General features: G+C 33.6%; 6 protein-coding genes, 1 long non-coding RNA gene and 1 pseudogene across 11 annotated transcripts; 4 read left to right on the top strand and 4 right to left on the bottom strand.

The window, feature by feature from the left end:
* The first annotated feature begins 16,142 nt into the window (after positions 1-16,142).
* LOC108826664 (asparagine--tRNA ligase, cytoplasmic 1-like) lies at positions 16,143-18,921 on the top strand. Its single transcript, XM_056993700.1, has 5 exons — positions 16,143-17,045; positions 17,376-17,969; positions 18,043-18,299; positions 18,384-18,513; positions 18,614-18,921. Exons 1-5 carry the CDS (start codon positions 16,215-16,217, stop codon positions 18,854-18,856), a joined length of 2,055 nt encoding a protein of 684 aa, XP_056849680.1. The 5' UTR covers positions 16,143-16,214; the 3' UTR covers positions 18,857-18,921.
* A 246-nt stretch (positions 18,922-19,167) lies between these two features.
* Positions 19,168-20,089, bottom strand: LOC108825487 (uncharacterized). Its single transcript, XM_018598785.2, has 3 exons — positions 19,889-20,089; positions 19,438-19,638; positions 19,168-19,339 (listed from the first exon to the last, which is right to left on the bottom strand). The coding sequence occupies exons 1-3, from the start codon at positions 19,997-19,999 to the stop codon at positions 19,304-19,306; spliced, it is 348 nt and encodes a 115-aa protein (XP_018454287.1). The 5' UTR covers positions 20,000-20,089; the 3' UTR covers positions 19,168-19,303.
* An 8,180-nt stretch (positions 20,090-28,269) lies between these two features.
* On the top strand, positions 28,270-31,500 carry LOC108828377 (protein CHLOROPLAST IMPORT APPARATUS 2). Of its 4 annotated transcripts, none has more exons than XR_001945796.2 (3): positions 28,270-29,905; positions 30,645-30,821; positions 31,213-31,500. XR_001945796.2 is itself a non-coding variant. In XM_018602046.2 (3 exons), the coding sequence occupies exons 1-2, from the start codon at positions 28,895-28,897 to the stop codon at positions 30,765-30,767; spliced, it is 1,134 nt and encodes a 377-aa protein (XP_018457548.1). In that variant the 5' UTR covers positions 28,270-28,894; the 3' UTR covers positions 30,768-30,792; positions 31,213-31,500. The 4 variants fall into 4 exon arrangements, 3 of the variants coding, with proteins under 3 accessions (XP_018457548.1, XP_018457546.1, XP_018457547.1); XM_018602046.2 differs by having other exon boundaries at positions 30,645-30,792; XM_018602044.2 differs by having other exon boundaries at positions 30,640-30,792.
* LOC108828376 (phosphatidylserine decarboxylase proenzyme 2) lies at positions 31,483-35,630 on the bottom strand. Its single transcript, XM_018602043.2, has 20 exons — positions 35,307-35,630; positions 35,136-35,215; positions 35,033-35,057; positions 34,903-34,962; positions 34,740-34,808; positions 34,563-34,652; positions 34,360-34,494; positions 34,159-34,250; positions 33,920-34,075; positions 33,731-33,815; positions 33,544-33,655; positions 33,277-33,377; positions 33,154-33,201; positions 32,879-33,025; positions 32,636-32,731; positions 32,468-32,542; positions 32,279-32,371; positions 31,994-32,080; positions 31,860-31,910; positions 31,483-31,766 (listed from the first exon to the last, which is right to left on the bottom strand). The coding sequence occupies exons 1-20, from the start codon at positions 35,496-35,498 to the stop codon at positions 31,650-31,652; spliced, it is 1,911 nt and encodes a 636-aa protein (XP_018457545.1). The 5' UTR covers positions 35,499-35,630; the 3' UTR covers positions 31,483-31,649.
* Positions 35,631-36,511: 881 nt separating this feature from the next.
* Positions 36,512-38,376, bottom strand: LOC108826318 (uncharacterized). Its single transcript, XR_001945425.2, has 3 exons — positions 38,031-38,376; positions 37,896-37,962; positions 36,512-37,210 (listed from the first exon to the last, which is right to left on the bottom strand). It is a non-coding gene; the product is annotated as an uncharacterized LOC108826318 (long non-coding RNA).
* A 4,178-nt stretch (positions 38,377-42,554) lies between these two features.
* LOC108827465 (putative clathrin assembly protein At5g57200) lies at positions 42,555-46,260 on the top strand. Its single transcript, XM_018600869.2, has 15 exons — positions 42,555-42,902; positions 43,001-43,070; positions 43,152-43,249; positions 43,339-43,477; positions 43,568-43,695; positions 43,775-43,864; positions 43,944-44,060; positions 44,163-44,228; positions 44,338-44,418; positions 44,496-44,573; positions 44,663-44,851; positions 44,936-45,011; positions 45,085-45,218; positions 45,449-45,873; positions 46,125-46,260. The coding sequence occupies exons 1-14, from the start codon at positions 42,813-42,815 to the stop codon at positions 45,866-45,868; spliced, it is 1,776 nt and encodes a 591-aa protein (XP_018456371.1). The 5' UTR covers positions 42,555-42,812; the 3' UTR covers positions 45,869-45,873; positions 46,125-46,260.
* An 837-nt stretch (positions 46,261-47,097) lies between these two features.
* LOC108828490 (uncharacterized) lies at positions 47,098-50,290 on the bottom strand. Of its 2 annotated transcripts, XM_056994584.1 has the most exons (6): positions 50,123-50,288; positions 49,944-50,092; positions 49,770-49,873; positions 49,506-49,682; positions 47,466-49,174; positions 47,098-47,387 (listed from the first exon to the last, which is right to left on the bottom strand). In XM_056994584.1, exons 1-6 carry the CDS (start codon positions 50,132-50,134, stop codon positions 47,265-47,267), a joined length of 2,274 nt encoding a protein of 757 aa, XP_056850564.1. In that variant the 5' UTR covers positions 50,135-50,288; the 3' UTR covers positions 47,098-47,264. The 2 variants fall into 2 exon arrangements, with proteins under 2 accessions (XP_056850564.1, XP_018457705.1); XM_018602203.2 differs by having other exon boundaries at positions 49,944-50,290.
* Positions 50,291-59,248: 8,958 nt separating this feature from the next.
* On the top strand, positions 59,249-66,375 carry LOC130500005 (uncharacterized; annotated as a pseudogene).
* Positions 66,376-70,831: the final 4,456 nt, after the last annotated feature.

Below are 70,831 nucleotides of genomic sequence, written 5' to 3'. Positions count from 1 at the left end.
AACGGTCAGGCGGAGGCTGCTAATAAGTCAATATTAGTAAATCTCAAGAAACGCCTTGGAACCAACAAGAAAACCTGGTCTGAAAAGATACCTGAAGTACTTTGGGCATGTCGAACCACCCCAAGAAAAGCTACAGAGGAAACCCCTTTCTCTTTAGCTTACGGGATGAAAACTGTCGTTCCGGCGGAAACCTCCACTGGGAGACTCTGACGGGAGCTCTGTACGTCTGATCCCGAAGCTAATGACTAGCTCTTATCAGATAGCCTCGACTTAATCGAGGCACGACGAGAACGAGTCTTGCTTCGCATTTAAAACTATCAGCAGGAACCAGATGCTGGGAAGTTAGGAACCAACTGGGAAGGTCCCTATCAGATCATCCATGTAGTACGACCTGTTGTTTACAAGCTCCGAAAGGTGCGAACCGGGGTACCTGAAATCAGATCGTGGAACGCCACGAATCTTAAGAGATATTACCATTAGGTACCTAAAATTCCCGAACTACGTTAGGCTTGATCCCTTGACTGGGTACGTAGGCAACTCCGTCATGAGTGCAGCCCCAACCTCATTTCAACACTTCGTTCACTACAATCAAAGGGGGCATATGTCTGATTAAAATCACATAGCCCACGCAGCAAGTGTATGATCGTTATAATACAGCAATTGTATGATCACTATGATACCATGTATCCAATTATCAATAAAGAAATTATTCTCGATATCTCAATTCTTTAACAAAACAGGTCCCTGCAAACATGGACCTAGGGTCCTAAAAACCCTTCGGATTAGCTCAGGTCCCTACAAACCTGGATCTAAGGTCTTAAAATCCTTAACAATCTAAAAGGTCTTAAAATCCTTCCAGCAATATCAGGTCTCGACGAACCTGGACCTAAGGTCTTAAAATCCTTACCAAATCTCTAAGGTCTTAAAATCCTTACCAAATCTCCAAGGTCTTAAAATCCTTATCAAATCTCCAAGGTCTTAAAATCCTTATCAAACCTCAAAGGTCTTAAAATCCTTATTAAAAATCTAAGGTCTTAAAATCCTTAGTAACCTCAAAGGTCTTAAAATCCTTATCAAAAACCTAAGGTCTTAAAATCCTTAGTAACCTCAAAAGTCTTAAAATCCTTATCAAAAACCTAAGGTCTTAAAATCCTTAGTAACCTAAAGGTCTTAAAATCCTTATCAAGTTTCGAAAGGTCTTAAAATCCTAAGCGAAACTTCAATGGGTCTTAAAATCCCACAAACGAAGTCAGGTTCCCGTGGAACCACTCCTAAGGTCTACAGAGCAGTTCAGGTTCCTAAGGATCCAAAGCCAAGCTCAACGTATCAGGAACTCTTTCTAAGAATCCTCGTAATCAAATACACTCGAAATCTTCGAGACCTGATAAGTCATTGGACATTGTATCTGATAATCACGATACATGTCCTAACCGAAACTACCACTTGACAAAAATCAATCTCATCCAAGAAACGATCAAACCAAGTCAAATGACTTAATACGAAAAACAAAACCGAAATTTGAATAAAAGGGTTTAAAAGCCTCCCCGGGCTAACGAGGGTTCAGAAGACCCTAAAACAAGTCAAGGTTTAAAAGCCTCCTCAGGCTATAAGTCTGAAACATAAACAAAGCCCATTGGGCAAAAGTCATGAAAAGAAACATTACAATTCAAAAAGAGCCACAGCTCTTAGACATCATTATCACGGGAGCTCATCCCGACATCCTTGTCTCCCTCGACTGGATCACTTTCTTTGGCTGGATCTCCCTCATCTGCCTCCTTGTCATCGCCCATCTTGGACGTCTCGACTGGAGCTGAATCAGGGCACACCAAACTTAAGTTAGAAACATACTCTCTGGAAAAGGATAGATTAAACATGTTAGTTTCGAAAGTACCTGAACTCTCTGAGAATTGAGGAATGGAAAGCTTGCTGGCCGAAAAGTCGGATACTTGCGCCTTTTCATACGCAATCGTAGCCATCAGATTAAGCAAAGGAAATCTTCAATAAAGATAACTGTTGCTCAAGATCTCAACAAAAAGATTGATGCTCGCCGGCTAGGTCTAGCTTCCGAGATAAGAAATCTTATCTCGAAAGCTGGGGGCAACTGTTGGGCCCAAATATGACCCCCTAGCTAGTGATAGACAATAAGAAATGATAACAGGCCGTGAAAGGCCCATCATGAATTCAATCTTCAAAAACAGCTAAGTCAGATCCGGAGGCTGTGAGCTGGAGATGTTCATCAGAGAGGTCAAGGAAAAGAGGCAGCTCGTTGACAAGTAAACAGGCGCAGGACCCGGTCAAAGAGGTAGCTCGTGGACAAGTAAATAGGCGCAGGACCCGGTCAAAGAGAAGATGTTACAAATCCCTCAAATCACGGAGAGGATCTCGGGAACCTGTTGGTAGCAACCGACGGGACCTGAGGCTATTTAAAGAGAAAGCAAGTCAAGAAAGAAGATATATTCGATCCATATTTCACTCGATACTCTGAAAACATTCTCATTCACATCACATTCTTATTATCTTTGTAATCATAAAGGATCACTCTTTGTAATCACTCTTTATCAAAATCATCAATACAAATCAAAGTTCATTCAACAAGTTATTACGGGATTCAGCCCGCGTTATCTTTCCCTAACCTATCCTAAACCTTAAACCTGATCTAAAGTCCAGGTGGTGAGTTTAATCCCTCACAGTTACTACCGCCAAGAGCGAGATGCATCAAGAGTAGTATGCTTTCGTTGTGATAAAACGGGACACTTTGCCCAAAATTGTCCAGATAGGTTACTTAAACTTCAAGAAACTCAAGAAAGTGAAGCAGATACTACACGCGAGGCAGAAGAATTGATGGTGAACGAAATAGTGTACTTAAACGAGGGGAAGGTGATACCAAGACAACTCGACAGTACTAAGACAAAAGACAATCTGTGGTATCTTGATAATGGGGCTAGTAACCACATGACGGGCAATCTTGAGTTCTTCTCAGACATTGATAGGAGGATAACCGGCAAAGTAAGGTTTGGTGATGATTCTAGTATTGACATTACCGGGAAAGGTTCAATTATTTTTGTAACCAAGGAAGGAGGAAAGAAAACACTCACCAATGTGTACTACATTCCTGATTTGCGTAGTAATATTATCAGTCTTGGTCAGGCAACTGAGTCCGGATGTGAGGTGAGAATGAAGGAAGATTGCTTACTATTGTATGATCGTGATAACAGGCTATTGATGAGAGCAAAGAGATCCCCAAACCGGCTATACAAGGTAGTTATGGAGGTAGAGAATACGAAGTGTCTACAGATAGTCCGACATAACGAGTCTTCTAAGTGGCATTCGCGCCTTGGTCACTTAGGCCTCACAAATCTGAAGCTGATGGTTGATAAGAAGATGGTGACAGGTATGCCGAGTTTTGGAGTTGAAAAGGAAACGTGTGCTGCATGTCTGAGAGGGAAACAAATTCGAAAGTCGTTTCCTCAAGAGAGTTCATATCGAGCATCACAAGTTCTAGAACTAGTCCACGGAGACTTATGTGGTCCGATCACACCATCTACGGCTGGAGGAAATAAATATGTATTTGTGATCATAGATGACTATTCTAGATACATGTGGACTATCCTAATGAAGGAGAAGAGCGAAGCATTTGAGAAGTTTAAAAGGTTTCGAACACTAGTTGAACAGGAGACAAGAGGAAGAATCAGGACCTTTAGAACCGATAGAGGAGGAGAGTTCACTTCTACAGAATTCAAGAACTATTGTGATAGTGCAGGAATTGCTCGCCACTTAACCGCACCTTACTCACCACAACAAAATGGTATCGTAGAGAGGAGAAACCGGACGCTGTTGGAGATGACTCGGAGCATCTTAAAACACATGGAGGTTCCAAACTTCTTGTGGGGAGAAGCAGTGAGGCACGCAACCTACCTTATAAACAGGATATCCACGCGAACTTTGAATCAAATGACACCATACGAAAGCTACAAGGGAAGAAAACCAAACGTGGAGCACATAAGAGTATTTGGGTGTGTTGGTTATGCAAAGGTTACTACTCCCCACTTGAGGAAGCTTGATGATAGATCAAGGGCGTTGGTTCATCTCGGAACAGAGCCCGGGACAAAGGCCTATCGACTATTAGAACCTTCAAGTAGAAAAATTATAGTGAGCAGAGACGTGATCTTCAATGAAGATCAACGATGGAAGTGGGTGGAGTTTGAAAAGAATATTAACAATAGGTCCGGTGTGATAGACTTCGGTGAGGTTGTGATACATCCAGGACCTAAAGTTCTTGGAGATACAGAAGTTAAAAGTGAAGGAGAACAACCACGAGAACCAAAAAGTGAGGACGAAGATGAAGAAACAGAGCTAGAAACAGAGCATATAGCATTGAGACGTTCCTCTCGAGTTACCCATAAGCCAAGTTACCTTGACGACTATGAACTTTTATGTGAAGAAGATGAGATGTATGAGAAGCTTTGTGAGATAGAAAGTGAGCATCTTATGATGCTCATGAACGAAGAGCCGTGGAACTATGCTGAAGCAAAGGAGTTTAAAGTGTGGAGAGATGCATGTGAGGAAGAAATCAAATCGATAGTAAAGAACAAAACCTGGACTCTGGTGGATCTTCCAAGTAACAGCAAAGCCATAGGTCTAAAATGGATTTTCAAGGTTAAGAGAAACTCTGATGGGAGTATAAACAAGTACAAAGCCCGCCTCGTTGCTAAAGGATACATTCAGAAACATGGAATAGATTTCGATGAAGTATTTGCTCCGGTTGCTAGAATAGAAACCGTGAGACTTATTATAGGAATGGCGGCTTCATACACTTGGGAGTTACATCATCTTGACGTCAAGACCGCGTTCCTCTATGGAGATCTAAAGGAAGATGTCTACGTCACACAACCAGAGGGCTTTGTTATAAAAGGAAAAGAATCAAAAGTTTATAAACTAAACAAAGCATTGTACGGTCTTCGTCAAGCTCCGAGAGCATGGAACGAGAAGCTAAATACAGTACTCCACGAGCTAAAGTTTGAGCGTTGCCTCAAGGAGCCGTCTCTATATCACAGGAAGGAAAGAGGTCATATCTTGGTAGTGGCTGTATACGTTGACGATTTACTTGTCACAGGTTCAAGCTTGGAGATGATCATGGAATTCAAGAGAAACATGGGAACCAAGTTCGACATGACTGATCTTGGAAGGCTTAGCTACTATCTTGGAATTGAAGTAAGACAACAAGGTGGAAGTATAATATTGAGTCAAGAGAAATACGCGAAGAAAATCATTGAGGATGCGGGCATGAAGGGATGTAATTCAACTCATATTCCGATGGATGCAGGAATAAAATTAGAGAAGGCAGAAGAAGAACGTGGTGTTGATGAAAGGGAGTATAGGAGAAACATTGGATGTCTACGCTACTTGATACACACACGACCGGATCTTGCGTGTAGTGTGGGGATCTTGAGCCGTTATATGCATAACCCAAAAGAATCTCACAAGGCAGCGTTGAAACAGGTGTTGCGGTATGTGCAGGGAACGACATCTTACGGTCTAAAGTTCGGTTCAAGGCCACACGAAGGACTTATTGGATACAGCGACAGCAGCTATAACGTTGACCCGGATGATGGTAAGAGCACAACAGGGCACATCTTTTATCTTGGAGGTAATCCTATCACGTGGTGTTCACAGAAGCAAGAGATAGTTGCTTTGTCGTCATGTGAAGCTGAGTTTATGGCGGCAACTGAGACTGCGAAACAAGCAATCTGGCTTCGTGACCTGCTCAGTGAGATACTCAACGGAGTTGATGAGAAAGTGGTGATAAGAATCGACAACAAGTCTGCAATAGCTTTGTCTAAGAATCCGGTGTTTCATGGGCGTAGCAAACACATTCACACTAGGTTTCATTTTATCAGAGAATGCGTCGAGAAAGGCTTGGTGTGCGTGGAACATGTTGCAGGTACGAGACAGAAAGCGGATATATTAACAAAGGCTCTAGGAAGGATTAAATTCAAGGAGATGAGAGAATTGATTGGAGTTCAAGATGTGTCAAAAGAGAGTTTCAAGTTTGAGGGGGAGAATGTTGATTCAAACTTGAGATAGCTCTGAGTTCAAGCTATCATATTCCTAATGAGCTTAGGAATAGGAGAATATATATTGTTTGGAGTTATCTACAAAGATGTGTTTCCTAATGAGTTTAGGATAATTGTGAGATCTATATAAAGGATGCTAATGTGTAGCAAATCCTTAGAGAGTTTGAGAGCTTTAGTTTTTGAGTTATTTTTCTAAAGCATTGTGTTAAGAGTTTGTGAGAGATTAATAAAGGTTTTATTAAGAGTTTGATTCAATAACAATTTGATCATCTAATACTTTCTCAATCAACAAAACAACAATGTGACCCATGGTGGCTCAACTCAAGGGTGTTCCATACATCTATTGGGATTGAAAAAGCCACCTCATAGATTGTTCAACGATTACTTTTCAGAGACTCTAAATTACAATGAAATTATGTTCTGCAGAAGGTATTTTATGTCTCGTTCCCTTTTCCTTCGTATTATCATAGCAGTTGAGAATCATAAAAGTTATTTCATACAAAGAAGAGATACAACTGGAAGACTTGGATTGTCGTCTATTTAAAAAGAAAAAGCCGTGTTTTGAATGTTAGCATATAGACTACCACCAGATGCCACATAAGAGTACGATAAAGTAGGTGAATCAACAGCAATCTAAAGCATGAAAAGATTTTGTCGGGCCATAGTGAATATATTTTCACAGCCGTACTTATACTCACCAACAACTAATGACATTGCACGAGTTATTTACATTGGTGAAAAGCGAGGTTTCTCGGAAATGTTAGGCAGCTTAGATTGCATACATTTGAAGTGCAAAATTGTCCTACTGCATGGGTTGGACAATAAATGGGGCATAGTGGATCACAATTATAATTTTGAAGCATGGCGGATTATGATCTTTGGATATAGCATGCCTATTTTGGAATACCAGACACCAATAGTGACATCAATGTGTTGGAATTTTTCCATCTTTTCTCCAATCTTGTCAAAGGTACTGCTCCTCATGTTCATCATATAATCCAAGGAAAATAATATAACATGGATAATTATTTAGCCGATGGTATATATCCAAAATGGTCTACTATAGTGCAAACTATTTATGAACCAAGAAGTCCTAAAAGAATATTTTGCTACACAATAAAAAACATGTAGAAAAGATGTAGAACGTACTTTTGGAGTTCTCCAATCGTGTTTTGTAATTGTAAAGGGTCTTACTCGTTTTGGGGGAAAAATGCTATACATGACATAATAAATACATGTATAATTTTACATAATTTGATAATCGAGGATGAACGTGATATCGGTGCACCAATTGGAGTTAAAAGTGAGGCTCCTCTTCCAAAACTTGAAATAGCGGAATATGAAATTTCTCGATCCCAAAAATTTCTAGTTCAGTATAGGAAAAGTATAGGAAAATCAAAGACAAATAAACTAATTTCTCACTTTAAAATGTGTTAATTGATCATTTGTGAGAGAAGTACACTAATAATAATTATAACTAAAAATGAATGTATATCATTTGTTTTTATTTAGGTGTTGTAATAAGATTACTTTTAAAACAATTGTTCAAATTCAATAATATTGTAATTATATTGCGTTATTATTGCAAGATCAAAGATAAGGATAATATTTCAATATTTTAAAAGTTATGGGTTAAATAATAAACTAATAAATAAGTAGAGAAAAAATATACTAAAAATATTTCTAAAATAGAAGTAACCATTGGAACAAAATTTTCCTCTATTTTTAGGATACTCTATATTTGAAGTAGAAAATAGAGGTAACCATTGGAGATGGTCTTAGGTGCTCCCTAATTTCAAATTGTGAATAACATATTGTAATCATTTCTTAAAAAGATAATTTAACATTAGATACATCATTAAGGCTCTAACTGGTGACCATTAAAAAATAATATGAATGAGTAGGAAATAAATGAGTAGAAAATGAACGAATAGGAACAAAACTAAAGAAATGAAAAAGAATATTTATTACTTTTGTTCCATATCAATTTTGATAAAGAATATTTTTATTCTATAGTTCTTTAAAATTTAAGATATGACAAGGAATCAAACGCATCAAAAATTTCCCGTAAATGGTGTATTTTTTTAAAAATAACTAGGAATTGATCATTTCTCTTAGTTCCTTATGTCACCATTTAGACCCTAAGTAATTTCTACTTCTATTATAAATAATGATAAATTATTTCATTAATTTAAAATATTTATCATATGAGATTAAATTTTTATTTTATTATTTTAAAGAGATGAAGTGATATAACATTGTAATAACTCAAATTGTATTGTTTTGTTCCAAAAAAAATAATTTATTTTTGTTATTATTGTTGTGAAAACTCTGATCTTATTATTGAATCAAAGTGTTCCTTATATAGGAAATACATGGCGACATGGGCCTAAATACAATGGGCCATAAACGGGCCAAGATTACAAGTAAATATCTAATGGGCTGGACATCCATAAACATAATATTCATAACACTCCCCTTGGATGCCAGAACCATATAGAGCTTGTAGTGTGCTTAATGTTGCCTCATTAAAACCTTACTCGGAAAACCCAGTGGGACAAAACCGAAGTGAAGGAAAAAGAGTACAACACACACTATTCCCCCTGTTCTGGACCTCCGTTCTTCAAGTCTGGCGCATGGACACTTTGATGGTTTAGCTTCATGGGCGCCAAGTCTTGAACTGGTCCTTCTGTTGCCATGTCCCAAACGGATAGGTAGACTTCATAGATGTGTAGTTGGTGTAGACATGATGAAGAAGTCGGCTAACATTTCTCATGACTGAACTTGTAGTACTTTGTGCTTCTTCATCATTCTCCAAATGTGTATAACCTGTTTGAGACCTTGTATAAACCTGTAACATTTATTAAAACCAAACAATCCCTTTTCTTTTGGGTTTGGTTAGTATAAATCAATCTCAAACTTTTAATTCATTAGAAGGTAACTTAGGATATATTGATCATGTCCCATATTGTCTCATGTTCCGACATGCCAAACTTGTCTAAGTAAAGGTGTCAATGACACTTATAGCAGGGGGACGTGTATGGCTTTAGTATCAATGTCTTATGGTCTGAACATATCCATAAAACTTATCCGACCTAGTATGGCTTTTCCACATCAAGGCGCCAATCATACCAATACATTGCACTTTGGTCGGATGTGCATAAGCCTTAAAAGTACTTACATAAAGTCTTTCCTGGACCAAGGACACATGCCTTGTCCATAGCCATACCACGATCTGAATATAGTGGTTACTGGAACCAGTTTAGTCGGAACAAGATCGAACTAGGTCGGACGTGATCCTAGTTGATATGGATCTTTGGTCGTTAATCTGATGGATTCATCCTCTTATTCTCTTTTGACCATATCACATTCTATTCTCGGTACTTTGGATCATAGATCTCAATACATATTCATGGCTATCATCTCCACTATAGATCATTGTATTCTTATCACAGCCTGTCCAAGAATCAGTCGATCTAATCATCATTTCTTTAAGTATGAACACAAGGAATTTCCTTCATAATATATGCATGGACTGTTCAGGGACGTTCTTGTAGAACTCCTTTCACTAAGTATTACTTAGTCTTATCATTTACATGCATTATATGCTTCATATGCATCTGCCTTTCGTTTCAGTCCATGAATAGCTTAGGAACAAAACTATTATATGAGAATTTCTTTTCTCATCTTTCTGATACTTTTATCATTTCTTTATCCAGTGATCAATCATGCTGCTTACTACATTTCTCTTTTCTTATATCCAGACCTTTATCACTTTCGGATTTGTAGTAGCATCCACCACATAGGAGTATATCTCCTTATAATCTGTTCCTTGGTCTTTGTGAGTATCCTTGTGTAATCAAGCCATTCCTTGAATGCTTTAAATAGGAATATGAACACCTTAGTCCATGTCTCACGATTTCTTTTCCTTTCCCACACAGGACCCATTTTTCACTGGTTTTATCTTATCAGATGGTGTTTCTATATATGGCCAATACACCCATCTCTTTTATAGATTCTTTGAATCTTTCTTAAACCCCCACAATTTCTTTTATTCTATGAATGCATTCTTGTATTCTCGTGGGTTCTGATCCTCGCTTATATCTTTTAAACTCAAGTGCTATTTTCTTATGCATCTTTATCTTTTGTGTATGTATGTGTCGACACTTCTTTTATAGTGTTCCATTGTGTTCCAGACATGAACTAATCGATTAGAGATTTCATTCTTACTAAGAACCTTTATTACCTTGCAGTTTGGCGTCCCAAACTACATGGTCTGGTATCTTAGATGTTCAGCTGCGCAGCCTTATCTAAATGTCTGGTATGGTTTCCCTTATGACCTCGGATATGTCATTTATTTGCACCTTTCTTTTTATTTCCGAGGTTCCTTATCTTATGGAACATATTGGTCTATCTTTAGACTCTATAGCAACTTGATTATGTCTCTTCTAGGACATTAATTTCGTGGTGCTTAAGCTGGTATGACTTAGTCATTCTTTTCTTTTTTTTTCGGGTCTAATCTGTCTGGCATTCTTTTAGCTAGCTTTGTATGATCTTTCTTTGGACGTCTTAAATCATATTATCTGGTCCGAGGATCTTGCCAAGACAAGGATGGTTAATACCATTCCATTTCTCTTTATACTTGTACCAGCTTATTTCTTTCTCCCCCTGATGTTGGATAGTCGGATTCATCATGTAATCCGTAAACCTGGCCTTAATCTGATCACCCATATTTTGGCTCAAGGTCTCTTATAAAATCGTGGGAGGAAGACATTCTCATATCCAACATATATTCCCAATCTTATTTCATCTTCTTATGAGGTTCCATCCTAGACGGCACATATTATTGTGGTGGTCTATACATAATATCTTAGGATGGTCTATGTCTGGATCATGACCCTTTATAATTATTAGATGGGAATATCTATGCTCACTTTATATGGCCTGATGCATCTTATCTTTCATACATGTAAATCCATAATGTCTCCAAGCTTATAGACTTTGAAAGTCTGAACCTTATAGGTTATGGTCTGTTCGACCAAGCTCTTATATCTTATGGCCTGTTTGGCCAGGCTATCATATTCTGTTTGGCTATCATGTTCATGTTTTTATAGTATGGTCATGGACCACACGGGGTGTGTATTCTCCCCCTCATGAACATGCTATAAATTTGTTTGTGTAAGGACACTAAACCATTATGCCATTTCGTGATGCTTGGGACAATTGAGCCTCATGATTTTCCCTTGTGTACATGTTTCACAACGTGAGATTTCTATGGGATAACTCTTTGTGCCTTTGTAATATTAAATTTTGCATCAAGTTTGGACTAGGATGGCTAATCCGGTCATGCCATAAAGTGTTTAATTTCGTAGGTCAACCAATCTGGTTACCTAGGCCCTGTGCCTTTATCATACTGATCCTTGGCATAGTCTAGATCAGTAGAGAATGCAGGTATAGTCTCGACCATTTTCTATGGTCTTGGGCAATTTTTCTGATCTCATATATCTGAAGGAACTTTTGTTTCATTTGCCCATTGGTTCAATGCGGAAACCATTCATTTTTAAATCTTTATAACTCAATGGGTCTTTTATTGGGTGTATATAATGCCTTGGCCGAGTGACTATACTCTTATTTATAAACTCATATATACTCTTATCTATATCATAGAGTTTTGATGTCGAGATTTTTTTTTTTCAAGGCATCTGAAGTCTCATAATCCATCTGATCATTTTCTTTTTCATGAGTTTCATACTCTATTTGATCAGTATGGTCATGATCCATGTCATCTTCACCATCTCGGTAAGCCATGTTGGCTTCCGGATTTTTCTTCAAACTCTCTATGTAAAGCTCATACAAGTGCTTTGGAGTTTGGCAATTATTTGCCCAGTGATTACCCATACCACATTTGTGACACAGATAAGATTTTATTTAAGGTTTAAAAGACACACTTCGACCTCGACCTCGACCACAGCTAAAACCGGGTGTGGTACTACGGCCTCGTCCTCGCCCATGTGTCTTAAATGTGTCACGACCTCGTCCATAACCTTTCCCACGGCTAGGGCCGGAATGGTTGTTGTGCTGGACGAGATTACTTTCTTTCTTAGGCTCCAAAGTCAGCCTAGAAATGTCGGGTAATGATTTTGTACCGGGAGGTCTCATCTCACTGTTTCTCATTAATAACTCATTATTGGTCTCAGCCAATAGTAAACATGATATCAAATCAGTATAGGTGGTGAAACCTCTTTCTCTATACTGCTGTTGCAGTAACACATTAGAGAAAGTCTTGTTCAGTTACTTCTTCACCACATTGTTTCAACATTGAAACTATCTTAAACAGAACCGAGTTGTATTCATCCACAGACTTATAGTATTGAAATCTCAGGTTCTTCCACTCAAATTTTATCCTTTGGTAATAGCACCGTTTTATGGTGATCATATCTCCGCTGTAAGGCGGTCCAAAGTTCTAGTGGATTTTCTTTACTGGGATACTGATTTCTTTAGACTCTCATTTAGATGGTGGCTAATAACTAATATTGCCATGTATCAATCTTTCTCGTTTGGCAATATCGCCTTATGTGATTCATTCACCAAGTCCTTTTGACTTTAGGATAACCTCGGTATCCAGTGCACATTTTAAATGATTATCTCTTTAGAGATTTAGGACAGCATAATCCAAGTTGATTTTCGACATCTCATATTATATATCACTCAATCTTTATAAGAAAATCAATCATATAAATCGTGTGATCAAGCAAACAATCGAGTTAATGATTTCCTAATAAACAAGTCACACGGCTTAGATATATGTCTAAAATATAAAGTTTTTCCTTTCATAGAACGTTTCTGAAAATATAAATTTTCTGAAAATAGAAAGTTTCCTTTTATAGTAAGTTTCTAAAAATAGAAAGTTTCCTTTTATAGTAAGTTTCTAAAAATAGAAAGTTTCCTTTTCTAGAAATATTCTGAAAATATAAAGTTTTTTTTTTTATAGTAAGTTTTTAGGGTTTATAATAAATCGATCATAATTATGTTTTAGGAGATGATCAACTTCAAAGTTTAAAATCGATTTGATCATTCAGATCAATGATGTTTTCGAGATTCAAGAACACTTAGTGTTTTGGTTTTAATTGATTTAATCAATCTCTTATTGAATAAGGAATATTTGTGCTTCTAACAACCTAATGACCGTTTGATCTAGCAACTTAATGGGAGAACTAAACCAAATCCTAATTCCTCAAATTTATTTAGGGATTCAATTGTCCTAGGTTTTTAGGTTCATCAAATTTTAATGTTCAATCCTTTAACAAACAACCAAATTCGTTTTGATATGGTTCAAAAGGGTGTTTCAGATTTTATTTACCTTTAGATTGGAGAGAATCTGAAACTGGACCACCTAGAGAGAGGAGAGGAAAACCGCGAACGGCTTGAACATCTATCGCGAGCAAGGAACGGGCTGATCGGATCGTCCGGAACCTCTACCGGCTGTTGGATGAACTGTCGGATCGTCTGGTGGCTTATCGGGTGCTGATCAATTCGTCGGATGGTCAGTATGTGTGCTGGTCGGATGAGAATGGAAAGACAGCTAGGGTTTCCTTTAGTAAAAAGGAAATTGTCAACGCGGATTGAAACGGAGGTGGAGAACGCGTCTGAAGTCGGATTGAGACGAGGTTTGCGGAGCTGGATTCTTCTCGTCGAGAGCTTCAATTTGATATATGGAACGTCGGCTAACTCCTTATGGTTTGAAAGATACGTCGATTTGAAGTTGCGTCCGAATTAGGGTTTTGAATCAAGTTGACGGCGGTTCTTGTAATAGCTCGTGAGAACGCGTCCGGTGTCGGATTGCGATGAGGTCGACGGCGTTGGATTCGTCTCGTCGAGATCTTGAATTTGATAGGTGGCTCGTCATCTGGATCCGTCGGGTTGAGGAGATACTGTGTTTTGAAGTTTCGTCTGATTTCTAGGATTTATGGTGGTTGCTGGGAAAAAGGGGTTTCGAAATTCATTCAGGGTTTTGTCAGAGCTCTCGTGCTGATAACGTGTTGTGAAAACTCTGATCTTATTATTGAATCAAAGTGTTCCTTATATAGGAAATACATGGCGACATGGGCCTAAATACAATGGGCCATAAACGGGCCAAGATTACAAGTAAATATCTAATGGGCTGGACATCCATAAACATAATATTCATAACAATTATCAATTTTTTTGTCAACTGATTTTAATTAACGGATAAAGAATCAGAGAACAAAAACTCCACACCCCACCCAACTTGTAAAAGATTCAAAGATACAAACCAACAATACCAACACAACTTACAACCCCCAACATAAACACACAAGAAACATCAAAAATATAACAACACATAGCCAACCAAAAGAAAGACCAATATCATCAAAAAAAAAATACTAAGCCATAACAGTGGTTGAAACACTCTCACCATCAAACACATCTTTGAGCCATTAGGAGGACCAAGAGCCACGTAAGATTGACGAAGGTTGTACACTGACAGATGAGATTTGCTTCCATGTGTTCCAAGCTCATTTTCCTTTCACTAATTAGAGAGCAAACGGTCAAGCAACAGTGTTAGCCAAAAAAGAAGCACTCGGTCTATTGACTGCACCAATGAAAAAGGATCGTCAAATGCAAAACCCACATTAGAGTACTTATGTTATTATCAGCTTTCTAAATCTTGTCAAACAGTAATCCATTTATTATTTTATAAATTAAGGAGCTTTTGAAATAATAAAAGTAAAGTATCATATAAAATATAAAAGAGAATTTTTTATATATTTTAATAATTTGTTATTTAAATACTTTATTGCAAAAAGAAAAAAGAGAAAGGAAAATGTCTATTTTAAGAATTTGTTATTTAAATACTTTATTGCAAAAAAAAAGAAAGGAAAATGTCTATATATATGTTATGTTTTTATAATTTCCTTTTGTTATTTTACTAATTTATTTTGAAATCTATAATGTTTTTTTTAACTAGCTGGGTTTATGTAAGCGCGGGTTCGGAGAGCCAACGATTGTTTAAATTCTCTATCTCAATCTATCTTATTAAAACAGAAACATTCTATTGGACCTAACATTTATTTTGTAAGTTTTTAAATTAAATACACCTTTATACTTTATAGTTAAACTTACATTAAATCATTAATGTTTCTTTCTTTATACTACTATCTATGTTTCCAAACAATATATTTATTTCTTTATACTACTATCAATATTTCCAAACAATATATTTTTTATATTACTATCAATGTTTCCAAACAATACAATAATTAATCTTAGTTATGTTATATCTATCATTTTCTTTTTAAAAATTTGTAGAAACGTCATAATTTCATATATTGTAAAATAATAAACTTTAAAATTTGGAGTATAAGGTTACAAATTATGAAATTATTACAATTTAAATCAAATTAGATTACATATCGGCCATCCAACAGTTCAATCGGTTAATCTCGGGATTTAGTAATTTTTTTAATATGAATATTTTAAAAACCTAAATTGAATTGTCAGATCTCCGAATTAACCGGTATAATCACAATCGGGTTGAATTTAAAAAAGCTGATTTAAATGCAAAAATATTTTAAATACACACTTTTAAAAATTACCAAAATATTCGTTAAGTTATTAATGAAATTTTTCATCGTAAAATATTACGCGCTTCCAAATCGCGGATCAAGATCTAGTTGGACTTATAACAAATGCAAAACACACATGAGAGGACTTATGTTATTATCAGCTTTCTAAATCTTGTCAAACAGTAATCCATTTATTATTTTACAAATTAAGGAGCTTTTGAAATAATAAAAGTAAAGTATCATATAAAATATAAAAGAGAAATTTTTATATATTTTAAAAATTTATTATTTAAATACTTTATTGCAAAAAAAAAGGAAAATGTCTATAGATATATGTTATGTTTTTATAATTTCCTTTTGTTATTTTACTAATTTTTGTTATTTTACTAATTTATTTTGAAATAAATTAGTAAGCGCGGGTTCGGAGCCTATATAAAGCAAAGAGCCAACGATTGTTATTCTCCAATTTGAAAACCGCCAATATCAAACCTCTTTTAGGGTTTTATCTCCAGCGTCCCTGAATTCACCACTTGCCATATCGAACTCACAGACCATGATGACTCATGAGATTCCGCCACCGACAGATCAACTAACCGCCTTCTCCTTGAGCAACGATGAAGAAGCCTCCTCTTCGACGACCTTGTCTCGACCCGACAGCGGAGCAGAACTTACCGACCAGAAGATCCAAAGCCACAGATGGGTCAGAACCGGAACAACAGAGCAAGGAAAAGAAACTTTCTCTATCACTGTGGTGAACGGTGGATCCTCCTCCTCTGCGAATCTTCAAGTTATGTTTGATGACTCTTCTGTTCCAAATCTCTCAGAGCTGGCTGCTGTTACCATCGACGACGTCGATGGATGTCTGAAGATTCCCCTACACGGTAAAGGCACCAAGTACAAGATTCAGCTTAGCGTTGAGAAGGTGACTGATGACGAAGAGACTCCGCCGCCATCAGATCAACTCGCTGCCGTATCTTCACGTCACGTGCCTGTTAAATCCATCTTGTGTCGACCCGACGGGGGAGCAGGGCTAGCCGGGCAGAAAGTCCGGATCTTCGGGTGGGTTAGAACCGGAAGGTTACAAGGAAAAGGTACTTTCGCTTTCCTCGAGGTGAACGACGGATCATGCCCAGCGTTTCTCCAGGTTATAGTGGACGCTTCTTTAAGTACAGATCTCTCCAAGTTGATTGCTAAAGGAACTTGTGTAGTCGTTGATGGATGTTTGAAGCTTCCTCCGCAAGGCACAAAGCAGAAGATTGAGCTTAAGGTCGAGGAGGTGGTTGCTGTGGGAACGGTGGATCAGGCTACGTACCCGTTTCCTAAGAACAAGCCCTCCCTAGAGCATTTGAGAAAGTATCTTCACCTTCGCGCCAGAACCAACTCGGTAAAATCTTTTTTTTTTAATCTTACAAAGACCGGTCCTGAGATTTTAGACCATGATTAGACCATGATTAACCGGGTTCTTAGGACAGTTTTCTTAGCGGAAGTTAAGAAATTGGACCATGATTAGACCATGATTAACCGGGTTCTTATGGTGGATTTCTTAGCGGAAGTTAAGAAACAATTTCTTAACTTCCGCTAAGAAAACTGTCCTAAGAACCCCGGGTTAATCATACTCTTAGAGGCTATAAACAATTTAATAAAGACCAGTTCTATTCATGTACCTTTTGTTAGGGTTTAGCTCATTGTTATATTTGTTTCTCTGTGGTTTCAGATAGCTTCAGTTGCAAGAATCAGAAGCGCGCTTGCTTTTGCGACACACTCTTTCTTTCAGTCACAGAGTTTCCTTTACGTTAACACACCAATCATCACCACAAGTGACTGCGAAGGAGCTGGTGAGATGTTCCAAGTGACGACACTGATCAGTTCAACCGAGAAGCTTGAGAGGGATCTTCTCCAGAACCCTCCACCTACCGAGGCTGACGTTGAAGCTGCTAGGCTCGTTGTTAAAGAGAGAGGTGAAGCTGTAGCGACCCTGAAAGCTGCTAAAGCTGCAAGCGAGCAAGAGATCACTGCGTCTCTTGCTGAACTCGCTAATGCAAAGCTGAGTTTAGCTAGGACTGTAGAGAGGTCAAGGCTCAAGCCTGGCTTACCTAAAAAAGATGGGGGAGTCGATTATTCTCAAGACTTTTTCGGTCGTCAAGCTTTCTTGTCTGTTTCTGGTCAGTTACAGCTTGAGAGCTACGCTTGTGCTCTTGGCAGCGTGTACACCTTTGGCCCTACTTTTAGAGCGGAGAACTCTCATACCTCGAGGCATCTTGCTGAGTTCTGGATGGTTGAGCCTGAGTTAGCTTTAGCAGACCTAGAGGTAAGTAATAAGTAACTTCTGATCATTTTTTTTCTTCTTTCGCAAGTATCCTTAGAAAACTGGCTTTGTGTAGGAGGATATGGACTGTGCAGAAGAATATGTGAGATACATGTGCAAGTGGCTGCTTGATAACTGCTACGATGACTTGGAAGTTATGGCCAAGAACGTTGACGAGGGATGCATTGAGAGGCTAAAGCTGGTTGCATCAACTCCGTTTGTGCGTGTAACGTACACTGATGCAATAGAGTTGCTTAAGAAAGCTGTGGCTCAAAGACAGAAATTTGAGAACTATGTGGAGTGGGGAATAGACTTGGCGTCTGAGCATGAAAGGTTTTTTGTTTTTTTATAATATATATAAATGCTTGCAAGAAAAAGGGTTACTAATGTTGTGTCTCCTTTCTTGTAATTTGACAGATACTTGACAGAGGTTGTGTTTCAAAAGCCTGTTATTGTCTATAACTACCCGAAAGGAATCAAAGCTTTCTATATGAGAGTTAATGATGATGGAAAGACAGTCGCTGCTATGGATGTCCTCGTTCCAAAGGTAACTAAGCTCATCATCATCATCTTAGCATAAAAGTCTTGAAGTCACTGTCTCCTTTATGGAAGAAAACACATCCTTATTAGCTTCTTATGTTAATTAGGTTGGAGAGCTCATTGGTGGGAGCCAAAGAGAAGAACGGTATGGCGTCCTTATGAGCAGGCTCGAGGAGATGGGTCTACCAGTGGAGCCATACGAGTGGTACCTGGACTTGAGACGTCATGGAACAGTGAAGCATTCAGGATTCGGACTTGGGTTCGAGCGTATGGTTCTGTTTGCTACAGGAATGGACAACATCAGAGACGTTATTCCTTTCCCTCGCTATCCCGGAAGAGCTGATCTTTGATTCCACTGAACATATATTTCAAACTCAATTCTGTATCATAAAATGATCGTCCCTTTGTTTTAGTTTTGTTTTTCATCATACAAGAATGCTCGACTTACAAGTTATCAATGGTACATAATATATATACTATTAACAGAGACGTTTCCTTACTGGCAATGACCAGGGTCAAGGATATTCATCTCAGATCATGAACTTGCCAAACATATCTTTATCTAAAGACAAGACCTGAGATTCTAAAATTTGCTAGTAATAAGATCACATCATAAATAGTAACTTTTCACAGAAAACAATATAAACATGAAGAGATTAAATTAGCTTTTAAGGGAAGTATCATATTATAAATCAAACTCAAGAATCTACAGCTTCTGAACTCAAAAGATGCAAACAATAATTTCATTAGGAAGTTGAATTCTCCGCCTCTTGGCCACAACGATTGAACCCGTGTGTTCAGAAAGTTGATCCATTGAATCCAAAGAAGGGTCGCTGGAACAAGAAAAATAACAAAGATCCCCAAGCATATTATAAATTCAAGTTAAATAAGATAACTTTAGAACAGTTGTGATTTCATTTCATCAACTTACTGGGGAATCGTAGAACTTGATGTAAAAGCGGGAGCTATCAATAGAGAGCTTAATTTGGAGAATCTCAGCTATAGTCTCGCTAAGCTTCCCGTTTACGCCCGCACCTAACCCTCCAATAGATATAAGTTCTCCATAAGCAGCAGGTTCCTCGGTACCAGCAAATGCAATGGGCACTCCGCTGTTTAACAGTATCATCACATACTGCAAAACCCAACCACGAAAAAGAAGAAGAGCCATTCATTGTTGTAAATAACGTAGCTCGCAAGTTAAGACCAGATTCACACAGGAATTTCATCAAACAGTTGGCGTGCATATACTGCTTACAAAACAGCTAGTGATGATCACTGCGATATGTTTTCATATAATCAAAAACCTGGGAAGAAACAGACACAACACACGAGACATCGAAGTTATAAATGTCGGAAACAGAGGGTTTTAGAGTTTTAAATACGGATTCAGGTTTGCCGATGATCTTAGCGACGGCCTTAGTAGCGTCCTTGAGGATGTCGGAGCATGTGACAGCGTCGACTGGTATGTTCGTGAATAGATTCAAAGTGGGCATCTTCTTCTTCTTGTTTCTTTAGACAAAAAAAACAGAGTTGCAAAACCAGTGGCTTTAGACAGTGGTTGTTGAGATAACGGTCTACCTACCCACCATTTTATTTATTTATTTATTTTGTTTTTTAATCGAATCGAATTTATTTAACACGACTAATAAGAAAATTAGATTTAATGGGCTAAAATTGGCCCCACTAATACCTTACCCAAATGTAAACTGCAGCCCAATGTAAAATTTCAAACCAATTAACTTTTTAACTCTTACTTCTCTTACTGTTCGGAGGGGACCAATAGAATTGTCTTTCCTAGTTTCATTTGTTTTTTCTTTTAATCAGCATGGGGAATCATGCAAACGCACAACTCTTTCACCTTTTGCATTTTCATGCTTATGATATGATAAGCTTTTTTTTCTGTTTACCATTTTGGGATCCAAGGAAAGAGTTACGGACAAATGACTAATTACCATGTATTTTTAGGACAATTAAAAATCATTTTTGCATTTAGTAACTAAATCCGAACATTGCAACATCACCTATGGTTTTAAGCTACAAAAAAAAAGAAGTTGGCTTCAATCCTTCAAAATATGTATTAAAAAAAGAGAGAGTATAATTGTGTATACTATGATCTTGGCCTCATATTTTATTTATTGAAACATAAAAATGTTTCTTATGTCGTTAGGCTGTTTCTAACATTTATTTTTGAAATGCCTCTATTTATCTTGTTCGTAAGTATCTTGTTTGTTTCTTTTCCTTCTTTTGGATTCCAAAAAGGTAAAGTTTACAAAGTTTTATCATAAGTATGGAAGGCAAAAGATGAAAGAGTTATGCCATTGCATTATTTACCCATGCTGGTTCAAAACAAAACGATTCAAAAGTTAGGCCAAGCATATTTGTAATGGTCCCTACGACATGTTAGAGAAGTTTTACTCTTCACTTGTTGTTTGTAACTATTTGGCTTACTCTTGAGTTATGACCCATTTGATAAACATATCTAAAGTTCACATTTATTACACATCTCACTTGGATTTTTCTTCTTTTCTTTTTTTTGGTCAAGTACTTCTATTTTAGCTTTAGCTTCGTTTTGATTTACAAATTTCTTACTTTAATTACTATCGTCTTCATACTTAACTTAACAAGCTTATAGGTTTATATCATGTCCATGTTCATATGATTTTAACTCGCTATGTTACAAAGCTTTGTTGTTTAAAGCAAAAAAAAAAGCTTTATTACTTCAAATTGAATACATGTCTGGAGATCACCCTCTCGATTTCAAAACCAGAATACCACGAGAATAATGAACATACGCCTGAGAGATATTAAAGATAGTATGTCCCCTGAGATATTTTCCAGCTTATTATATCCAAATGAATTTATGCTTAAATTTTTTTTATAAGATTGGATATCTTTCTTTACAACAAATTTTTGTTCCGACCTTTTATATATCATGTGGTTTATATGTTAACCTATAATGTAAGAACAGTTTTTTTTGACGACTTGTTAATTGTAAATAAATTCCCACAAGTTTCAAAAGTTTCTTTTAATGGAAGTGTGAAGATCAAAGTCAATTTTCTTTCAATCGTCATGATTATCTAACATCATAGTGCTTTTAATTAAGTCCACGCAAAAAATAAACCACAACTCAAATACATCTCATCTTACTTTTTACGAACATGGGAGTCACAGAGAGTTCTCTTTAATAAATTAATCAAGATTAGTAAACTTAGCAATTAAAAGTTAACGAAGCAAAATAGATTGAACAGCTGGCCTCTCTCTAAATTTCCTAAAAAATTTGGGCTTGAAATCTATCCGGATATAAACAATTACTTCAACCACATATGCTGTAAGAATTGGAGCTATTAATATATTTTTCTCCACAAAGTTTTTATGGAGTAAAAAAGGAAGAAAGGTCACATGTTGTCATAAGAAAAGAGTGTAACATAAAAACAAAACTTACTTTGGAGTCGTGCCATAATAAGGTTTATCCTGTTTTTCTTGAGGTTTAAATCCCTCCAGCACATTTCTTTAGATAAGAAATTTTCTCTACATTAATTTCAATTTTCTTAAATATATTTCATCATCAAACGAATTATGTTAGAACATTTTTAGTTCGGCTTGTAAGTTTCTATTTCTGGTCAAAATATAAATTTTGAAGTTAATTTGTTCTTCTAGTTAATAAGTATGCATCTGAACCAAAACACTATTTCTTCTATCTCATATTAAGTGTCATTCTAACATTTTTAATTATATAATAAGTATCATTTTAAAATTATAATGAAACTTTTAATTATTTTCAGTTTAAAATTAATTGTAAAGAATAATTATTGGTCAAACATATGTTTAATAGAAATTTAATTATATTTTTTTCACTTTCTTAATCTGTGTAGAAAATATCAAAGTGACACTTATTTAGAAACGTAAAGAGTATTAAGTTAATTTAAAGATTAATGGTTTTTTTTTGTTTTTTCTTTGATTTTTCTGGACAATTGTTTTTCTTTGTTATATCTTTCAGATACTATATCGTCATAAAAATACATCATATTATATAATTCACAATGTAATTGTTAAAGTTTATAGTTCATTTTTGTATACCCGTTCTCTCAGAAACTTATAAGTGACATGGGATGTAGATTTAACTATTGGGACAAATTTGGATGCTGAAGGAAAAGTGTAGTCATATTATGTTCGAATACAGTTTTACGTTTTGATAATACAGTATACGGATAACTCGTGGATATCATATCTGTTTTGACTGTTTGTACATATAGTGGATATGTATTGGGACTCATATGTATTTCCTAACATGATGTAAAAATATATTTAAATCTAAAAAGTAGAAAAAATCTAATATCTAATCAGAAGTCATTGAACGTAATGAGGTAAACGTAGGCTTAGATTTCGCCACAAACTACTTCAAATGATACCAAAAAGGTTCCAATCATTTTTCATCTCACATACACAATCCACTAGCTCACCACTTTCTCTCTCCACACTCTGGGAATAATATAATCTAATGGAAAATAATTACTATAAAATACTACATAGCATAAGTAAATTACTAATAAAATACTACTATATGACAATTTTCTTTTGAGAAAAGTATATGACAAATTGACAATATTGTAAGTTTGCTTCTAGTTTTTTTTCCAAGCTAGCTTCTAGTTATATAATCTTTTTCTTTATCAACAGCTATATAGTCAATTAGCCATAGCTATATAACACAAGTCAAATATTTTTATAAGTAATGTCAGTGTATATTATATTGTCCCTTATCTTCTTTCACTATATGCAAATTTAAGCTAAAATTTACTGAATACAAAATTATTCAACCGAAGAAAATAATTAAGCATATAGCATGTATCCAAAAACAAATTGATACTCACTATAGATAAGCATCGTCTATATAGTAGTAATGTATGTGCTTTATGCCAAATTAGTAAATTCGAAAACCTTAAACCAAGAATGATTATAAATTAGAACACACGTGAAAACGGTCCGACCAGGCGACCACAATCAGTAATCGGACAAGCCGCCACGTCATCGAGGAAATCTAGCACAGCCAATGATATTACGCCATGTTGATTGATAAGGCGACCTTTTCTCGATTTCTCTTTAAGATCCCAAAAAGATTTGCAGGTTGGGATGATATGATGATGAATTGATGATGGGGTTTTGCAATTATTTCTGAGAGTAATCTAAAAGCAGAATCACATTTCTTCCACAAAACCAGTGATTCATGCTTATATAGCTTTGAACATTGATCCATTTGTGCGTCGAAAGAAGTGCAATTTATACATAAATCATCTTTGTAAATTAAGTGACAAAAATGCATATTTGTTTTGATTCTAAAAAGTTGACAAAAAGTATTGATTCTAAAGAAGCATCGATAAACCGTATTCTTTTTTTTTTTTGCTAAAAAAACATATTTTTTCTGTTTAATAAATACTCATTCCGTTTCAAAATAATTATTATTGCAGAGTAAACTTTTGTTATAAAAATAAATTTCATTATATGATTCAATGCAGTATTTTACATTAACTTTATCTATTTTAGAAAACAATAAATAGTAACGAAATTGATAAATAATTACAAAACAAATATTTATTTATTTTTAATTTATGTGAAAATACCTTAAACTATACTATTTAATTTGAAAGAAGGGAGTATTGCTTTTTAGAAAATTAAACGTAAACACAAATATACACCACTATCTCTTTAATAAATTTTGGTCAACCTCCTTTTAACCCATATAATAAATTCAATTTATTCTTATGTTCTCACTATTTTGTAAGTTGCATTTTGTTAACATTAAGGTTCTAACCGGTGACCATTAAAATAGGAATATGAATGAGTAAGAAAAAATAGCTGGAACAAAATAAAAGAAATAAAAATAAAAATTTATTATTTTTGTTCCAAGGAATGTTTTTGTTCTACAATTCCTTAAAATTTAAGGAATGACAAGGAATTACACACATCTAAAATTTTCATAAATGGTGTAATTTTTAAGAAATAAATAGGAATTGGTCATCCCCTTTAATTCCTTATGTCACCAGTTAAAGCCTAATTAATACAAAGTACATAGAAAAAGGGAAAACGAAAAAGGAAAGACAAAACAAAAAAATTCTTGAAATGAAAAAGGTATCAAACATGAAAATAAATCATATCCAAGATCAAACCAAAACGAAAACACAAGTTAGCATATAAACCATACTATGACAAACAATTAATCCTAGATTGAAACTAGGGCTGAGACGGATCATATATCCTGTACATTCTAAGGTATCCGGATCCGGGGTTTTTGGATATCCGCGTGTCGGATATCCTTCTAAAAATTGTAATATCCGACGAATATCTGGGTATCAGATAGCCTTCTAAAATTGTAATATCGATGAATATCTGGATCCTTAAAATAAATAAAAATAATATTTAAATATATAAAATATTAACAATAATTAAAAATAAAAGTATATATAGTATATTTAGTTATATCTATGTTTATTATTACAAAATATAATATATATATATAAGTATAGAAAATAATAATAAATAAAAATTATATATATATAATCTTATTTTTGAAATAATTATCAATAAAAACTACGGATCCGGATATCCAGACTAAAAATCAAGATATCCGGATTCGGATTCGGTTTGGACGGATCCAACATTTTACTATCCGGGTTCAGATCCAGCCCCTCTAGATATCCGAATTTTTTAAGCGTATATAGATCGGATCTCCGATCGAATCTGAGTCTCGGATCGAATCCAAATCTCGGATAATAAGTTGACATTCTAATTTAGTTTGACTTCTTGATATGGTAAATTGCAAACACTTAGCCAAAAATCGAGCTATATATTTTTGAAGCTCAAGAACTTCCATTTAAATTGTTAAATTGTAACTATCATATAAACTGAGGCTTTGAATTTCACAGATGCATAGCCCATGAACTTAGTACCTTTGCAAAAATGTAAAACAAGCAAGATTAGATTAAGGCAGGGGTTACCAATCAAATAAGCCAAATATACATTAAACGCTAAAACCTTTAGAAATAACATCTGTACCAACACATTTGAATAACCTTGTTGTTTTTCTGGTAGTTACAAATCAATATTATTAAAACTAAAATATTTTTTGGTGGTATTGTTTATAAACATGGATAACATATTAAGTACTTTGTTTTACACATTTAACCATTATATTTACAATAAATTAAGTACTTCCTTTTTATATTTATTTTTATTTAAAAATTCTGTCACTTCATTTAAAATTAATTTAAACTAATTAATTACAATTGTTGTTTTTTGTGGTAAAAATAAAAACACAAACAGAAATATATAGTATATATTATATAAAACATTTTAAATATAGAATTACATTATTTAGTTTAGCCAAATATAAAATTCTGAGAGTTCAATTTTCAAGAAAACAAAATATCATAAAATTAATAATAAATCATAGAAATTAATGCAATTTTTTTTAAAAAATCATACATTGTTTCATTTTAAAATAAATTAACAAAAACAACATGTTAATATATAAATAGTACAATTACATCAAATTGCATCAAGTTATAAATTTATTAATATAATATGAAGTACATATAAAAATACTATTATCAAACATCTATATTATAAAATAATATATTCTATTCTATATGTAAATTATAAAATATAAAATATACATGAATCTTTTTTATAAAACTAGCGGTTTGTGAATTTATGTTGAACACAAATTAAATCAAACATCCTCGTGGGAGCGCGCATCAAATTCTCGTTCAAACTTAAACTTATAGCGAACATGTAAATTTAATAGTTTAACTTATCTCTACAATAGTATTAACTGCAAAGGAAGTTATTAGCAATTGATGAAAATTGATTATTGATATCTCACATATTTTGAGCACCTATTTTGTCAAACACTTAACAACTTAACTAAAAATTATTACTTGTCAAATGAGTGGCCGATTTTTATGGTGACTATTCATAAATTTTATAGACATTATTTGCCGATTGATTTTTTTTTAAATGTACTCACTGTCAACAATTATAACACAAATTCAATTATAAAAATTTAAATATAAAATTTTAAGTATATAGTCATTACCATAATTTCTGATAAAAATTCATTAACATAATTAGAAAAGCATAAGCAAAATAATTTAAATCTTAGATTAAATTTATTATAATTTATATTCTAGACAAATTGATAAAAGAAAAAATAAAATATTCATCTTATTAGTATTTTATATATTTTCAATGACTATAATGAGAATTCATCCAAATATGGTAAATCGTAAGAAAGTATTTCATTTTCAAATTTAGATTTCATGATTACATTGCCTCTGTATATTGTTATGTTTCTGACTTTTAAAAATTTAGTATACACATGGCAATATACTTTTTAATACCAGAATATAGATTATCCTATGTAAATAAAGCATCTGCTCTATATTTTAACATTTATAATATTTTTACTATGCAAACAAACTTTTCTGCAAAATTATGTGCTTCATATTTCTTTTTTTTTTTTGGTCAAAAATGTGCTTCATAGTTCTAAAAGTTAATCTATTTTACAAAAATATATTTGAAAGAATATAATATTATTTTTAAAAATGTTTATCACCTTATTTGTTTTACAGAATATAATCTTTGTTTTTTAAATTACATGATATTAAGATTATTATAAAATAGTTAATTCACTATATATTTAAATTTTGACGATGTTTTGAAACATGTAATAATCTAAAATCACTATATCAACAAAAAGAAATTGATATAAGAGTTTATACTTGTTTTCAGTTAATATTAACAAACACATAATTAAAGCGAGAGTAGCAATTAATAATAAAAATCACAGATATTTAAATATTTAAAGTTATATTTCAATTTATAATTCAATGTAAAGACAAGATTAATAAACCTATTCAAAATTTAGTTACAAAAAAGTAATATAATCGAGTGATCAGTTCATTAAGTTAATAAATAAATTTTTATGAGTTAGATGTTTTAACTAAAACTAACAAAACTAAAAAAATTGAAGCAATAAATATATATATTATAAATTATTATTTAAAATGAAAAGTAGTTCTATTACATTAAACTAAATCTAAATACAATCAGATTTAAAAAATAAACAAAATAATTTAGATTTTTTTTAAATGAGCCGACAATTAAAATAATAAAAATATTATTTGAAATGTTTATAAATAAAGTAAAATTTTTAAGTTATTGTATATGAGCTTGGTACAAGAAATTATCTTGTTAAACGAAAAAAAAATTATCTTGTTCTATTCGAAAATAGCTTGGTCTCATAGTACTAACCGAACCAAACTAGAAAACAAACAAATATTGTTATTTTACTGATTGGTTCACACCGTAAAACCGAATTCAAATAAACGCAAATGATTTGGTGTAGTTCGGTTCGAAAACTTGGTTTGATTTATGCGGTATTATAAATTTTTATTTTGTTTTTACTTCCATATATTTATTGAGTGTTTATCAAAATACATTGAGACCCAAATACATTCATACTAAGATAAGATAACCATTTTCATTAAAAACTTCCTTCTGAAACTTTTAAAAGTTTCCCTAAATTAATACAAATTCTTATTCTGAATGGATACATGTCCATAAAAGAAATATCGTATAATTATGTAAAACCATATAAATTAATACAAAAGTGAAAAAAATCCAGCAGTAGACCCCCACCCCATACAGTCCAGAACTGCCGATTGCGAGCTATCTTAATCTTGTCCTTCTTCACCATATGCTCCATTCACTCTCTCGTCTTCTTCTTATTCCACCACTCTCAGTCGCTCTCTCTAGCCACATCTCAGTGAAATTAATCTTCACAACTTTTATTTACAAAGCCCTTAGAGTTTTTTATTAACCCTTCATCTAAAACCCTAAACTTGGCTTCTTATATATCTCGTGACTCTTGTTTCTCCGTCCAATCTCTCTCTCCTTCTCCACTAACCAACCGTGTTGTTTATGTAAAACTTCACTCATAGGCCAATTTCTTTGGTTTCCATAAAAATCTCAGATTCCAATTGGTTTTTCTTTTTCCGGTCTCTGCTATTTCATTATTAGATGATGAACATTTGAAAGAAGCTTTTATTTCATCTTCCTCTTTCCCTAAAGTTTTTGACATACTTTTTAATTTTTTTTTGAATTTTGTATTTATACAACAGAAAAGGCTTCTTCAGAGGGTTTAGGTGTTTTTAAAATTATTAAACACAATATTTATTTTCATTTTCCTCCTAAACAAAAGAGAAACCTTTATTTCATCACTCTCTGTCCTCCACCTAAACATAAAGTATAGTTTCATACTGTCTTCAAATCTCTCGAGTTTGCTCTTTGCTGTCTGGTTTTCTCGGGAAAAAGGCATCTCGACCAAAAAAAAAATGTCGGCTTGCTTAACGAGCGGCGGCGGAGGAGCCGCCGCATACAGTTTCGAGTTAGAAAAAATGAAATCACCACCACCACCACCACCGTCAAGCTCAACGACAACGAGAGCCACTTCACCATCATCAACGATCTCCGAATCATCAAACTCCCCGCTCGCAATCTCAACGAGAAAGCCAAGAACGCCCCGAAAACGACCAAACCAGACTTACAACGAAGCGGCCGCTCTTCTCTCATCCGCTTACCCCAACCTCTTCTCTCCATCAACCTCCTCAAAGAAGACTCACTCCAATCCTCAATTCTACGGGTTCGCCAAGTCCCCTCTCCTCAGCGACAACGACGACGCTGCCTCCGAGCTTCTTCTTGAATCAGTCGAGGAGCCTGACTTTCTGTTTCTCCCGACGATTCAAGCGAGATCATCATCGGAGTACTTCTCCGAGCTGAAGGAGGTGAGTTCCGGAGGTGGAGGAGAGATGAAAGTGAACCAATTCGAATTTTCCGACGAGTTCGATGCGGAGTCGATTCTTGATGAGGAGGTTGAAGTAGGGATCGACAGTATAATGGGAATCGTCGAATCCACCAACTCCGGAGAGAATCGTGGCCATCTGATCAGCCGGTTAGAGCAGATGGTGAAGATGAACCGAAAAGGATTCAAATTCCCTTTGGGACTTGGACTGAGAAGCGCTCTCAGAGAACACAACGACGCGAGCTGGTGCAGATTCCACACCGTCGATTTCGAACAGATCTCGCCGCGGATCCGATCCGATGAGGAGAAAATAATCGAAAGTAAGAAGTTGATCGGAGAGAAGAGCAAGAATAAGAAGAAAAACAAGAAAGTTGCGGAAGCGAAGAGATTGGATTCGAGTAAAGAAGATGCGGGGGAGGAGAAATCAGGGGAGCTGATGTTGAAGCTTGACTACGACGGCGTTTTGGAAGCTTGGTCTGAGAAAGAGTCGCCCTTCTCCGACGACGTTCTGGGTTCGGAAGCTACTACCGGAGCTGACGTCAATGTATGTAACAGTTAATTCTTCTCTAATACTACCACCCTCTCGCCGTTGAAATTTGATTTTTTATTTAATTAGTTTTTTAAATCAATCGTAATTTTAATTCGAAATTCTGTTAGACCTAGTAGCATGCTGCCACGTAAACGTTTGTAGTGCTGCCTGAATTTGAAGGGAGTGTGTCCATTTTTTTTGTTTTTATGCTTTAAATAAATAATTAGGAGTTAGTAATTTATTAGCGGTCAGAGTATATGATTTGACTATGAAAATTGGGACACATTTAATTAAGTTTCTGACAAGAATTTATTAATTTTCTTATAATTTTAAAATAAATAGAATAATTAATAGATAATTAATATTTGACCTTCGTACATGGTTTTTTTTTTTTACAAAAACTTTTTATCATTAGCAAAAAGAGAGTTTCTTTTTATTTTTTTCAAGAGGACTTTAGACTTTGCACGTGAGTATTGACGTATAAGATAAATGAAAGAGGTTCACAGAATTATTTCGTGTATATCCGTTTAGCTGTATACTCCTTTTAGCATAAAAGTCTACAAAGTACAAACATGAACGATAAATTCTTCTTAGCCATAAGAAATTTACTAGAACAACGTCGGGGGAAAAATATAAAGTGATATAGGTATATCTTAGCTTGTGAGGTTTGCATCTTTTTTAAGCCTGAATAGCTTTAAATGAAAGTTGTTAATTGATGCAACCAATGAACTAATGTGGATTTGGGGCAGGCCAGATTAGCTCAGATAGATTTGTTCGGAGACAATGGAGTACGAGAAGCAAGTGTTTTGAGGTACAAAGAGAAACGTCGAACTCGGCTCTTCTCCAAGAAAATTCGATACCAAGTTCGCAAAGTTAATGCAGATCAACGTCCTCGAATGAAGGTATCCACCTTAATCCGTGGTAAAAACATGTAGGTTCTTTTACCATTCATGATTATAATTTGATTTAATAATTTTACACCGTGTTTTTTTTTTTTTTTTTAACAACAATTTTACACCGTGTTTATGAGATTAACATGAGTTTTTGACAGTTTCAAACTTAGTTTATATTTTTAATTACTAATTTTTCTTGTAAAACCAGCAAACCAGCAGAACCAGATCTGAATTGAATACTTATCATCTAAAAGTGGAAAGATTAATTTGTATACATAGTTAGCGGAAAAAAACTAAACAATAACGTAACGCTTAGATTGTGTCAAGCCGTCAAGGGATAGGGATTTACATTAGATCTTGATTAAGACAAGAACCTAATATTAATGTTTCCTTACTTTGCTGTGTGGTTGGTGATTGAATTGGGAACAGGGACGGTTCGTGAGAAGGCCCAATGCTAGCCCTCCAAGTGGACAAAGATAGCGATGAAAGAAAGAGCCAAGATTCACTTCTTTTATCCTTTTCATTCCTTTTTAGTTTTGTACTATCTTTTGTGGTTGTTGTAGTTGAAATTTTGTTACCCTCATTTTTGTTCCTTAATTCATGGTCCCTTTCGTTTATAATGTAATTTTTTTCTTTCATAAATAAGGATCAATAAGGAGATGTTAGATGAGAGAAAGTGAGGGATCAAAGCGAATAAAAGGTTTTTTTTTGTTGTTATTTTTGCACAGAAACGTGTTGAACTCTTTGATTGTATAGTATAATAGAACTATCACTAATAGCCGGGAGATATTGTTTGGGATGTTATATACAGAGTTACTTATGCATGAAACAACAGAAAAAATCAAATAAAACCAAATGATCTTAGTTCATGGAGAACCAGTAAATGTCCTTGTGGAGACACCTAGTTGCATACCAACACTAACTAATGTCTCTAATGACCTACCACTGTTAGCTAAGAGTTCCTCATCGAGCCGGATGGAGTTCTGCAAAAAAAGAAGGTTGAATTAGACTGAAGACAAAATCAAATGAGATTTATAAGGCTGTTCCTAAAGATTTTGTGATTATTATATGCTAACCTTTTCAAAGACGCATATAACGGTGCTTCCACCAAACGAAAAATAACCAAGCTGCAAGTTAAAAATAAAGTGTTAGAAGATAATTTCTTGAAGTGTCGTTCCATTGATAAAAGTAGAAAGTAGAAACTGCTTACTTCGTCTCCTTTTTTCAGATGGTCCCCTTCTTTTCTGACAAAACTGATGCTACCAACCATAGTTGCACCGATTGCAACAAAAGCAACCTGTTAATATATACTTTATTAGCTGACCTTGAAGTTATGTTGTATGAAATTTGTTACTCTTATTCGTTTGTAACTATGGCTTTCTAGAATTCATCTACTCGTTACAACTTCAGAATCTAGCATTACCAAATGTTCACTCACTAGCAATTTCTAGTCATCTTATTTCAAAAGCCGCATATTAAGACAGAGGCAAAGAACCTTTCCAAACTCTGACGTTGATATAATTGCCACGGTTCGTTTATTCTCCGTGAATACGTTACAGTATTTGCTATTGACTGCTATTGGATTAACCTGATAAGGAATGGTAAGTCAGCAAAAACATATAAAAAACATAAGTGATTATCATAGCTAAGCATAAAAAGAGTTGAGGAGATCTTGACTAAGTACCGTATATAAGCTTCCAGACACATCAACAAACTTTTCAATGACTCCAGAGACAGGAACATGAAAGCGATGATAATCCTGTAACAGTTGTTAAGACATGTTTAAGTGACTATGTGGTGTGTTAGCCTATAACTGGTATTCCAATAGGTAGTATCCCTTCTCGTTGTGTACCTGTGGTGCTAGTCGGAATATCACCAAAGATCCATCAAGAAAGGCATTTGGATTCACATCCTTCCCAAGGAGACCTCTAATCGAAAACTTCCGGCCCTATGAATGTAGAATCAGTACAAAACAAAATTAGGATGTGTTGCAATGTATCAGTTTTAACATGATTTGCTTTGAGAGTTCTCTAAATCTTGCATAGTAATTAATAATAATGATCATATAGTAAGCTACTATGTAAACAGTTGTTACCTTGATCCAGAATCTGGTGCTATCCTCAACTGACTGGAATGCCATTAATCGACAATCAGCAGCACATACAGCAACATCATCACGATTCATGTGAGCAATTGGTCTTGCACCAGGTTTCAACTCCCTTATGAAAAACTCATTGAACGTCTACAAGTAAAAACGAAAAAAAAACTTAGTCACTTGCTAACATGACTTTTATGTGAAACTCATTTTATGAGTCTAAGAACTATACACATTTCGAATTAGACACATTGAGACTATAAATCAGATCCTACCTTGAAGTGTTGTAGAGGATACTTGACTTCAGCCATGTTTATTTGATCCTGCAATAGACAAAACCTCATTTTCAAACCAAACACATTATATCTTAATAGACAGTATTAACTTTTTTTTCATACCTTAAAGAACTCGAGAAAGCTGGGAATTTTTTGAGCGGATTCAACTGAGTTCATTTTCTTCCCCTGCTTCTCAGAAAGTTTTTGCAGTATCTCCTTTGCCCCTGGATCAAGAAGATATAAATCAAACCATGCAAGTCTACGTTGTTAGAATGGCTTCATGAAGAGAACGTGAAGCTTCTAGGAACAAATGAAACTGTAAAGTGACAATACAATAGCTAATCACATATGTTGTGTTAGAGAAGTAAATGAAAATGGTAATTAGTGTACCTTGATCCATAAGTCTAAGCCCGATTTTGGACTGGTAAATAGCTCTCATGGACAGAACAATCTTTGAGTCGATCAACTCTTCAACAAGTCTCTTAGTCTTCCTGTCAATCACCTAAAAGTAAGAAACAATTATATAAGCTGATATTTGAGAAAAAAGAACAAAAGAGAGCAGAAAGAAATAGCATACCACAATATGAGAAGCACTTGAACCAGTATTCAAACCAACGTCATAAGTAGATAAGTGTGTCCATTCACTTAGTTTGAACATCCATCTGAAACAAAATGTAGAAAAACACATGGTGTTGGCAAAGAGAAAGCTGTTAACGTCTGCCTGATTATCAAAGCTTATAAGAAAGATAAGACTTCTCTCTCTCACCCATAAGAAGCTTGTCTATCAGTCAAAAACCCACCAGTCATCACTTGATTACCCGTTCCTTCGTCAAAACATAGCGTCATATGTATCATCGCATTGAGCTTGTCAGTGGGTTGAAGAGATTCACCACACACGGGACAACTATTTATAATTGGCTCCCTGGGTTGGGAAATATCAAAATACATTCAAAGGAGGTATAAATAATATTTTGTGAAAATGAAGTGAATCTTTAAGGTCATTACTTCTCTTGTTGCAGAGCAAGAAGCGCAGCTAACTCATCAATGCTCACAACACCATCACCGTTCAGGTCGGCAGCTCTGAACAGCTCCTCTTTCTGGTAGTTATGTCATCAACGAAAATATCAAGTCCGTCTTTTCTTATACTTGAGGCTTTAAAAAGCTAAATGAGAGTAATGATGACAAAGATGGTAGAAGCCAAGGAACCTTGTTAGCAGCCACTAAGTTTCCGAAGGCACGTATTAGATCAGAGAACTCTGAGAAGGAGAGTTGTCCATCTTCATTGTAGTCCACTACTGACAAGATACGCTTTGCAAACCGCTTCTCGGTTTCAACAGGATCCTTCAAATTGAACAAAATGTCAGACACCATCACACAAAATAAAATATTCCTTTTAATACAGTCTCTACCTCAATAGCGCACGAAAGGAAAACGGTGCCAACAACATTGGATGAAGCAGGATCTAACAAGTCAAATGACTTACAAGCTGACTCAGGTTCCTGTGTCAGTGTCACACACCAGATAATTAAGCAGAGGGAGAAAAGAATCTACTTATAATCAAATCATATACAAAGACAAAAAGTTACCTGGACCACAAAATCGAATATATCAAGCTCGCAATAACCGACTATTTTGTTCCTCGACAGCCTATTTGTCTGCACCAAGAAATTATTATCCTTTTAATAAATTAAAAAAAAAAGACGCAATATCATGGCTGAGCTCAGAATCTTGATGAATGATAAAAGAAACCTCGAATACAGAGACCCTAGCGAGACTTGGTCCATTTTTCTCCAAGAGAAGCTTCTTTTCCTATATACAGAGAGATTAGCACAAGTATTCAAAAGAATCTTAGATTCAGACATGGTGTGGATCTACTTACTGAGTTCCAGATTGGCTTCTCCGTACTGCAACAGAAACAAAAAAAAATGTTATGATCAAACTATAAGAATTTTCTTAAAAAAAGAAATTCAGACAAGACTTACGTGTCTGAGATCTCTGTTCTGAATGTCTGTTCCCCGAACGAAACACAAGCGAGCCACTTGTCCTTAAACTTCATGTCCGCCTAAAAAAGATAATAAGCCAGAAAGAAACAGAGTCAGTAACGAAACCTCACGTCAAGAAAAAAAAACCAAGAGGGAACGAAGCATATATACGCCTATGAGAGTGAGAAGGGCAATGCCGGAGAAATCGTCGACGGTGACAGCTCTCTGATTCACAACAAGGGCAGCGTTACGGGAGGAGAAACGAGTACGTAAATGAAGACGGTGAGTGCGAAACCTCTGTAGCTTCTGCTTTAGCCTTGACCGTCGTGATTCCTTCCCCTCCCTCGAGTTTCCGTTTCCCATTGCTCCTCTTGTCGATCTCTTCGTCTTCCTCTCTCAATTCTCCTACGAATTCTTCTACGTTTGACCGAAACGTGGCGTCCCTAGTAACCTCTATATGCATACAAACTGGTCCTGTCCTGTCATGGGCCCTTTGCTTATTGCTAGGGAATGTTTTTTCTCCCACCTTCTACGGAATATAGCTCTTTTTTTCAATATTTTATATTTATGAGCATATATGTAAACAAATTCGAATACCTGTTTTATATTTAATAATGTTTTTTTGTTATCGGAATCACTTTTGATTCTAATTTTTTTTCTTTTTTGCCATTTAAATATATACTACTAGTGCAATCATTTTTATTTTCCCCCTATCACATAGTGTGTCTGATACCGGTTTGAATAAAACTATATTGTCTTCATCAATTAATGTATTATATGTTGACACATAATTCATGTATCGACTTTCAAAAGTTCACTTAAAAAATAAAATATCTAGCACATACAAAAAGCAACAATGAATTATGTTGGATGCTCCGTATACATAAAATACATTCATATATAGTATATAATTTGTGAGAAATTAATTAACCACGATTTCCTGGCAAATTAGCTGATAATTTTAAAATCATATACCGAGAGGTTAATGAAGTATTTCAGATGGTCTCTTAGAAGTAATAAAATTACGACAATTACATTTACACTAGTGTTGTTAGGTTAGCAACGTAGCAGTTGGAACAGTATCTTTTGTTGATGCCCTTGATTGAGCTTAATGCTTATGATAGCTTGTTAGAACATCATTATTGGTCATACCTAAGTGCAAATCCCTTAACTTTGTTTTTTTTTTCTTTTTTTTTTTGGTCAGAATAATACAAGGGTCATCCCTTATTTAGGGGTTTTTCCCCTTTTATTCCTCTTGGTCCTAGTGATTTGTGGACCCTTTTCCCCTTAAGAGATGATTTAAGGGATACCAATAGTGATTTGGTAATCGAGCTTTTATGCTCTGTAAGACTGTAACTGGTTTATTCAATGGAGAAGTATTATTCAGTGAAAGAAAAAGCAGTCAACATAAATGACCTCTGCGAAAAACTTTCCCACTATTTTGATTAGTTCGAGTAGATGTTTTTTAATTGTCGTGCTAATGAGACGAAAACAAAAGGTCTCTCATAAATATGCGTTGTTATCTAATACAATAAAGTTAACATATCTGCCCTCTCAAGCCATCCACGACACTTTAGATGAGAGGGGCAAATGGAGACACGTGTCGAAACACCATTCGTCTGTGTGAGTTTCACGCTCTGTAGTTGCTCGCGTCGTTTATGCTCACTTAATGACAAAAGGCAGATCTTTATCACCGCAAGTCTCTCTCTCTCTTTCTCGCCCCCCTTCAAGTGTTTCTCTGAGATTTTGAGTTCTTGGTGTTGTTCAGAATTGACTGAATTTTTACCTTTTATGGATCTGACTGGAGCACTCAGAGCTAGATACGATGGTGTTGGGCCGTTCCAGGAAGCAACAGGGTTTGAATCACTTCATCTCCGCGGCAGCAACGAGTTTCGGCAACCAACGAAGCTAACTCTCAAGAACGCCAGGGGTTTCACGTCATTGCTTGAGCTTCCACCTACACAAGTATTGGAGTTTCTCCATTACGTTGCTTGCGTTGTGCTCAGGCGGTATGTGAACAGCTCGACAACTTTACATGCTATTTCCAGTCTTCTACGGACAAACTGGAGTTAATACTGCAAAACGAAATGAAAGTAGGAACCTTGCAGATTCATTCACATACATGAACAAAAAGCTCAGACCTTTAACCAGAGGACACAATCATTAAAAAGAAAAAAACATAGGAGTCCAAAACGACCATCTTTGCACAGTTCATCATATGGACCCAAGAAGTAAAGTTTCTTTTCACTAAAGGCTAAAAGGTGAGTCGAATTTGATCAAATTCCTTCACCAGATTGCTTACATCAGTTCCAAACAGAGAAGAATAAAACCGAGTCTCAGGGCTAAACAACAGAGTGAGTCTGACAATAGAGCTAATCAGATCAAGACAGCAAGTGTATTTGACATGAAGACTTAAATAATAAAGAAAAAACTTATTTCAAACAGCTAACTCAGCAGCTGGTTTTCATATTCTTCTCAGTTGTGTTTTGCAACACTTAGTGATAGTGAGCTTTAAGTCTTCTGCAATCTAAATGTTGCATATAAATAAGTTCATTAAAACGTAACAGGGATATACATTCAATCTAAATGGTTATATCACCAAGCAAACCTGATGTATATGGTGAGTCACTTCCCTAGAGATAATCAAACAACCAGCATAAGAAATGACCTGCTAACCCAAGAACCTCGATACTGACACAAGCCCACCCGACCAGTCTAGCAGAAACAACAGTATTATCATTTACAGAACATAAAGCGCACCTGATAGCTTCAGAGGTTGTGTTCACGTCAAGGGGAGAGCAATCTTGAAGCTGAAGACTGGTGGACGCTGTGTGGATCAAAACAAGTAAGAATCAGCAAAGATAACAACAAATCAAGAATCACAGGAAAACGAACCTTAATAACGGGGAACTCTGACACCCATAGCTGCTTGAGAATGAAGAGCACGGCGTAAAGCAACCCATTCCAGTGCCAGAGAGGAAGAGCGGAAAGTTCAAATCAAGAAGCGGGGCGGCATAAGTCTGGATCTGTGGTTAAATGGGAGAGGAGAGAGAGAGGACAATCTGAGGTTGGTGAAGAGAAGATAGCGACTGAGATGGAAAAGATGATCTGTGAGGTGTGCGAAACGAGGAGAGTGAGAAGGAAGATGAAAGTGGTGGAAATTTAGGGAAAAAATGAAAAGAAAAGAAAGATGGAAGTGGTACAAGCCAACAACGGCTTGAGTTAGGTTTCGCGTTAAACTTACATTATTTTGGTTCTTTGCTTTTCATTATTTGAGAAACATTTGATCATTTACAAAACTAAGTTCATTTTTTATTTAATTATTTCGATTTGGGTAGAAAAATGGAAAACTGCATAATATACGACAAAAAATTGATTTGATCATTTACAAAACTAAGTTCATTTTTTATTTCATTATTTCGATTTGGGTAGAAAAATGGAAAACTGCATAATATACGACAAAAAATTGACAACTGCTTCAGTTAGGTCCACTTTAATTCCAACTTTTTGGGTAATCTTAGATAATATAGATAAAAAAGTAAGATAACCCGAATTTTCGGATTAAATATCAGATATTTTAAGTTTTGAATTTAAAAATTTAGTGATTTGGATAATTTGAATTTTAGTCATTCAGTTTATAAATAATTTTTAAGATATTTTTAGAAATTATATATAATTTATATTTTTGACATATAATTTGCATTTTAATATGTTTTAAGATTAAAATTTAAATTTTACATGTTTGTTAACCATAAAAATTTCTTGAATTTTCACGACTTCCGTAAGGAGAAATTTGGAATCAAAGCGTGTAATAGGTAGCAAATGTTTAACGATATGCCTCATACAAACATGACAAAGAAATATATAAAAAATCACATATAAAAACGTACAACTATAGAAATACAACTATGTACATGATACACATATATAACAAACAAAATATCAACTAAAAATAATTTATTTAAACCCAGACGAAGAAAAAAAATTGAATTAAAAACAGTATCCACAATATAAATAGATTATAAATAATGTCCATATATATAATGATCGATGGTTTAGACTCTATTAATAAAAATTCTTATAACAAACTTTGGGACTTTATCTTTTAAAAACTAAGCCCATCTAAATTTATCATAACGAAAAAAATCAAATATCAATAAAAACCCCACAATACAAATCCGACTTCATACATACGCTTTTCGTTTTTTTAAATAAACCAAACTAAAAAAAAATATATAGAAAAGGAACAACAAGAAGAAGTATATAATTCGTATAGTGTTACAAATTTTATCTTAAAAGACAAGGATGCTTCGCTTGATAGAAATAAACCCGATAAATTTGTCTTCCAAGACGCTTCTCCTAACAAAACAATCGACCGAAATTTTCATTAGCCTTCGTTTGCCTCAATTTCATATAACATATACAAACTCATCAATTTAGATAACTGTATGAAATAATTAACAACAAAAAATACAAACCACAAACATTAATTATATAAAATGAGTTCATAGAAGATTCCTGGAAGGCAAATCGATCAGTCAATCATAGACCATACTCCCGACATAAACTTACGATAAATAATAAGAATGTCTTCGTTACCTAAACCAGATACTCCTAGACAATATAACCCAACAACTTATTTACGGTGAATGTAATAGTATTTCCAATAAACATACAATTGTCAAATCATTATAAATTCTACGATCAGGTGTTGTGTAGTTAAAAACTTACGACCGAACAATAAATCTACAATACTTTGCAAATCTATACTTTCTTACTGACACTACTATACAAAATTAAATACAAAAACTATGAACCATCCAACTCACATGAATTACAAGTACAATAAAACAAAGCATTTTGAGTTTGATATAGAATCCAAAGTAGGAACCCGGCGCTACGCGCCGGCATACCCCTAGTAATTTATAAAAGCTTGAATTGAAGAAAAAGGTTTGAAAAATGTTAGTTTGACTTTGTCTAAATAAGTAAATAGTCTTGGCGTTTTCATTAAAAAAAAAAAGAAAGTCTTGGTGTCTCTGTCGTTGTGAAGCGTGTGATTAGGTAGGCTCTTGAATCCGATTCAATCGTGGTCAAAGCTGTCCGTTGTTGATTGATTCTATCAAATAGTAGAAGACACGAGGGTACGTTAAAAAATACTAGTATAAAAGTAGATAGATAGCACTAAAACTAAATAATGGAGTAAGATGAAACAAAAATAAATATCAATAGATATATTGGTGTTTTTGTCAAAAATATTCTCAAGCACATGCTTTATGTGTTTCTAGTAAAGGCAATATATGGTTACAAAAGCAGAGAACATTGTTACTTGCTATGGTTGATTCGGAACAATATGCGTGTGTTTTTCATGACACATTGTTACTTGCTGTGGATTTTTTTGTGTGCAAATGTTAAAATACTTGATGTGGTTGTTACTTGCACCCTTTATTTTTTTTTAAAAGGGTGCGATCATACCAGTACTTGCTGTAGTTGATCCGAAACAATATGTATATGCATGTGTTTTTCGTGATCCAGAATCAAAAACCAAATAGTAATTTAGTGGTAAAAAACTTGACGCATGGTTTAAACTCATTTGTTCTGAGTTTGATTCATGTTGAGAATAAAGTTGATGTTACTTAGTTAATACGGATTTAGATTTCGGCACATGCAGTTTTAGATAATAGTCCAGTACGTAACCAATACTATGACTATCTCTGACATTAATTGGAATGCATTCCAAATTCGGATCAATTAGTGTAGTAACCAGTCCACTCTGTAACAATAAGTATCAGAGGTGGAAATTTTGGTTTAAATTCGAATTCTATTTGGGTTAAGTTCAGTTTAGTTGTTTGGGTCTAAAAAAATTATAATTGAAATCAATCGAAATTAGTTTGGTTTAATTTGATTCTTTTAAAGTTTGGTTTGTTTGTATTCAGTTCGATTTACTTCAGTTTTGTTTATATTTGTTCAGTGCAATCAAATTAAATTTTAGTTTTGTCCTACTTTGGTTACGAAAAATATAATTTTTTTTATACTAAAAACAAAATAAATTATTATTTGACACTAAATCTAAAATTTCTTTATATTTAAATGTAATATCAAACATCACAAATAAAATGTAAAGATAAATTCAATAATTTTATATTGTTATCTTCAAATTTAATATAAATATCATAGGTGGGTTTTTCGGTTTTGATGATATATAAGATTCATATTATTTTATTTTATTTTATCTTATTTTTAACTGTGTTTTTTTTCCTTTTCGTTTAGAAGTAAAATGTATAAAATTATGTTTAATTGTTTAGGTTAAATGGTTAAATATCTTAAAATTTCATATTATTAATATGTTTAGTTAATTTAATTAAATAAACAGTTTGGTTTTTCAGTTAAGTCGGTTTAAAATCAAACCAAAATAAACAATTTAGATTAATAAAATTTTTAACCGAATGTTTTATTCAGTATTTAATATTAGCATTTTGGATCTTTAAATTTTAAATTATATTATTAAAAGTTATTCTATATTTTATTTTTGTAATTTTTTTTATATTTAATAGTAAGTTAACTCATTTACCCCATGATGTAGAAGATCTTAATTCGAGTTTGCACATTAAAATTTATATAATAAATGAGCTGAGCTGAGATTACTTATTAATGACTCAAACTCACCATAAACTAAACTGAGTTAAATGAATTAGTTTATTTTGAATTCCTACGTAAACACATCTAACCATAGACCGCCGAGATTATCATATCGATGTCCCCTTCCAGTCTCAAATAATGCAGGGTAATTGATTTTCTAATGATCTGGATTCTGGAACATTTCAGTAAGAAGATCCACAGAGAAATTAATTTGTTAATCTATTATTGCAAGAAAACTCTTATTACAAGGGGACTTGCAGGAAGAAAAAAATAATTAACAGACACACCACTACTCTATCATTTGTGTTATTTTAATATATTTTGGATGGTTCGCGCGCGAGTTTGTTGGCTGGACGGGTATATATCATTAAGAAGATCTGGATTCTACAATTTTACTTATAAATATTTAGATATAATAATTCTACTTTTTTGCACCACCATATTAACCATCTTGTGAAATCTAGAAAGTCTGACCTTTATACCATTCTAAATTTTAAATATTTTTCTTTCTCAAAAAAATAATTAAAACTATTTTTATTAATGTGTAAAATAATTAATAAATCGTTTTTTTCTAGAACTCAAAATTCAAATTTCTTAACATAAAAAATTCATGAATTCTTAGTCATGCATCATGATTAATGATACATTTAGACTTTAGTTGTTGTCGAAGTTGTTTGCAAAGTATAAATAAAACATATATTACATATGAAATGGATAAGAGTATTTGATTTGGTGAGAAAATACTAAGAACGAGAAAATATATATTTTTTATAACCCTTTAACAACCAGAAGATATTTATCTAAATAAATACTCACAGAAAAGAATAATTTATTAATATATAAATGATTAGTGAGAAAAAAGGAAATGATCCAGATCATTAGTATTCTGTTACGCACGTTTTGAGGGGAGACAAAGAAGAAAGTCTGTTATCGTGTTTCCGTTTATTGTTACATACAGAGAGAGAGAGAGAGAGAGAGAGATAAAGAAAAGAAGAAGACATATCTAATCATCTTCTCTCGATCTCAAATTATCTTCGCTCGATGGGAACGTTCACAAGCTTACGAAAAGCCTATGGAGCGCTCAAGGATTCCACCACCGTCGGTCTCGCTAAGGTCAACAGCGAATTCAAGGTCTGATTTGAATGCACCACCAATTTCTTTTGGCAATGTTATGAATATATTTGATCGATGCATGTTTCTTGATTTTCGATCGTGTTATATATGTACAGGATCTAGATATTGCGATCGTCAAGGCAACGAACCATGTAGAGTCTCCTCCCAAAGAACGTCACGTTCGTAGTAAGTTTCCTCTACTCTTTTATCAAGATCCCATGACATTGTCGGAGAATTATAACGACGTACGTTGTTATACTTCTGCAGAAATATTCTCCGCGACATCTGCAATACAACCAAGAGCAGATGTTGCTTACTGCATTCATGCATTGTCAAAGAGATTGTCCAAAACTCGTACTTGGGTTGTAAGTTTTCTTTCTCCTTCTAAATTACTTATCGCATTTACCTTCGATATATAGATCGTTTAGTTTTGACACAAAACACGTACGTACAGGTAGCAATGAAGGTGTTAATAGTCATTCACAGAACATTAAGAGAAGGTGATCCTACGTTTAGAGAAGAGCTTCTTAATTACTCACACAGAAGACATATTCTCAGGATTTCTAACTTCAAAGACGATACAAGTCCTCTTGGTGAATTTATACAAACACTTTCTTTTTCTGCATATGCATATGCATTTTTTTTCTTGTTAGTATAATCATATTATTGTTTTTATAATGCAGCTTGGGACTGCTCTGCTTGGGTCAGAACATACGCGCTCTTTCTTGAAGAGCGGCTTGAATGCTATCGTGTTTTAAAGTATGACATAGAGGCAGAGCGTTTGCCTAAAGGTTCAGGTGCAGCTTCCAAGGTTTGTCTCTGACTTCTCATCATCAGTCTAACATTTATTATAAAGGAAATTAATCTTTGTGTTTTCAATTGGTCTGTAGACGCATAGGACAAGGATGTTGTCTGGTGAAGATCTGTTAGAACAGTTACCTGCGTTACAACAGCTTCTATACCGGCTAATTGGATGTCAAGTAAAGTCATCATGTTTTTACATTTTTTTACATGCAACTGGAGAAGATTTTCTTTCCTTATTTGTTTTCAGTTTTGCAGCCTGAGGGAGCAGCTTATAGCAACTATCTAATCCAGTATGCTCTTGCATTGGTGCTTAAAGAAAGCTTCAAAATCTACTGTGCTATCAATGATGGAATCATTAACCTTGTTGACATGGTTTGTTTTTTGTTTCTAAGAAGAAGTTTCATTTCTTACTTTTTGATTCCCTCTTTGCATTTTACCTCAAAGATTGTATGTTATCTCTCTGTGTCACTTTAGTTCTTTGAGATGACAAGACATGATGCAGTTAAAGCGCTAAACATATACAAACGGGCTGGTCAACAGGTGAAGCAACAACGCTTAATCAGTCATGTTCCTACGTTTTGAGATGTATTAAAGATTTTTTTCAGAGACGTTAAGCTTTGCTTCTTGATGGTTGGTTTTTTTTTGTTAGGCTGAGAATTTGGCTGAGTTTTATGATTACTGCAAAGGGCTAGAGCTCGCTAGGAACTTTCAGTTCCCTACATTAAGACAGGTTGGTTCTTAGCTTTTTGTATACACGTAAAACTGATGTGTGTTTTCATTGATCACTTATCTGAAAACTTGTTTCAGCCTCCTCCATCGTTTCTTGCAACAATGGAAGAGTACATCAAAGAAGCGCCTCAGAGTGGTTCTGTACAGAAAAAACTGGTAAAAGCATGAATTTCATCTCATCAAATTCTCAATTCATTTGAACAATCTCCATATAGTTTGACATTTGGTTCTTCCTCTATTAACAGGAGTATGAGGAAAAAGAGGAGGAACCAGAACCACAAGAAGAAGAACAGCCAGAAGAACCTGCGGAAGACGAAAACCAAAACCCAGAAACTGATCAGCCTCTTGTCGAAGAAGAGGAAGAAGAACCTGAAGAGGAGAAAGTAGAGGAAGAAGTTAAACCTTCACCATTGATAGACACTGATGACTTACTAGTGAGTCTTCTTTTAACACATCACTGCACCATTTGTAGAACCAAACCTCAAAACTCAGTGAGCATTTTCTTTGCATTGGTGCAGGGTCTTAATGAAATAAACCCACAAGCCGCAGAGATTGAAGAGAAAAACGCATTGGCTCTTGCCATTTATCCACCAGGTAGAGACAAGAAAAACAACATATTACTATTCTAGGAAAAAGATCAGAAACTGATAATACATTGTCTCTGCAGGACATGAAACTTCAGGCCCATCTAATAGTCTTAGCTTGATAGAAGCTGGAGGAAGTGGTTGGGAGCTTGCATTAGTCACACCACAAAACAACAACAATAACAACAATACTCGTCCCACAATAGCAACAAAACTCGTAAGTCTCTCATTCAAACATTCGTTTTCGGATGTGAGATTTAGGGGGCTATAAACATTTTTACTTTAAATCTTAATTAAAAAAAAAGTTCAACTCAGACATTTGATCCACATATATTAGCTCACTAAAGTGTGGGGACTAATACAAATGTTTTATTCGGTTGTGCCTAGAACCGGCTCTGAACTAAAGATACTTTCTATTTCTAACTCACTTGGTGTCACTATTTATAGGGAGGAGGATTTGACAATCTTCTACTAGACAGTCTTTACGAAGACGACACAGCGAGAAGACAGATCCAACTAACCAATGCTGGTTACGGATTTGGAGCCACGGCTACACACGGAGAACCACACTCATCAACTGCGAACCCGTTTGGGATGCAACATGATCCTTTTGCAATGTCTAGTAACATGGCTCCACCAACCAATGTTCAAATGGCAATGCAACAACAGCAAATGATGATGATGAATAATAATAATCAGAATCCATATAACAACAACAACTACTCACCTTATCAGCAACAATATCAGCACTTCTCACCAAATCCTTCGTCTTCTTCTGCTAACCCTTTTGGTGATACTTTTCTTGCTTTACCAGCTCCTCCTTCATCTTCTACTCAGCAGCAGCACAATAACCATATGCTCCTTTAGGAAAGGTCATCTCAATAACTTCTCTCTTTGTCTTTTGTTTTTTTTTCTAACTTCGATTTAATTCAGCTTATTATTATTCTTTAACTATTTTATAGTACAAGACGTTCTATATTGTCGGGACTTTCTTCTCTTTCTCCCTTAATTTTAATATTTATTTCAGCTTAATATTTGTATTTCAACGCTATTCATGTTTTTTTTTAAAAATGTTCAGAAAATAGAACCCACACAAGACAATTGAATTTATTTATTTCTGTAGAAAATCAAAAACTAAATGACTCTAACTGGAGATTGAACATCAATCAAGAAAAGAAAACCTTGGAGCTTTCTTGATAGCAAAAAATGTGATTGAAGAAGACCGATGGCAAGCCTATGTAGCTCTTGTGATGCAGAGAATATTTAAGAATATTCTAATATTTTAATATTTAATGTTTTAATTATTATTAGGATATTAATTTAATTTTTTTTAGAGTTTGGTGTTCTTATTTTTGGTTTATAACTTGATTACTAAAAAAAGTTTTTTTAAATAGGTTTCCATGGTCTAGGGTGCAAAGCTAAGAAAATATCAAATTATATCTATTATGGAAAAATAGGTTATAAGAGGTCTTCAGCTTGGTGCAGGGCATACCATCAAACATGAATTTCATAGTACGGCTCAGAACGGTGCAACCAGACATGAATTCTCGTAAAATATGATAGAATTGTCGGCTGTAAAATCGTCTATATAATACTTTCATCGTTGTAATATCATAATTAATCAGACGTTCAAAATAAAAAAGGTCTCCATAAACCAATAAGAATAATATTTTAATCTTGTTTTTTTGGTAGATCTATGGATCTCAACGAATTCAAAAACCATCAGTTCCTAGGTATTCTTAAAATCAATAGGTTACATAAACATCTTCGGCTACATCATGCTGGCTTTCCTTTGTGGCTTAAGGATGTTTTGAATGTGAATGTGATCTTGTTGTGGTTTGTGGTTCGTTTGCCTCTTCTTTATTGATTTTTTTTTGTTGTAAGGATGGTAATGGTCATTGGTTAATGGAATTGACATTCAGATGAAAAAATAAATGGCCCTAAAGGATTAACGGTCAGGCACAGAAATGGAGGGAAGTTGTTATTAAATGCATTCAGCTGTTGTCATTACAAACCGTTGAAAACCCATTAGGGTTAAAAAGTCCAAAGAAACTCAGGTCCCTTGTGCTAGAAGAAACCTAGATCTCTAGTACTAATACTGCTAAAGAAAAAACCAAAACCCTCTTCAAAAATTCTCATATCTACAATATGCTTACTCGGTCTCCCTCTCCCACACACACACACAGATACACACACATACAACGAGAGAAAATAAATTTTCAGATTACAAATTAAATTACGAAGCCGCAAGTAGTAATAAACTTTACATTTCCGACAACAACATAGTTCCAAGTCTACGAAGTTCTCTGAGAGCTTCTTCAACTGTTAGTCTATGGTTTTCAGCCATATTCTCCGGTGAACTTTGCTCCAACACCGACTCTATCACCTAATGCACCAAAACATCCAATAAGATGCCTCAAGTCAAGTTCTAATCTTGGTTTATAATACTCAAAAACTTGTTTACCTTAATATGTTCAAGCATAGACCTTCCTGTATTCTTTAATGCATCTCCATCACCTACTGTTGATTCCGAATTGGTCCGTTCTTCCTCTTCTTCATGAACTAACGGTTTAGCTTCCGGTTCTACTGGTTTAGCTTCAGGTTCTATCGGTTTAGCTTCAGGCTCTATTGGTTTAGCTTCTTTAGTCTCCTCCTCGGACGAGTTTCTACCTAACCTCCATAGCCTCTGGAACTTACCCGAAAGAATATTCCTATCCCTGAAGATGTTCACCACTGACTTCCCCTCAGACTCGTTCTCAGGAACCGGAAGTGGCAACTCCACGTGGTCCTCGCTTTTGCCTTTATCTAAACCATTATCCTCACACTCCCCGCTTGGCGAACCAGAAACAGTAGATGACCGTTCAACATCTGTGTCTGTGTTGGTCGGAGAGACTGAATCTTCTTTGTCCCCGAGCTGCTTGGACAAATCATCAAGCAAACTACGTCTAATAGGCGGCTTGTTGTTCCCGCTTCTATCCGACGGATCAGACTCAGTCCTCGAGAGCCTCAGCTTCACTCTCTCCGACCAGCTCTTCTTCACCGTGTTCTCTCTAGTCGACGCTTTCCTCCTCCTCCTCCTCGCTGCTTCTTCTTCTTCCTCATTCATAACTCTCCATTTCTCTTCCCAGTAGCTCTCAGGAACTCTCCCCACAGGAGAAGAAGAAGAACCACCAAGCGAGATCGAATCAACAGACAAGCTGTGTCCTCTCATCATAGGTTTCCTCGACCCTTTCGGAAGCAAATCGCGACGAGCATTGATCTCCAACGCTAGACTCTGCAAAGACTTAGCCTTGTCGATGACTTTGCACAAATCAACATCCTCTGGAAAGTTAAGTAGCCTCTTGAGAGAAGACGTCGCGTTCTCCGTGGCTAGCAGGGAAGATCTCAGATAAAGTATCATCGAAACCGCCATCCCTGCAACCAAAGCTCCACGCGGAGAGCTAAGGATCCTGAACTCGAACCCTGAAACATCATCATCACCATCCTCAACGGCAGAGACTCTCTCCACCACCTCAGAGTTGTCTGCAGAGAATATCTCATCCCACACGGTTAATAGATTGCTCAGAGGAAACTCTCTCCCGAACAAAACGCGTAGCCAACGCAGGGCAAAGTACTGAGGCTCAACGCCGAGCTCGACTAGATGGCTGTGGAGAGAAGCGTCGACTAGAGAGAGTAAGTAATATAACGCCGAAGAAGCTTCTATCACTGGAGGCAGCCCCGTGACGGAGTCGCTCGGAGCTGAGTACACAAAGAAGTTGGCAACCGAAACAGATCCTAGGGAAGAAGATCCACCGTAGTACATGAGAGCGTCGAACATAGAGTAGGCGTCGTGTTCTAGGAACTTGTCTGAGAGGACGATACCTAATTCTCCTTCTGCTCCGTAAGCATCGCTCAGCAGAACAGCAGTCTGCGTCTCGGTGTCGAGTTCGTCGAATCTCTTCGGTTTCTTCTTCTTCTTCCTGGTGGCATGTTCTTCTTCCTCTTCTTCTTCTTCCATGGAATCATCTAAAACTTTCTTTATATCGAAATCGTAAGCTGCGGAATCGCGTTCTTGAAAGGCTAGCTCATCAAACAAATCGGTGAACTGGTCTTCGTAGTTTGATCTAACTTCGGTGAGATATTGCACATCCACTTGAAGAACATAAAGCAAAGGAGCCAACAGTTCATGCATCCCTACATAACCAAAACATAAGCACCGTTCTTTAAGCATCGAAACAAAAAGTATCTAAACTAACTATTTAGTAGTAGCCTAGTCTGGTAACAAACAATCTGGTTATCCCGGCCACTAGGGAATTAACATTTCGGCATCGCCAAGGACAGGGACCCACACGTGGTAACACGTGACTAGTCTGGACCATTTATGTAGGGTCAGAATACCCCTGTATAATTAAAAAAGGAATATTCTAAATTCGGTGGTTCAAGTCCACTCTGTAACACTAAGTACGTTCCTCCAAGTCAGACCGATAGATAGAGCATATAAGAAAAAAGAAAAATCTAAACGAACCTTGTCTATAACCAATCTCTGGATGCTTTAAACACCAAAGGAGAAGTATCCGTCTTAGCATCCCTTGACATCCAGAGGATTGAAAGTAACTCCCATGTTCAGGATACAAGCGTGAAAGATCTTGATCGAGTGTTTTCTCAAGCTCTGCGTTACGGAAGAACCTTCCCCAAGTGCTATCTACACCAATCCAGATACTTTTTTACTACATTTTGGAGAAAAAGATCTTTGATTGAAGTTATATTTTTTTAAAAAAGAGAATGTTACCAGGATTCTGTGATAAAGGGTTATCAATGGTAAGATCTGGAGAATTGATTCCTTTCTTAGGCAAATGTGGATCAATCAATAGTCTCCTTCTCAAAGCAGCATATCTAACCCAAATTAAAATTAATCAGAAAAAAAAGAATCTTTGATTGTGAGGAATGTATGTAAAAAAAGGACCTTCTTCTGGAATCGGCGGTGACTCTGCGAAGGTCATCGATGGGGGAGGAAGGAGAAGAAGGCAAGATTCCGAGGTTGATTCGCCATCGGACGCCGCGAAGCTTATGGAAGCGGTGATCTCCGGAGGAGGCGGATGAAGGGTCTTCTTCTTGCGATCTCCCTCTCTGGATTTCTTCTTCAGAGATTGTCATCTTTTGGATAACACTCTTTTTTGCTTCATCCAATCTTCGATTTCCGTGCAAACTGACAAAACGAATGACGATTACAATCGCTATAACCTTTTTATCGCTTTTTTTCTTTCTTTAGTCTCTTCCGACAAATCGAATCAGTTTGTACTCTTGTTATGTTTTTTTTTTTGGTCGTGGAGCTGGGAAAAAAGCATGGTTTTGGTCTTTCCGAAACGACGTCGTTTGCATGTTCCAACTTCTTGTTTATTTTTGATTTTTTTTGGGGAAATTCCTTAAAAATACACAGACTGAATTTCTTTTGCTGAAAAAATACACGAACTTTTTTGGCTTCCCAAAAAATACATAAACTAATTTTGATTGTCCATAAAATACACGAACTTTTGAATTTTGAAGGTTTCACACCTCGATTTTAACGGTGTAAACAGTGACTAACAGAATAGTAAGACGTCGTTAGACGCCGTTAACTCTGATTAAAAAGTTCATGTATTTTATGGACAACCAAAATTAGTTCGTGTATTTTTCGGGAAGCCTAAAAAGTTCATGTATTTTTTCAGCAAAGAAAATTTAGTATGTGTATTTTTAAGGAATTTTCAAATGGAATTTGGATATTTCATATACTATTCAGAGGCTAAATATCTGGACCCAATACATATCCAAAATTTTATATTTGTAAACTTTCGGTTTGGTTTTGGACCAGATATTTTCGATCTGAAAAATCCAGATCCGGAAAAAACGGCCCAAACCCGACCCAAAGACCTGAAAAACACATTCTCTATCACATGATACAGGTCGGAAATTTTATATTTGTAAACTTTCGGTTTGATTTTGGACCGAATATTTCCAGGTCAGTTCTGATTCAAGTTTTTGAATCCGGCTAGACATTTTAGCCGGATTCAAAAACTTGAATCGGAACTGACCCAAAAATATTCTGTCCAAAATCAAACCAAAAGTTTACAAATATTTGTTGAGTTCAATTTAGTCGAAATCTATCATATATTCTAAAAATTCACAAACAAATCTAAATTTTACATTGAAAGTTTCATATTAATTAAAAATGTTTCTGTTACAAAAACAAAACTAAAAAATATTGCAAAAATAATAACAAAATTGTTAGCAGAAAGATCTTGTCGGATTGAATCTATTCGTGTCGATTTTATTAGGCCCAGGTCTATTCGGATCAGTTCTTTTTGGTTTCAATTCTTTCAAGTAGAAGAGTTTTGGATCCAACAAATATTTGTAAACTTTCGGTTTGGTTTTGGACCGAATATTTTCGGGTCAGTTCCAATCCAAGTTTTTGAATCCGGCTAAAATGTCAAGATTAGGTCTAGATATTTTAGCCGGATTCAAAAACTTGGATCGAAACTGATCCGAAAATATTCGGTCCAAAACCAAACCGAAAGTTTACAAATATAAAATTTTGGATCTGTATTGGGTCCAGATCTTTAGCATCTGAATAGGATATGAAATATCCAAACTCCATTTGAAAATTCCTTAAAAATACACATACTAAATTTCCTTTGCTGAAAAAATACACGAACTTTTTAGGCTTCCCAAAAAATACACGAACTAATTTTGGTTGTCCATAAAATACATGAACTTTTTATTCAGAGTTAACGGCGTCTTACTATTCTGTTAGTCATTGTTTACACCGTTAAAATCGAGGTGTGAAATCTTCAAAATTCAAAAGTTCGTGTATTTTATGGACAATCAAAATTAGTTTGTATATTTTTTGGGAAGCCAAAAAAGTTCGTGTATTTTTTCAGCAAAAGAAATTCAGTTTGTGTATTTTTAAGGAATTTTCCCTTACACTTCTTGTGAAACATAAGGAGTATTAGACTTTGACCTGTGTGCCTGTGATTGTAATTTTTCAAGAATACGTTGGTATTTATTTTTCATTTCACTATTATATATCATATATGTATCATCATATAATTAATCGTATTTTATAAGTATCATCCTATAAGTAATCATATAATTAATATATTTTATATGTACCATCATGTAAATAATTACATATATTATATTCTAAAAATTTAATGTGAAATATAAAATCATAATTTTGTATTTTATTTTTCTTATATATATATTGAAAACATTTTTTATAATGGTTATTGAAATATATTTTAGTAAACATTAATTTTTGATATAAATCAATTTAAAATTATTATTTCAATTGAAATATGTATATAAAGTTTAGATTTTTTTATGATTATTTTAGACAAAACATGTTTTTAAATAATTAGATTGGGTCATTTTTTGCTATTTTAAAACTGGTCCAGATATATAGTTTCTCATAATATAATGAATTTCTAATTTTTTTAATAATTACTTTTTTCTTAATATACTCCTATCAGTATTTCCAAACAACATTATATTTCTTTTTTATACTGATATATATGTTTCCAAACAATTTTCAAAGGTACTTCACCTTTAATAATATAGATGACTCATTTTTTATCTTTCTTAAAACCAGATTCAAGGTTAATATAAGATAACTTGCATTTCATGTACACCAATAGCCACAATATTTGCAGAAATGGAAAACAAACTATTATGCTGAGCTGTTTGTTTTTTTTAATAGTCATTCTACCCTTCATCTAAAACAAAATATCTACGTTACAAACTTTTTTTTTTGGATTATACAGAGGTATCTTGGTCCCCATAGAAATGGATCCAGACTAGTCACGTGTTTGCATCTTACGTTTTCGGTCCACGTATCAGTCCTCTGTTCCTGGCGATGCCGAAATGTTAATTCCTTAGTGGCCATCGGAATTCGAATCGACTTTTTTTGGGTTCAACCCCTAGAGTGAACCTTTAGGTTCACCAACCAATAGAAAATTGTTATTTTAGATCTAGTATCTTTTAATTAAAGAAATAAAATAACTTGTCAAATTATATTATATTTTTTTAAAAAGATTACATAAATAAAAAACAATAGTTGTCAAAATTTTTATTTTTTTTAAAAAATATTTGTTTTTTAGATTTAGTGTTTAGTATTTAAGATTTATAGTTTAGAATTTTGTCGAGATATTTAGGGTCCGACTGGTGACCATTGTGGAATCAAGAAGAACAAATAGGAAATGAACGTAGAGGAATAAAATTGCAGGAATAAAAAGGAATTGTTGTTCCATCTTAAATTTAACAAGGAATAATTTTCTTCTTTATTTCTCTACAAAAAAAGGAATGATGGGGAATGAGAAGGAAAAATTATTCTTTGTGAATGGTAATTTTTTTAGGAATGTTAGGGAATACATTATTCCTCATCATTCCTTGTTCACCAGTCGGACCCTTAGTGTTTTTCCAAACGTTTAGGTTTACCTAAGGGTTTAAGGTTTAAGATTAGAGTTTATGGTTTAGTGTTTTGTTGATAACATTAATTTTTCTTTTAAATTCGTTTTTATATACTATTTTTCTTTATTTTTAAATTTTATTTTGAAAACATAATATAATTTAGCAAGTTATTTTGTTTTTTTAATTAAAAAATACTGGATTTAAAATGACAATTTTCTATTGGTTGGTGAACCTAAAAGTATGGGGTGAACCCAAGAATAACTCATTCGAATCTATGCTATAAACTATTTTCACGTAACTTCAAGATATTTTTTTAAAAATATAACATTTTACTTGATTCAAATCTTCCTTTCTTACTTTTGTGGTATAAAACCAAAGAAATATCTCTTTTATCTTCGATGTCATGGAAGCAAGATGATGTGTTCGTTTATTTCAATATATCTCTACATCATTTAAATGAACAAATAACAATGATTGTACAAAAAATAAGCAAATATCCTGTTTTGGGCAACAGAGAGAGGTACTTCATCTTAATTATGCCATGCTACTTGGCTCGAGAATACTATAAACTAACCCACCCATAAATCTAGTTTAACCAAAAAAATTATAGGATGATTGTTTGTAGTTTTTAGATTGGTTTTTCAAAAACTGGTTTTTGTCCAATCATGATTTTGTTCAAATAGATTTCCTATTTTTTAGGGAAACTATTTTTTGTCTCTTTTTACTACTTCCTTTCTAAAAACCAAAATCTACATTTTCTTGGTTTTCTCTACAACTAACCATGCCCAAATTTTTTTTATTGATTTTCTTCTTCTTTAAAAAAGATTAATAACTTCAATTATATAGTGTACTATATAAACCTGCACATGAGATTCTACAAAAACACACAAAATACACATAAAAATTAGAAGTTCAGTAAAAAAACCTCCAAACAACACTACTTTATAAGCAACTGAAGTTGTTATGGTAAGTTAATTTATTATGTTTTAATCAATATTTTGTAACATAATTTCATAGTAAGTTTGTTACTTTAATTTAGTTTTGCATTAAAAAAAATTAGCTTATAATATTATATACAATAGTTGAATAGTATAAATTTTATTCTTTTCTCATTGTTTAAAAATATAATTAATTTTTTTGTCTTGAAAAGAATTTTCAATTAATATTTATTTACTATACCATATGTGTAGATTTAGATTTGTCACAACTTTAGTTTTGAAAAGAATCTTTGTAACTATTATTTATGTGCTATTATTTTATTATAAATTTTATATGAAACTATATAGTAAAACTCTACACATAAAATTAAATATTTTTATTTAACTATTACTATATATATTATCAATTTCTGCATTAGTAATATGTAATATGTAATTTTGATAGTTTTATTTTTTATTTGTATTTTTGTATTAAATTAATTTCAAGTGTATTTTGATGATATTTTTTACATTTTATTATTTTTTAAATAAAAATTTTACTGTTATTTATATTTTCATTTATTATTTTTAAAAGCAAAAACCGAAAACTAAAAACCAAAATCTAAAACAACCATTCATGTTTTTAAAAAAAACAAAAATCTACTGTAAAATCAAAAACCAAAAATCAAAAACTAAAATTTAGAAACCAAAATCTAAAAACTAAAAACCAAAATCTAAAAACTAGGAAAACAATCATCATGTTAAACTACTCATACTCATGTAATTTTGTACTGTGACTCAAAACCTTTACTAAAATATAAGTTAGTAGTGTTTTCTTAATTGTAACGAACACTAACTATTTGTCATTCATATTTCAGCTCAATATATCTTTCTTATATAAATTATTTATATATTGAACTGACAGTTTGAGCAACGCAACAGAAGGTAATGACTCAAATTTTGATAATTCGGAGTTGTGATCCAATTTTTTTTACAGCGATTTCTGATCCAATTAGAAAAAAGAAAAATGTATAAATACTATATATGTTTTGAATTTTTATTTGAAACTATGAGGTGTGCGTAAGTTTGGATCAGTAGTGATTAAAACAAATATTTTCATAAGAATCCAAATATGTCAGATAAATGAGTATTTAGATTATACTACAGTTTAATTAACCTTTTATTCATTCGCATACTCATTATCCCATATATATTTTCTATCATCAAAAGACAACAACTTGAACTTTAAGTTTCATTCATTTTAAACTCAAGGTACAGTTTAAAGTTAAATAAATTAACCATAATTTATATGTATTGTATATATTATATGTAAATATATTTGTCCGAACCCGGGCGTAGCCCGAAAAAATCTCTTGTTAATACTAAAGACACATAAGGTTTTCAATACTAAATTCTTAAAATAAAATAATCAAAGTCTAAAAAGATGATAATAATTCTAAATCTAAATAAAGTAGAAAACATCCTCGTCCTCAAATCAAAGAATAACTAAAATGTAAAATAAACCAAACTGAAAGTTTAATCATCATATTCTTCTTCACCGTACATGTTTGGAACTTGGTCTTCGCCTGATTCCAAATTAGTACCAGAAAAATCTTTCTCTTCAGCATCAGAAATAAAATCTTCATCATGCAGTTCTCTAATATCAGCCATATCATCATCATCTGCCGCTCCTTCTGTATCACCAGCTCCTACACCCAAACCTGATTCATTCTCTCCATCATCACCTTCAACAAGCCATTCTTGAGCATGAGTAGCATCATCAGCAAGCAATACATCAATGTTCTTCTCCTTCCGCTTTTTTTCTTTGTTCAACAATCTTGTATTAAATTGGACAAATACAAGATTATTCATTCTACTTATAGTAAGCATGTTCCGCTTTTTTGTATGTATCTGCATTTTTAAAACAAATCATCAATACATATGAAAGATTAAGTTAGAAAATTTTAGAATCATAGACTAATTAAAAATTACCCCTTCAAAAGAACTCCAAGCTCTTTCACATCCTGATGAACTAGTAGTAAATGACAAAATTCTCTTTGCCATTCTTTGCAAATTAGATACTGACGTCCCGTGTGTGTTCCACCATTCAACTAATACGAAAACAAAGCAATTAGTGTTTTCTGTTTTATTTAATTTCTTAAAGTGAAAACATGAACGAAATCCACTTATTTCTTACGCATTCACATTTGTCTCTACGTACACTATTCAAAACTGTTACTGATATTTTTCCTAAGTTCTTAAAGACAAACAATATATTCCACTAACCAAATTATATCAAACAAAACTAAAGATATATAGTGGCTTTGAATTTTAAACATACCTGGATCATAATCATCTTTAAATTCTTCACAACCTTTTACAGCCCATGGTGTCCCAAAATTATCTTCCTTGTTCTTGTACTTATTAATCTCAGAATTGATGACATTTCTTTGCTTGGAAAGATCATCTGGAATAAAAGCATTGACACACTTGAAAAAGCTTGCAAGCACATTGTTATGTAATGGAATCATCTGATCCTTGAATAAATAGTAATGATTCAATAAATAACCCATCAAATGCAAAGGATTGTCAAGTCGACCCTCAATCCTTTGGTCAATGATAGTCATGATTGGCTGAATTTTCCTTTCAATGTTATTCAACCCAGCACGTATATCTTTCTTTGCTTGTAATAACTCTCTACGCAGATTCCCATTGTAGGTTTCTTATCACCATCTACCAATCTAAGTACCTTAACTAAGGGTCCAAAAACCTTCAAACACATAGTGATTCCATTCCAAAACTGCATACTCGTCATTGTTTTAAAAGCTGCCACTCCCTTAGAATGCTTTGCCCATTTGCACTGTTTCCATTCAGCACTAACACACATGGACTGTAACTGATCAGTCTTTCCCATCAGGCTTTGCAAAGTTAAGAAACATGATGCAAATCTTGTAACCCCTGGTCTAACAAAGTCTTTATTGTCTGTGAATTTCCTCATTATCGATAGTCTTGTGGTGAGCATAAACAATGATTGTGAACCCTTTAGCCCTCTGGATGATGGTCTTAAAACTTTGGAGTTTTGCAATGCTCTCTAGCATCAAAATAACAGTGTGGGAAGAAGATGATGTCCAAAAAATGTGTGGCATTTTTTTCTTTCAAGAACCTCACAGCGTCCATGTTTTTCTTACTACACATTTTTTTCCAAAAATTGCAAACATTATTATAGTATTGAACACATACGGTTAATGAAACTAGATACCAAACCAACAAACAAACTTAAGTATTACGATATTGAAAATTTCAAAATAAATAAAAACATGTGCAGAGACACAAAAAAATTGTCACCAAGTTGAAACAACTTAAAATAAAAAGAAACATGTGCAGAGAAACAAAACATGAAAATATTGAAAAAGAACTTAAAATAAAAATTAACTAAATTGTATCATACAAAATGTGTATAGATATAGTAATTTTTACATATAATTATATTACATATCTATAAAATACGGATCAAATCGGATGTCCAGTTTTCCAAAAAATAATATTTGTGATTTGTTTTGATTTTTAAGAATATCATATTTTGTTATTTGCTTTGATTTGAAAATTTACGGATATCCGGAATTTTCGGATCGGATAGAAATGAATAATAGATCAGATCAAATTTAATGGATAATTTTTCCAGTCCTATCAATCACCACACTGTTAAAAAAACATGCTACAAAACCATCTAGGATGTCTCCTGGCAACATATGACTAAAACCTATCATCAGTTATCACACTGTTAGCAATTAAACGGGCAACTCTATCTAATATTTTCTTAGTCACTATCTCAAAATTTCTTACCAACAAATCGATGGAAATATTTTAATACATATTTAGAACCTTTCTTTTGGTACAGTAATCATTGAGAAAATGATTACTTAATGAGAAAACACACACTTTATGATTTGGCTTATTATTTAGAAGAATTCATGTGCAACTTTTCATCGAGATTTTTCTTTGTTAAAAGGTAAAAGATATCTTCGTTATGACCTACCCAGTTTTCCACATCTGACATTTTGACACTACTTTTTTTTTTGTAGGGATAGGCAAAAAAAACGAACCGAAGTCGATCTAAACCGAATTCCAAAGTCTATTATCATATAGTTCGGTTTAAAATATTCCTAACCCGAACCAATCGAACCGAAACCGATCCAAATCAAACCGAATTAAACCAAACCGATAATCAATATGGTTTGTTATTATTTGAATTAAACATACTAGTAGTATACAATATACTAAAATCATAAGACTAAAGTCACTGTTAATTTTATTAACAATGCTTTTTTAATTTTCTATTTATTTTAGTTAACTTTAGTTTGAATGTGTTCTTGTAACTTTTTGTAGTTTGTTAAGTTTTTTTTGTTTCAGTTTTAATAGGCATTATTAACGATTTTTTTTTAATTTTCTATTTAATATTTTGTGTTTTCTAAAGACTTTTTCCGTTTTATATTAGATTTAGTCAATATAATTTAGTTTTTCATGTTCACCGACATGATAATTTCATGACAATGCATTTATATTTTATAACATGATTTAAAAAAAAAAAAAAACTAAACTAGGAGAATCCGACTGAATCGAACCGAAACACAAACTGAACCGAATACAAACCAAATCGAAACTGATCCAAACCAAACCAATTACGGTTTATTTTGGTTGGAAAAATTATAAAATCGAATTAACTGAACCGAACCGATAAAATAGCTGAAGTGCCCATCCTACTTTTTTATTCCAACTTGAATAGAAAATATATAAGTGATTTGACCACAATAATTGAACCAAGCAAGACTCTACCAACCGCCTTTGGGCCATGATAACGAGACCTTCAGTTTTATACAGATAGAAAATCTTAATTTGGCAATAACTTAAGATGGCGGGTCAACCTGACTACCTCGATGTTGATTATCATCCTACCCGTGCAAAATATTCATTAATTTTAATTCAATTTTTTATTCGTTTCGATTCAATCCAAAAATTTGTATATCTATAATTTAACGAATCAAAATAAAAACTAAAATTTAGTATCCGTCAAGAAGGAACAAATCACAAATACTAACATTATTAATAATAAATATCTGATCAAATCCATTATATACATAAATATATATACATGTTTATAAAATTTATATAGATTTTGTATCTCTATATAAGTTTTATAATATTTTTTCATTAAATTGATTATATAGTTATTAAATTTTTTAAATTATGTAGTTTTTTAAATTTTGTAAAGAAATATTATTATTTTACATCAGATTTTTTTTTTAAGATCGAATCCGATGTTCGATAAAAATGTTGTTTTTTGGATATCCAATATTCCAGAAGATTATGGATCGAATCAAATCAGAAATCAATTATCTGTGCATAGTGAAGTAGATCACAAATATATTTAAAATTTCAAATATCCGCTCAGTGTTCACCACTAATCATTTTTGATCACGAACTTACACATCTGTCAACTTGAACAACCAAGAAAATAAACTATATTTATGTCGTTTGATTTTTATTAAAGAAAGTATTAGTTGTTGTTTTTTTTCTTTGAAAAAGGCATAAAGTAAGTAGTAGTTACTGGTTTTTCATATGTTTGTACAGAAAATATATCTAACTATTTTCTTCCTCGATCAAAGATTTTAAAATTATCCGGAATATATTTCAATCAACAAGATCTTTATAATGTATTTGCAACTTTTCACAATAATGTGATAATTTTCAAAAATATTTTTAGATTAATTTTTACAAAATTTTAGTTTAACTAAATAAATGTATTGTTCAATTCTGTTTATATACGTAGGCCTGTTTGGTTTTAAATTTTTTGCTCATAAGTATGTTTAGTTTTGTTTGAGTTAAATTATTAGATTTTAAAATGAAAATATGTTTATTTCGTTGGATTCTTATTACATATTGTAATAAATGATGTAAAAAACTGTTAAATGAAAAATGACATTTTGTTTAGGCACACAATAATTTAATTATTATTTTTGCAGTTAATTTTATTTTTTAAAGAGAATACCATTAAAAACTTCATTTACTGATCATATTTAACAACAAATTCGAAATAATTAATTAATTTAAAAAATGTGATATTTTTAAAAAAAATCTTGTTATAATAGAAAAAACATGAGGTTAGGAGTGGATTTGATATTATTATCATTAATAAAATTCAATGAATTCAAATATTGTTAGTCGTATTTTCGTAAATAAAAGTTACTTTTATTTTGATTAAAAATCTGTTAAACTCAACCTAGCATCGGATATATATAATGAAAAATCAAATATACTTTTTTTTTAATCGTGGACTACATATGTCTAATTTTTTTTTTACCGTCAGGCTTCAGACGTCTAGTTATGAAGATGAACACAATGTTTTATGCTAAATTGAATAGCCAATTTAATCATTATTAATTGGTTTAAATAATATATGTTGTGGTCTGTATATAATATATTGCAGTAAATTCAAATCAAAGTAGACCAGAAAAAGTTATTGTTTCGAAAGGACCTATTATTAGAGATTTGATGGTATGTAATAGAATAATATATAGAAGTCATGAATCAGTTCACTCATAATCAGTTAATTTGTGAGATTGGTTAGTTTTGATAATATTTTTAAAAGTATATTCAATAAAAATATCCTAATATTTTAGTTTAGGATTTAGTACTTAATATTAGAATTTAATATTTAGGAGATTGGCTAGGTTTATAAACTTCTATAAATAATTTTAAAATATTTATAAAAAAAATTAAGAGGATTAATTTTATTTTTTTCATAACAAACTTAAGATATTTATGAAAATGATTATCATTTAAAAGTAATTTTGAAAATAATATTAAATTTAAGGTTAAGTTAGCATTCTTTAGTAATTTGTTGTTAAAATCAGTTAATTTTGAGCTAGAAAACTAAACTTTAAAATATCAGTTTTCAAGTGGAAGATCCCATTGAATCGTTTTTAAGTGGAAAAACTACTAACGTTTTTAATTTTAGTTTTTTATGGCAATAGTGAAAGGATGCATAGCAATTACGAAAAACTTGCAAGCATATTGTGCCAGATATGGAGCACCAGAGAAATCAATAAATCATTTGTCTTTTAGTGTCCACCAACAGTTTAGGTTTGGGCACTCTGAAGATCTTACTAAGTCTAGATATTTTTCCTAGACAATCACTTTTCCTAAATATGGATCAACAGTATTGGAGAGTTTTCTCCGAAATGAAAAATCCTCTATTTACGTTAATATTTTGGTTTATCTAGAAGGAACAAAATAACAAAGTGTTCATTAATATGAATATTAATCTGAGAAATACTTTAAAGTTGGTAGAAACATAATCATTACTTTAGACAGAAGCACAAGAATCAATTACACAAAAGGTTGTTCAAAATAAGGAAGTATATGTCAATTCTTTACCTTCCATACTGGACATATGGTGCTTCACGGACTGGTCATGGAAGACCATAAAAGTTACTTGGGGTAAGTTTGGTACAACACGGTAGAAGGTTTTGATTGTTTGATGAGGGGAAAAAACACTAGGGCTAGTTTGTCAGCACTCCATTCTGAAGTATAAGTACTTATATAGCAATAGAATGTATGAAGAATTTACATTAGTTTCAGTTCACATCTACGACGGATTGTGAAGATGGTTTCGGAACCAGAAGAATAATCAGCTTTTGCAAATTCTTTGGAAGATATTTAGATACCGAAAGGAAACTTTCACAACTCGGAGATCATTTATATATTTCGAACGCATAATTTGAAGATGGACAGTCTCGCATGCTATGTAAGAAAACAACTGTTGTTTGTCATTCATATGAATGTAGAATTACTAGTTTGGTTTACAGAGTCTTAAAAAGTCTGTTTATGTTGATGATAAAAAACAAATAAATTTAATATGTGCATCATATTTCTCTTATTAAAATAGAAACATTTTTTGGACCCAACCTTTTGTAATATTTTTAATTAAATACATGTATATATTATAAACAATTACGTAAACAATAATGTCAGAACTTTGGAATATATTGCAAGGATCTTATTACAATGTTAAAGGAATTCTAAGCCTGTCCAAGTTCCTCAACATAATTGGAGGAGATACAAACTCTTCAGCTATGTTTACAGAATTTCAAGATCTCTCACATCCCAAGAGTGAAACATGGAATCGATGATTTTGAGCTAAGACTGCGCGATCGTTTTGTAGAGAACTTTGGTTTATTTGTTGTTATATTCTAGTCTACTTACCAAGACCACCTCAAATTTGAATAATAAAATATTTGTTTGCCGTAAAAACAAATTACGGAAATAATATTAATCTATATCAATGTTTCCAAAAACACAATAGTTGATTTTATGTACAAATGATATAAAACCTTAGGTCTCATCTTCTTAATAATTTTTATCATTTTTTGATAAATCAAATATTTTAATAAAACATTTAAATCATTTTTGAAAAAGCCGAAAATCTTTATAACTTATTTTTGCAGGTTTAGATACTAAAAATAATTTCAGTCGATATCAAATCATTTAAATTAAAAGATTATTTTATTTATATTTTCATAAATCAAAATTACATTCATTTAAATTTAAAGAAAATTTCATATTAAATTAAACAGTGTATATAAATCAAATGCAATAAATGGACATCAAATAAATTTAATAATTAAAAATTTATCAAAATATATCATACAATAATAAAATTAAAGATTTAAATTAAAAATTTATAACGGAAAGAGTTGCAATAATTAAAAATTTAATTAAATGATATCTTATAAAATTTCATATTTGATAAAGACAGAATAATATAATTAACTATATTAATATTCAAATACACTAAAATAAAAAAATTACATTTTTATTTTATAAATTTTATTTTGCCGAAAGATATTTCCGCATTTTAAAAGTTTATTAAAGTGTCTATATGATTTGGAACAAAAACTAATCTGCATGGTCGTGTGAATCCAACAGGAACAAAAAAGAAAACACAAAAGGTTTATATAGGAACATCTATTTGTTGTTTCCGGTGAAAAATCTGACCCAGCATCCGCCGATCAGGGCAGGGGTAAACTTGTGAAGAAGCGAGCTTATTCCCCGCAAAAAACCAATCCAATAGCGCTAACGCTTTGCGTTCTTTCTATTTTATATTAGATGATGAGTTTCAATTTAAAAAATGGATAATTATCAAAATCCATTAGGCCAAAACTCTATTTATATCTACATCTATTTTTGTTAGGCCAATTCTTTTCAAACAAATCAGACTGATTTCATAAAAATGTATACGAAAATAAAGATATAGAATATTATATAACTAGCTGAATAAAATTTACATACATTTTAATCAATAAAATATTAATTTTATGTTATAATAGATATATATATATATATATATAGAGAGAGCGAGAGAGAATAAGAATATTTATATGAAGTGTGATTAAAATGATATATATGTGATATTCGTGTTCACGCACACCAATTAACCTAATGTGCACACTACCACAATCGAATGGTATGTCGATGTAGCACTTTAGGATCGAATCCACAAAGACCAACTCTTACACTTTATTTCTATTGGATCAAAATCAAGCTAAGACAAATATGGGATTTTGATTTAAGTAGTGACGTGCAAGTAAAGTAAATGATTGCAAAGAGTAAATTCAAATCAAAGAGAAGCCAGTCTAGGGTTACTTCATCGGGTGCTAAAACTTGTGAGCTAAACAATTATTCAAATGCTAATAAGAACAGTCTAGAACTCGGATCACTCAAGTAGAACAGTCCACTGTCGTAATACTGCTCCCTATGCTGATCGATCTCACCGTCTAACTGTCATTGAGGTGAGAAGCGATCGCAAGCAATAGAGATCAGGTCCGATAGGTTCACAAAACACCCTAATATCTACTTTCGCTGATTAGGGATGCAATGCTCATTCAAAACAGATCTAGCAACCTATTACACGGTTAATGAACAGGTTAAACCTATGATCTAACATTAAGCGGTCAGTTTAATGCAAGCAATAAGAACAGTTATGAATGAAGACACTCGAGTGATTCACTTATCTATGTTTAGCTCACGAAATCAGCACTCTAGAACCCTAGACAAGCTAGCCGACTACTCATCCATGACACAAGAGATCAAAGACATGGATACTGAATAATCAACACAATAATAACACAAGGTTCTTTCCTGCTCTTGACACCTCAGACTTTTAGAATCATGTGGGAGTGACATGGCAATAAATGAAAAAAGTTGAAAAACCAATAGAAACATTTTGTTTCTACACGTCATTTGTCTTCTGTTTTATGTTGTTCTTCGTTGGCTAACTGGAGCAATAAACTTTTCATTTACTTTGTGCGGTTCTACTTCACTCATGGCGACGTCGCAGATCTAGCTCTGACAAAAAAAAAACGAAGAACAGCATAAATTCATTGAAGCAGAAGAATGAGATCGCGGAGACTTCTACCTCGCTTGTCTCAGCTAAGCTGTTTCAGAGAGATTTGTTGGAGATGCAGACGATGCTGGAGAAGATGAATCGACGAGAGCCCATTAGTGTTCACGAAGGAGCAGCAGAAATATGTTGAGAGCTTGGCCCTAAAGCGACAATTCTTAGCCGTTCGATCCAAGATTACCTCTACCGGATTTGTCCCAGCGTCTGCCTCACCTTTATGTTCACTGGCTCGCCTCCAATGCAGCTCTCACTCTTCAGCTTGATTCACTCGCTATCACTCGCGAACAGGCATTTTCTCTCTAATTTGACAGAACTGAATCAATATGAGAAATTGAGTACCTCTGGTCGAATGATCGATCTTATTCTACTTTTAAATTAGGCTCAAATGAGAGAGCAGACGCTGCTTGAAGAAAACAGTGCATATGAAATAAGATATCAATCTGTGAGGCAAAGATGCAAGATAAAAGACATGAAGCTGATTCTCTTCTTACAAAGTTGAACGTGAGTTCAAGTGCAGATAGTGTTTTGATATGAAAAGATTGTTCTTTTATTTTCTGGATTCTTGTTACCACTTTGGATCTGCTTGATATCTGGTCTGCAGGAGCTAGAAGAGGTTGCGGAAATCTTGAAAACTGAGCAAGAGGATGCACAAGCTTCTCTAAATGAAGGGCATTCCAAGAGCTCTGGTGAAGCTGTTATCCTACCTTATTGGAAGGGTAAAGATGGAGCAGATACAGAGGCGATGAAATTTTCTTATGCTACAGAAGTTGGAGAGTTTGATGAGTTTTTGTTTTTACTTTTTATTTGTATGGAATTCTTTTGTCTTGTATGCCTGAGTTCGTATAAGTTATTTTATTCTTTAGTGGTTAATGGAGAAGGTTCAGGAGTTAGAGAGGAGTTGGGTTGTTAAACAGGAAAGCACTGAAGCAGCCTTCTCCAGGTACTTATCTTCATCAACTTTCGTCATGTTCGCACACGCCAAACTTCAATCTGATTTGTTGTTAAAAAGGCCAAAAACTATGTTAGATAGCTTATTTTCTGTAAGAACCCATCAGAGACCTGTTTTTGATTCCGTTAGAAAGGTTGATAGCCTGAAAAGTTCCATTCGAGTTATTTGAGTGGGAAGGTTTTTCTAACTCAGCTCAGAGAGAGAAGAGACTGGATAAACAACTCCATACTCTAATCGAGCAATTATCTGCAAAGCAGGTCCATCTCAAGCTATATCAATCTACATCCTTTAGACTGGTTCTTAACAGAAACCTTTGATATGCGTATCAGGTACAAGTAGATGAGATCGCTGGTGAGATTCATTCGAGTGAGATGGAATTAGAGAGACTGAACAGTTTGTGGAGAAGATATGGGAGCTTTAACGTCGAGGGAAACGCTGCAAGGAACAAGTTCAAAATAACAAATTCAGATAAGGATTTGGATCAGACTATGAGGTTGATGCTCATTCCTACCTTCCGTAAACTGCTACAAGAAATGAGACGCAAACAAGGCTTATGCATTTCAGGTCAGCATTTGTCGTCTACATTTTGGCTTTGCACATCCTGGTATTCATCAAGATTTCTTTTTGAGATATTATGTACGACATTTTTATGTTGCGAATGGGGTCAAAACACTGCATATAAAATTTATAGAGATATGATAATTGTTCACAAATGGTTTTCCTTCCTCACATATATGAATACGTAACAATCAAATACTGAGACTCCTACAAGAATCTTTCTTTGCAATTTTTATTTTGCTGATTTAAGATGGTTGTCTCATCTACTCAATTCTTGACTGATGGTTTTTTACTTCTCTTTCTTCATCATTTGCAGCAAAGTATCATTCCAAGTATCAATCGGTCGAAGTAGCATTGCTTGTGCCGTGTCCATCAGCCTCAGTCTCAAATCCATCTTCTTCAATATGCTCCATACGAAACCATCCAAGTTCTGAATGTTGTTCTCAGAAATATGACATCGCAAAAGTAAGTACAAACTAAAAAATCACTGACTGAAAAAGATATTCACTGTATTTACTGTTTGTACCCATGTACTCTATTGTGATTTGAAAATTCAAATCATAAGTATTTGGAACAAGAATCAATGGTTCAATTCTGTTGTCCGGGCATTGTTAGGCCATAGAGACGATGAAAGGGATTTTGTATAAGATGAGAGAGGAAAAATATTTAAAAGTTATGAAGAATGTTGAGGATCTGATGAATTTAGAGCCTCTTGAAGTTTATTTGAGTTGATTTTCTCATGTTTGTTCGTAGCTCTAAACATATTTGTTGTAACCTTTGTTGTGTTCTGAGAATAAGCTTTAATGAAACTGAGATTTTGAAATGTTTTTTTATTTTGTTTGGTAGATTGAAGGTTCTCAGTCCATTAAAACTTGGAAGTTGCAGGGCAGGACCTTGAGGAGGCCCGATTTAGCTCATTTTGCTATATTGTTAAATCTAAGAATTTGCTAAGTTTTATGTGGAGACATGTCCTTCTGAGGTATCTGTTTTGTACGAGTAAAATCTAGCTCCTGCTTACGGAATATTTTGTTTGATACTGGTAAGGTTTTTTGAAGTTACCGCTGTTTACTCATTTTATTTTATCAAATTAGTGATTTTGATGTAAGTTATATGATTACTTTAGAGTCGATAATCTGGAGTTCCTTTTTGTGGGTGCAACTGTTGTAATATATAATCAAGGTCTCAATATTTAGGAGAGTTTCAAATTAAGACCGTTTATGCTGTTTTATTGGAACACCGATGAGTGAAGTCGATTCTACTCATTTCCACCGGAGTAGAGATAATTGCATGACCAACTTCAAAATAAGTGAGTTATTGAGTAAGTTTTGTATGTCTTACTCAAGAAGTCAACTGATCAAAAGAGTGGAATAATCTGGTCACATGTTCATGCAACGGCAACAGTTGGAAGGAAATACTTTCACATAACTACAAAGTCTAACCAAATAAGCTTACAAAATACAGAATGGACTCCTCAAATTCATAATTTTAAGTTTATAGAGGAAATGTTTCAAAAAAAAAAAAGAGGAACCGTAAAGTTTTAAAAACCTAACAAGAATAATAACAAAATCTAATCCTATTCCTAGCCATCAAGGTTTTTTTAAAACCATTTCTTATGTTTTACATAAGTATTGATAAATCGTCTTGTGCTGTATATTCAATAGAGATGAAAATAATTTCTTAGTTGCATATAAGATACTGTGATAAACTCAATAATATTTTGGATTAATATTATAAATATAAAATCAAAAAGTAAAATTACTTTTAACAGATTTGTAAAGTTGGGACAAAACGGATCTTCCATAATTTTCCAACCATTATTATCTCACTGCAAAAAATACTATCAATCTATATATGAAATAAATTTATGTTAGCAATCCCGCGGCGTAGCGCGGGTATTGACCTAGTACTTCATAAAAATAACATAAACAAAGAGAGGGTTCAGGATAATCTTCTCTATGGAGAGAGAGATGGAGTCTTCTCCATTTACAATAAGCAAATCCAATAATCTCAAAGTCTCCAATGGTTTCTTGTGTCTAGAATAGCAGAATGATAATGAGAAACATAAAAATATGATATATCAAAGCCACAGGCGGCTGGGAGAGAAAAAGTGGATAATTAGGGCAAATCCCGAAATAATAGTGGTTTCCATAAAAATCTCTACCGCTGGAACAATCACTCGGGTTCTTCCGCTCGATCAGGAACAATCATCAGACTGTTCTGCGTGAAAATCACCAAACTGCACTGTTTTCTGCCTTTTTTGTTCCAGCAGGTCCATCTACCATCCAGTGCAACTCCGACCTGTAATGACTCGAAAAGGACTAGAAAGACTCGATAAAGACTTGAAAACCAATTAGAAAACATATATTCAATCTATTTATATAAAATAGAGTTTATTCTCTCCAGAAGCTGCAACCTAGGATTCCACCTAGGAAACTCGAGCTATCTAGCGCTGACACGTGGCACATGATGCATAAACTCGGCGTTTCATTTAAACTCATTTGGGATGGGCTTTCTTCTTTTATTGTGTGTTGGGCTTTGAGTTTGGTCTTTGTGTCCGGTCTAAATAGATATGGTTTCCTCTAATCCTAATACCGGTCAATCAAAAAATCGCACACCGTCTCTTCTTTTGCAACGACGGCGCCGCGTGATGTCTGAACTTCCTTTCTCTATCTGAAACGGCACGAGTTAATTCACTCCCCCACGATGCGTTTTCAAAGTTGTTATTTAGATCTGAGAGGCGGTGTAGTTTTTGTTTATATATATGTGAGATTTTTGTCTTTACCTTTCTCATCATGCGAAAGAGATAGATATTCCGCTGGTAAATCAAGTTAGCGCATGTGATCAAGGTCTGATTCCAAATCGGGGTTGTTTTTCAGACGGCGGCGCTTCATACCCGGAGGCTTCATACGCGGAGGTGGAAGAAAAGAGATGAGGCGGTGGCTGTTCCAGTTAACGAACGCCGTCGGGGAGTATACAAAAGTAGCCATCAAACCTTCCTAAAATAGAGCGCGTGACGACCAACAATCTCCAGGGCCATTGATGATTTTGAATTTGTCTGTAAAAATTGGAAGATGATAGATTTGGTAGCAAGCCCTTTATCAAAAAAAAAATGATATATTTGGTGCTGACGACTTCAGAAGAGGTCTCTTTACTAAATGACGTCGTTTCATGGACCTTTTTGATTACAGTTTGAGGAGAAGGAAAACGTTTGTTTCAACAACATTTGCAATGCCGAAAACATAAAACAACGTGCATTTTGTTAAAATTGGAAATTCAAAACGACGTGCTTTGTTTTGAGAAATTTGGTATTTATTTTTCTTTGTATTTCCGACCCCATATTACATAAACGATATCTTTTTGCCCCATAATCTTAACTTTCAGTTCTCTGTCCACTACATAGTTCATAGTTGCAATGTATCTGGTCCGTTTCTTCTTCTGTGTAATGTTAGACCATATATCTATATACCATTATCCATTAGATACTATTCACTGGTACTGACTAATTTGTATTGAAGTGATTATAATGGCACCAAAAGAATGAGGATTTACAACTGTTTTTTTTTTGTAACAAATATTTACAACTGTTTTGGATGTGTAATATTCAAAACCAGGAGAAAAATGTTTATTTTCATAACCGTAAGGAGTATATCACCATTTGTATGCTTAAATAAACAGCACCAATTTGGATGAATTGTCTTCGATTTCCATGTACCGAAATAATATAAAAAAAACTCGAATAATATAAACATCCAACAAATAAACCTAACCACAACAATAAAACTCGAATAATACTTACTTTATATAAAAAAATTGAGCAAGCATTTAATAAATGTATACCATTTCAATCATGAAAATCGTATCATACTAATACATTTCTATGATCTTTGTCAAGAATAATAATTATTCAGACATATGAGAAGATGATATAATATCATAAAATATATGTGACAATAAATAAAAAAATAAAACAAGTGAAAAAAAAGCAACATCAAACATTAGTTAAAATGGATATAATATGTCCTAATAAACAATAAACACATATCTTATAAACGCAAACCTAAAACACAAACTACCAAATCATACAAAAAGAAAAACCGAGATCATATGTAAAGTATATCCCGTCCGTAGATAAATATTTATATATGAGAAATTTCGCAGACATTGATAAAGTTGAATATCTGTAATAAATATTGAGAAAGTAAACAATTATATTTTGAAAATTTTATTATAACTAGAAAAGTTATAATTTATGAAATGAAGAATAAATTACATAGATAAAATTGTTGTAAAACAATTATGAAGCTTAATTCTATTTATATTAAAATTAAAATAAAATTTAAAATAAATTTGTATTATCAATTTTAATCGTCCGCCCGTCCGTAGGGCGGGTTTACCCTAGTGATGTATAAAACACCATATATCAATATGACACATAATTTATTCATATTTTTATATGTTAGAAACATATGTTATTTTATATGCACTAATCTACAATATAATAAAACTTTATATTATTTAAGTAACAT

Source organism: Raphanus sativus, chromosome 9, assembly GCF_000801105.2.
Source record: "Raphanus sativus cultivar WK10039 chromosome 9, ASM80110v3, whole genome shotgun sequence".
Lineage (NCBI taxonomy): Eukaryota > Viridiplantae > Streptophyta > Magnoliopsida > Brassicales > Brassicaceae > Raphanus > Raphanus sativus.
The sequence above is the reverse complement of the archived record's forward strand: the minus strand, read 5'-3'. Positions and strand labels throughout refer to the sequence as shown.

What these genes read in the sequence shown, in the direction of transcription:
- LOC108825487 (XM_018598785.2), bottom strand. Translation starts at nt 19,999, where the DNA reads ATGCCCACTTTGAATCTATTCACGAACATACCAGTCGACGCTGTCACA. An exon ending in TCATCGGCAAACCTGAATCC is followed by an intron (nt 19,639 to 19,888) that starts GTATTTAAAACT and finishes TGGGTTTTGCAG; the next exon opens with TATGTGATGATACTGTTAAA. An exon ending in TCAAGTTCTACGATTCCCCA is followed by an intron (nt 19,340 to 19,437) that starts GTAAGTTGATGA and finishes TTCTTGTTCCAG; the next exon opens with CGACCCTTCTTTGGATTCAA.
- LOC108828490 (XM_018602203.2), bottom strand. Translation starts at nt 50,134, where the DNA reads ATGACAATCTCTGAAGAAGAAATCCAGAGAGGGAGATCGCAAGAAGAA. An exon ending in CCCTTTATCACAGAATCCTG is followed by an intron (nt 49,683 to 49,769) that starts GTAACATTCTCT and finishes GGATTGGTGTAG; the next exon opens with ATAGCACTTGGGGAAGGTTC. An exon ending in AGAGATTGGTTATAGACAAG is followed by an intron (nt 49,175 to 49,505) that starts GTTCGTTTAGAT and finishes TTGGTTATGTAG; the next exon opens with GGATGCATGAACTGTTGGCT.
- LOC108826664 (XM_056993700.1), top strand. Translation starts at nt 16,215, where the DNA reads ATGATGACTCATGAGATTCCGCCACCGACAGATCAACTAACCGCCTTC. An exon ending in TTCGCGCCAGAACCAACTCG is followed by an intron (nt 17,046 to 17,375) that starts GTAAAATCTTTT and finishes CTGTGGTTTCAG; the next exon opens with ATAGCTTCAGTTGCAAGAAT. An exon ending in TTGGCGTCTGAGCATGAAAG is followed by an intron (nt 18,300 to 18,383) that starts GTTTTTTGTTTT and finishes GTAATTTGACAG; the next exon opens with ATACTTGACAGAGGTTGTGT.
- LOC108827465 (XM_018600869.2), top strand. Translation starts at nt 42,813, where the DNA reads ATGGGAACGTTCACAAGCTTACGAAAAGCCTATGGAGCGCTCAAGGAT. An exon ending in ACAAACGGGCTGGTCAACAG is followed by an intron (nt 44,229 to 44,337) that starts GTGAAGCAACAA and finishes TTTTTTTGTTAG; the next exon opens with GCTGAGAATTTGGCTGAGTT. An exon ending in CCACAATAGCAACAAAACTC is followed by an intron (nt 45,219 to 45,448) that starts GTAAGTCTCTCA and finishes CACTATTTATAG; the next exon opens with GGAGGAGGATTTGACAATCT.
- LOC108828376 (XM_018602043.2), bottom strand. Translation starts at nt 35,498, where the DNA reads ATGGGAAACGGAAACTCGAGGGAGGGGAAGGAATCACGACGGTCAAGG. An exon ending in CAAGTGCTTCTCATATTGTG is followed by an intron (nt 33,656 to 33,730) that starts GTATGCTATTTC and finishes TCTTACTTTTAG; the next exon opens with GTGATTGACAGGAAGACTAA. An exon ending in GCTTTCTCGAGTTCTTTAAG is followed by an intron (nt 33,202 to 33,276) that starts GTATGAAAAAAA and finishes TGTCTATTGCAG; the next exon opens with GATCAAATAAACATGGCTGA.
- LOC108828377 (XM_018602044.2), top strand. Translation starts at nt 28,895, where the DNA reads ATGTCGGCTTGCTTAACGAGCGGCGGCGGAGGAGCCGCCGCATACAGT. An exon ending in CTACCGGAGCTGACGTCAAT is followed by an intron (nt 29,906 to 30,639) that starts GTATGTAACAGT and finishes GATTTGGGGCAG; the next exon opens with GCCAGATTAGCTCAGATAGA. An exon ending in ATCAACGTCCTCGAATGAAG is followed by an intron (nt 30,793 to 31,212) that starts GTATCCACCTTA and finishes AATTGGGAACAG; the next exon opens with GGACGGTTCGTGAGAAGGCC.